Below are 72,089 nucleotides of genomic sequence, written 5' to 3'. Positions count from 1 at the left end.
ACTACCTATAAAGGACCTGGCGCTCTAAAAGCAAATAAGATTCTAAAACCCCACGAAGTCATTATCATTTCAAATACAAAAACTAGAAAAATGAGAAATTTCATTACAACTGAGGGTCTTAGTGAGCTTTCTTCATACAAAAACAACAACAACAACAACAACAAAACAAAACAAAAACTATAGAGGCTTTTATATTATAAATAAGGAAGTTTGAGTTGAATTGACTGACTTTGTAAAGGAAATAAATAGTTTCATGCTCTAAACTTTTCCCCTTCATCTCCAGTTGGCAGAAAAGTAGGACACAGAGTTCACAGACAGAAACTTGATGCCAGTTCATTAGGTTAAGACACAGTCTGGCTAGCAAATTCCTCAAGGACATGGTGCAATGAAAATGATTCAGGAAAATAGAGATCATAGGAAAGTATATAAATAACACTAAGGCTGGGGGTAAGCTTTATTTTTTCTGCTTTTTTTTTCTTTTTTATTTATAAAATGTATTGGGGTGACATTGATTAATAATATTAAATCCATTACAAGTGTAGAGTCCTATAATTGCACATCACCTGCACTGTGTGCTCACCACCCGAAGTCTAGTCTCCCTCTGTCTCCATATATTTGATCCCTTTATCCTCTTCTGTCCATCTCCCTCGCCCCCCCCACACACACATACATACACACACACACTCTTCCCCTCTAGTAGCCACCCTTCTATTGTCTATATCTATAAACATTACTTTTAAAAAGCAAACAAAATGAAATCAATAACTCATACACTTTTTATGGTTAGTTGCCGCTACAACATATATATGTTTAATGCCTCACTTAAACTGCACTCTCCCTAGGACCTGAGATTGTGTCATTATATTTAGCATATGAGTAAATATTAGTTTGTTACTCATGATGTTGGCACAACTGGGAAGGCATCTGACAAAATAAAAACAAAACCAGATTCTTAGTTGATTCCTAACATCAAAGAAATCCTAGTAGAGCAACAACTCCAACATCAAAAAAGAGAAGTCATAAATTACTGAAGAAAACGTTGGGGGAAAAGAAGGGCTTATAAAACCCAGGAGCAATCAGAGAGCAATCACATTTGTTTCATAAAAATGTAAAATCCGCCGAAACCGGTTTGGCTCAGTGGTAGAGCGTCGGTCTGTGGACTGAAGGGTCCCAGGTTCAATTCCTGTCAAGGGCATGTACCTTGGTTGCGGGCACATCCCCAGTAGGGGGTGTGTGCAAGAGGCAGCTGGTCGATGTTTCTCTCTCATCGACATTTCTGGCTCTCTGTCCCTCTCCCTTCCTCTCTGTAAGAAATCAATTTAAAAAAAATAATATATGAAACAAACATAAAATCCTGCACAGAAAGAAAATAGCATTACCAAAGTCAGAAGACAATGAATCTTTATGTATTTTCTTTAATACATAAAGATATTTTAGGATAAATTTACATGGTATGTATGTTATATTCTATGTAAACAAATGGGAGAAAATAAACAAGGGGCAAAACAAGCAGTTACTGAGAAAAGAATGTTAAAATGTTAAATATATGAAAGCTGATTAACCTCGCTTGTAATTGCATGCATGCATGTGACGATAACGAGAACCAGTTTCTCACCTAGCAGGTGTGTTGGCTAATACCGCCTGGGAGATCACCGGCGGAGAAAAGCATCATTATGCAATACGGAACTGACAAAATTAGGGCCAACACTTCGGAGGGCCTCGTTATATTTCTCAACCCTGAATTTACACATCTCCCGTCATTGGGCAATTCCCCAGGTTGAACTTGTCCTATAAGGAGGGATTCCTATTTGTGCACAAAGACAAGTGCACAAAGACAGACTAGAATATCCAGTGGTTGATGGAAGACACCCCATGGGTCTCGCTTACTGCGTTTTGTATATTGCCAGGCAAACTGTAGGAGTTCAAAAAATAATCATTGAATGGGGAGTGAAGGATGCGTATGGCAGCAGTGCCCTTGTCTTGACGACAAGTCCATGCCCAACGACAGGGACTGCTCAAGAAGTCAGCATAATCTAGTCACACAAGGAACAGCAAAAGTCCACAAAAGCATAACATAGATGACTCTGGCTGGTATGGCTCAGTTGGTTGAGCACTGTCCCATGCACCAAAAAGTTGCTGGTTCCATTCCCAGTCAGAGCACATGCCTGAGTTATGGGCTCAGACCCCAGTAGAAGGCGTGCAGGAGGCAGCCTATTCATGTTTCCCTCTCACATCAATATTTCTCCCTTCCTCCCTCTCTCTAAAATCAATAAAAACATATTTATTTTTACAAAAGAATATGGTTTGTGTATACATGCTGGAATATGATGATCTCTGAGAAATTAGGTTTTTAAAAAAAATATATTTTATTGATTTTTTACAGAGAGGAAGGAAGAGAGATAGTGAGCTAGAAACATCAATGAGAGAGAAACACCCATTGGCTGCCTCCTGCATACCTCCTACTGGGGATGTGCCCGAAACTAAGGTGCATTCCCTTGACCTGAATCAAACCTGGGACCTTTCAGTCCGCAGGCGGATGCTCTATCCACTGAGACAAACCGGTTTTGGCGAAATTAGATTTTTTAAAAGGGCAAAATATAAAATATGTACATTTGCTTGTGTGAAGGTAGACTACCTGGAAAGAGAAATAAGACACAGGTAACTGTCTCTAGGTAGATGGTTTGGCAAACTGAGGATTGGGATGGGGAAAGTTTTTCCTTTAGAAAGTTACTTTTAGAAACTTGCTTTGTATTCTTTAGTAGTTATGGATTCTTTGTACCACCAGTAAAATCTGATCTCTCAATTAAAAATTAGTTAACAACCGAAAATCCTCATGCAGAGACACGCCGAGATTCTGTATTCTTCTACTTCCCCTGCCTTTCAAGTCATGGCAGCATGACACTGAGCAAGCCACCCAGACAAAGGTCCAGATCAGGTTCCTGCGCTGAGTGCTCACTCTTTGCCAAGCTCTGTGCTGGGCACCTCTCCTCCTGTCACATTGGTTCCTGGTCAGCCTGGGACAGGAGTTGGTGAGGGAGGCGTTGTCACCAGTGTTTTAAGAGATGAGGATGCTGAGCCCAAAGTACCAGAACTAAAAGTCGCCTTCCTCCTGATTCCTGTCTTCCCAGCACACCCTGTTTCCAACAACCAGCGGTAACACACCTGGAAACACAAACGAACAGCCTCATCCCTCATTCTCTTTCATTGCATTTTATTTTTTTATTCATTTCAGAGAGGAAGAGAGAGAGAAACATCGATGATGACAGAGAACCATCTTTCAGCTGCCTCTTGTAGACACACACTCACACACACACTGGGGATGGAACCCGCAACCCGGGCAATAGAACCAGGACCCCCTGGTTCATAGGTCCACGCTCAACCACTGTCCCACACCTCGCAGCTCATCCCTCATTCCTTCATTCATTCATTCATTCATTCTTCTTCTTCTTTTTTAATATATTTTATTGATTTTTTTACAGAGAGGAAGGGAGAGGGATAGAGATCTAGAAACTTCAATGAGAGAAACATCGATCAGCTGCCTCCTGCACATCCCTCACTGGGGATGTGCCCGCAACCAAGGTACATGCCCTTGACCCGAATCGAACCCGGGACCTAATACACTGGGCTGCCTTAGCGTCTTGACACTCACAGATTACTATCCATCCTACACTTTCGTTCGAACTTGGCTGTAGACCACCTTCTGTCTTCCTCGTGATTGCATCCTCCCCTCCACAGGTGGAGTTACTTCCTGAACTGCAATAAAATCCAGGCTTCCTTCCTCTCGGCTGGATTTTGTTTTAAATCACTAGCTTTCTGCCAGGGAAAAGGACAGGCGTTTCTCCCCAAACTTTATGTTCAGGAGACTCATCCAGGACAAAGTTCCCGTGTTTGGGGTCACTTGGGCCGTCCTCTCCGGGAAGGGCTCCAGCTTTGCCTGCATTTTCCGTGTCCGAGACGCAGGGAGACTGACGGGACTGGGGCTGGATGAATCAGAGCAGCAGCCCGGCGCGCAGTGCACCAGGGGCGAGCTCCCCCCGGGGGCCTGCTCCTGGCCTCGGCTTTGGCGGGGTCAGGGCAGCACCGCCCCGCCCCCCAATCCTACCCCGGCCCCCCGGGGCGCCCAGGCCCGCCCGCAGGCTGGGGCGCAGCGGGAGGCACCCTTACCCGCCAGGCTTGGTCCAGGTCGAAGTCCCGGGCGCGCAGGAAGCGCAGCAGGAAGGGGTCGGTGGGCGGCGGCGGCGTGGGCACCGGGCCCAGCGCCCGCAGCCGGCGCCGCAGCTCGGCCAGGCTGGGCTGCAGCAGCGGCGACGGGTCGGGCAGCGCGCTCAGCTGCAGCCCCGTCGGCGGCCCCGGCCGCGCCTCTGCCATGCCCGCCTCCTCCGCTGCTGCGGCCCGGGTGGCCCTGGCGACCGGGAAAAGCCCGGACGGAGCGCCTCCCTCCGGCCCTCCCCCGGTGGCCTCTGCCCAGCGCACGCCCACCCGCCTCCGCCCGCCCCGCGGCCCCGCGCTGCCGCCCCGGAGGGAGGGAACCACGTGGTGTCCCCACAGGTGCTGATGGTAGTCAATCCCACTGGCAGCTGCGGTTAGTCACTGGTGGTCCATGCCAACTGGAGATGTCAAAAAGTTGGTTTGCCTACGTTAATTGGGATGTTTCAGATAAATCTCAATCTCTCTCCCTTTCTCTCTCCCTTTCTTTCTCCCTTTCTCTTTCTCTTTCTCTCCCTATCGCTCTCTCCCTTTCTCTCTCTCTCTCTCTCTCTCTCTCTCTCTCTCTCTCTCTCTCTCTCTCTCTCTCTCACATTAATTGGGATGTTTCAAATAAATCTGATAGGGAGCTCTCTCTCTCTCTCTCTCTCTCTCTCTCTCTCTCTCTCTCTCTCTCTCTCTCTCTCTCTCTCCCCTCTCCCCCTCTCCCCCTCTCCCTCTCCCCCTCTCTTTCCCTTCTCCTTTAGCAATCATTTGATGCGCTGCAGCAGACTCACTACTGAGCCCTCCTGCCATGGAGGCTCCAAGCTGACTCCCAGCCCCTAACTGTAAGGGTGCCACACTCACAGACCCACAACCCCTCCCCTCGCTCCCAATCCAGGCAAGTCTTCTCAGCTCTTGGCCTTCACCCTGTTAGTTATGTACACAGGCAAGGATGGGCAAAAATAAGCTTACAGTTGTGAGTACTTGAAACAGTTTATTCTCGTGTTATTAATTATTAATTATCGTGCTATTTATTTGTATTACAGCTGTAAACATACCTTTGCCTACTCCTGTATAAATGACTAGCAAGGGCCACGCCCATTTCCAATGGACAAGTCCAATGTCCTTATCTCAGATGAAGCAAGGCAATGATGGACAAACCAAAAAGGTCGTTAAACTGGCCGTAACTTGACCTATCTATGGCAGCTATCCTAGAACTAACTGGCCTGTCTCCCCAATCCATGAGACTCATTTCTATGGAATATATATCATGTGGCAGGAAAATGCTGGACTTGCCCAAACAAAACCAAATGTTTGCCTTTCAGAAACTCAGAGGCTGGTGAGAGAGGCTGCCATTTCATTCATTAAAACAGTAGTTATTGAGCGACTATTGTGTCCAGACCTTGTTCCAGGTACTGAGGGGACACCTGCAAGCAAAACAGACAAAAGTCCTCAGCATCAGGGATTTTCTGTTCTTGTAGAGGGAGATCGACAATAAACAGGTAAATAATAAACTATGGTCTGAGAGATATCGATAGACGAAATGGAGAGACGTAAGCAAGACAGGAGGACAGCACAGACAGGGAGGGTTGGACACACACCCTCAGGAGGGGAAGAAGCTGGCCCCGGGGTAGCAGGGCCGCAGGCTTTGACTTCCATTCTGAGGGAGCTGGGATGCCAGGAGAAAACATCATCGGAACTCAATGAGAAAGCTATTTATTGCAAGCGAGGGAGAGAGCTTTGGTCTTTATTTAGAGTGAGTTGGAAAGCTTTTGGGGTACAACTATTCTGAAGGAGGTGTGGAGAGAGTGCCGGGAGAGCACGGAGGAAGACGACCTGATTCTGCTTCGGGCATCTGGAAGGCTTCTGGAGAGAAGACATTTGCTTGGCCTTAGTGGGTGCATTGGGAACGCTGGCCAGGTGAAAGAGAGGGGGGCTGAGAGCAGGAAGAAAGTGCTAGTCAAAAGGAATAGCCCATGTAAAGCCTTACTTGGAGCTGTAATTCAAGGTATAAGGGAAGCCAGGTTTCTCTAGAGTTTAACGTGTTTAAAAGTAAATTAACAAGTGAGTGTACATCTAGTATGTTTTCTTTTTTAATAGTTTTTTTAAGTTGAAATAATACCTTATTTATTTTAAAATGTTTTTATCATTTCTTAAGTCTTTATTGTTTGAAGTATTACATTTGTATTACATATGTCTCCTTTTCCCCCCATTGACCTCTCCCCAGCCACCCCACTTCCCAGCACATGCCCTCACCCTGCTACTGTCTGTGTCCATTGGTTATGCTTATATGCATGTGTACAAGTCCTTTGGTTGATCTCTTACTCACCTCCCCGCCTCCCCTACCACCACCTTTCCTCTAAAGTTTGATTTTGACCGTCTGCTCGATGCTTTTCTGTTTCTGGTTCTATTTTTGTGCATCAGTTTATGTTGTTCATTATATTCCACAAATGAGAGAGATCATAAAACCAGAAACACTAATTAGAAAGGACATATGCACCCCTATGCTCATAGCAACACAGTTTACCATAGCTAAGATTTGGAAACAGCCTAAGTACCCATCAGCAGATGAACGGATTCAAAAACTTTGGTACATCTACACAATGGAATACTACGCTGCTATAAAAAAGAAAGAACTCTTACCATTCGCAACAGCATGGGTGGACATGGAGAGCATTATGCTAAGCAAAACAAGCCAGTTGGAGAAAGATAAATATTACATGTAGCCTATTTCCTTCTCTTTCAATTTATTTTTCATCACATTCTTCTACTTGTCCTTAACAATTGTCATCTGATTTTTTGAAATTGGACAGAAGGTTTAGTGAGAGATCATTGACATAGCTATAATATTAGTTTATGATATCCTTTTACAATATAGTGAGCTGTATGTGGATAGTGAGCTATACGTTATGTCTGCATTTGTGAAACTCTTATAAACACAAAAGAGTGTTTACTTATTGGTTGAGTTAATTGCCACTGAACTGTGTGGAAATGAAACCAAGATGGAGCCCAGAAGGCCATGAGAGATGGCTTCTAAATTCGCAGGAGGTGGCAAGATGTCTGTAACAAAAATGTGAAGCCATTCCAATGTCTGCAGTCAGTGGCACAGGAGAAAAGAGTGCGTCATGTTTTGTGAGATAATGCAGACCATGCCCGTGTGTTTCAACAAGGTACCTTGATTCTACATGTATAACATTTTTAGAATTCCTGGCTTAAGTTTTCAGGAGATGTCACTCAAAGTTGCTATGCTCATGTTTTATCCTGGTGATCTCTCATGCTCACTGCCAGGGCTTCCAGGCCTCTACTGCAAAAATTCCAGAGGGGCTTCTGGAACTATTGGTATGAAGAAACAAAAACATGGATGGGAGGAAAAGGTAGGCTGTATTTGCGCAACGAACCTGCAATTTATGCTGAAGTTGTTTAACAATTCATCATTAGTAGATAATAAACTTATAGGTATAATAATTAGTTTACTTTCAGCTTCACAAGAAAGATGTAAATACTAATTATTATTGTTAAGAGTTAACATTTAAAAAGGGGTAAAATTAGGACTCATACAGATATCAAAATGAACATGTGTTAAAGACTTTATTTCACTTATAAGCAAGGAACCAGAAGGAGGTCACAAGAGAGTCAAAGAAGAAATCAAAACAGCACACATTTATATGGGATAAAGGATGTTGAAATAAATGTGCAAATGGTGGCAAAAGTATGTAACCGCTGCAGGGAGAGAGGGAGGTCAGTTGAAACTTCACCAGGTAGGACAGATTCTGCATGCCCTTTGACAAGAATTATTTGCTATTGCTTTCAATCCCCTATAATTTCACCTTGTGAAATAGCCTAGTTAGAATTAGAATCAGGTAATCCAGAGTATCGTTTAGAGCAAGCATGTCAAACTCAAAGGCTAACATGGGCCAAATAAACAAGGTTGAAGTTTATGTGGTCCACACAAAAAACAAAAGCTTCGATTTTCATAGAAACGTAGGTTTATTTCAAAAGAGTTATGCTGAATTCAAAGGGCTGAAATAAATGAGTAATCATTAACATAAAATAATAGAATATTTTAATAAAAATTAATATTTTTCTTGAACATTAACTTACCAGACACTGAATAACCGCACACATTAATAAGTGTAACACGCTGAAACTGGTTTGGCTCAGTGGATAGAGCATCGGCTTGCCAACTGGAAGGAGGATTTCTCTCTCATCGATGTTTCTAACTCTCTATCCCTCTTCCTTTCTCTCTGTAAAAAATTAATAAAAATATATTTTAAAAAATAAGTGTAATGCAAATAAGCCTATTTTTCTTGTTCTTAAAAGCAAAATATTTCCTGTTGCACAAACCAAATGAGTCAGTATAAGACTAATAATGTGGCAGTTGGCTGCTAAAATATTCGCTGCTAGTATTAGTGGAGAGAAATGGTGCACCTGTGCATAAGGGAAAGGTCAATAAGGAAAAAGAGACATATGTAATACAAATGTAATACTCGGAACAATAAAGACTTAGAAATTGATAAAACATATTTTAAAATAAATAAGTTATTATTTCAACTTAAAAAAACTTTTAAAAAAAAGAAAACATGCTACATGTACACTCACTTGTTAATTTACTTTTAAACTACTAGAGAAGCCTGGCTTCTCTTATAGCTTGAATTACTCACAGCCCTCCCCCCCTTTTTTTAAATACCATTAATTTATTGGAGGAAGTAGGTCAATTTTCTTTAGATTTACCACATCCTAGATTTGCTGGTTGGTTTTTTGTAGTTTCATTAAATCTGTCTTCTTTTCCTGCATTTTTAAAAATGACTATTAGATCTAGAGGTTTGATTAGCATTAGGTTCAATCTTTGACAATAATATTTTATAAGGAAACTCTCCTTTGTATCACATGAGAACATACTTATCTGTGTTCTCCCACCTTCATATGTTAATATAATTTGGTTTAGATGCTGCTGACCTAATCTCGCCACTTAAAAGTTTTCCATTTCCCTTCTATCCTAATAGCCCTATATTAGGGTTTGTAAAATGATCATCTTCTAACTTATCATTTTCTCCTCATTGATTTTCTGTGAATAGAAACTTTCCCTTATGAACTATTTTATTAACTTTAAATTTGATTTTAATAGAAAAGGTAATACAAATGCTTGATTGTTTTAATTAACTGGATGACATTTATTTATTTACTTATTTATTTATTTATTTGTTATTTGTATCCTCACCAAGGACATGCTAAGAGAGATAGAGAGAGGCATCAATCAGTTGCCTTCTATATATGCTTCAACTGGGGATTGAACCCACAAACCAGGTATGGGCCTGACTGGGAATTGAACAGGCAACCTTTCGGTGCACAGAAGGACACTCAATCAACTGAGCCACTCCAGCTGGGTGGCAGTATTTATTAAAGCTGAAAATATTCAGCTTTGAATATGCTCTTTTCACCTAATGACAGAATGCTACTGCACACACCCAATTTCATAATTCAGTAGATCAGACAACTGCTGCTGATGGGCAATTCAGCTTACATAGTTACCTGGAACTCTGTGGTCAGCCACTGAGTATCTACCTGGACCCAGTAGCCGACCAGGAGCAGCTTTTTGAACAAAGAAGTGTTGTGAGCAGAACAAGGCATGGCCTTACACAAAACCCCAGCTGTCTGAACTGTGATTCTCCCCATGGGGCATCGCTGTCTGCCATAGACATTCCCAGTCCCTATGTGGGCATAAGGCCCACATGTCAGAGCAGTGGGCAATGTAGGCTGGACCTCCCTCTGAGGCTTTCCTCACTGCAAGCCCCACGCACCGGCAGCCTGACAGCCGATGGGAAATGCATTGCAGGAGCATGCTCAAATGGGGTGAGATGTAGCCTCCAAAATCCAAAGAGGCCAATCGAACTGAGTGCCTCTTTCTTTGTGGGAAAGAGCAGGCATAGCCACTTGTCTCTCTCTCACGAGGGAAATGTCTCAAGGTGCCCCGGGCTAGCAATGGCACCCACATGACGGCACCTGAAGGAATGTGTGCTTTATCTCCTCTCATCTGAAATGTGTGCTTTATCTCCTCCCATCTGAAGGGCAGGCTTCTTATGAAAGCATTTGTTGGCTATGTTCTCTCACCAGGCCCCACGAACCCATCATAATGTAACAGGCCAGCGTGCTGAATATTTTCCATTTTCACCTCAGATGTACCCTCCACTCTTCTCTCTCAGTCTGTGTGCCATGAGGCTGATTGATTGATTTCCTCATGTCCCTGCCCTTTGGCTCCCAGTGGTGTTTGGCCAATGGGATGCAGTTCAGATCAGAGGTTCTCCCCCTGGCTCCCCTGCCGCAGGGCTGCAGCAGATTGGCCGTCCCTCTCCATTGGACTACAGTGCCTTTCGGGCAGCCCTCTCTTACAGCTGTGGCCGTTCTCTCTGGGTTCCTGTAACTACCCACTCGCTGTCCAATCAGGACTGTGTTCATTTTCTGGGGCTGCTGTAACAAAGTACCACAACCAAGTGGATGAAACAATAGACATGGATTCTCACCGTTTTTTGGAAGTGGAAGTCCAAAATCAGAGCATAGGAAGGATTTGTTCCCTCTTTGGAGGCACCTGCTCCATGCCGGTCCCAGCCTCAGGTCTCTGCCAGCAATCCTTGGCAGTCTTTGGGAGGTCTCCCTCCAATCTCTTCCTCCATCGTCACATGGAGTGTTCTCTATGGATCTGTGTTTGTGTTTCCATTTTTCCCCCTTTGTAGAAGGACCCGAGGCATATTGGAATAAGCTCACCCTAATCCAGTATGGCCTCATCTTAACTTGATTACATCTACGGAACCCCCCTATTTCAAAATAAGGTCATGTTCTGAGATTCTTGGAAGGACACCATTCAATCCAGTAAAACATCTACCAGTATGGATGGTAATGATCTTGTATTTTCCATCCCTTCACTGTAGTAAATGGTCCTTTTATTAAATGATCCTGAATTATCTAACTTGAGTATTTCAACAGGGTCAGGGCACTGACTGGCCAACCGCTGTGGCATATAGGGCAGGGCGGTCATGGTGTCGGGGCTACATTACATCAGAAAGCAGGAGAGTGTGCACAGCCCTGAGGTCAGATCGTGATCTCTGCAGCATGAAGGCAAACTGCTTCAGGTGATCATGACTGGGAGAAATGGGAGAGCCTGATTTAGGTCAATACCACAAGGTTTATTTGCTCCCATCAGAAACCACATCTAACATCTTAGCTATAATTGACAATGCCGCCTGATTAAATGTATAATAATTCAGTCATAGTCTATGACTCATCTGGCTTTCACTAACCAAAGAGGCAAGTGCAATCATCCCAACATCTGCCATTGCCTAGAAATATGGCGCTGCTTTTGGTTTTCTTTCTGGAGAGAGTAGGATAATGGCTGGGGGGCGGGGGAGAAAGGGGAGGGTGGTCATTTTTGAGGGCCTCTATTTGTGTGTTTTTCTACTAAAATACCATTTACTTAGTGGATCAGGAAACCAATATGGAATTTCTGCCAGATGGTAAATATGTTTATTCCTGCAATATATTTGGTGAGTGAGGAAATGACCGTAGGATCAGTCTTCTAGCTCATCAGATCCATTGTTAAATAAACAAGATCCTAACTATCACTTGATCTCCATAAGCCCCCTTCTGACCGGAGACTATGATGGTATTTGGGGGTTCTGTGGATGAGCTTCACAGTATTTCCTTTCCCTATTGCTCCATTACTCTGATAACAGTCATGTTATTAGCAAGGGGTGCAGGTCTTTCTGGGCTTGATTTGGGGGAAAGCTTCATATTACACATCAGTTGCAGAACAGAAAATGTCCTCCAAAGGACCTAGCTTCCCCCTTAATGAAGATGCCCCAATCTCTGAACTGGGTCCTTACTTAGATGTGTAAACTGGGTTCTTATTTGTCCAGTTTTGAACCATGCCTGCCATTCTCTAGTGAAGTCTTATGAGTCACATGGACTAATAAAAGTAAAATATGCTCCCCTTGTTAGGAATATTGCTGCCAATCATGCATTTGGAAATTACATGGGTTAAAGCCTACATAAAAGTTTATTCATTTAAACAAAGATTTAGGCATCCCTACTATGTACCAGAGAATACTCTAAGCTTAATTTCTTTTATGTCATTTAATTTTCAACCCAATCCTGCAAGGCAGATTCTATAACTCCCATGTTCTAATTGAGTAAAGTGAGGCACAGAGAAGTTAAGTAGCTTGCCTAAAATCACACAGCTGATAATCAGTCCAGTTAAGATTCTTTGTGATTAAAAGTTCATAGCCTTAATTACTGTTATGTTGCCTCAAATGTGCAATTATTTTTATGAATTATTTGAATGTAGAATGGACACACATTGAATCAATGTAGCTATCATTATGAGCAAAAATAAAACCATTGAGTAAATATTAGTATTACTAATGCCTACCATTTTTCTGGATAGTGTGCTAGATATTTCATATACATTATCTCTAATTTCCTAGTGTAGCAATGTGGATCACGTTTCCCCTAATGAGGAAACTGGGTCTCTTGAGTATAATGATGAAATTTAATGCCATTCAGCCTTTGAGTGCTGGGCAAGACAAATAAACCCAGATGTTGGCATTGAGTGTCTGCCTACCTAAGCCGTTGTCACGTTAGGAACATTTTGTTTAGACCACTCCCTCTGGGACATGGTACTTGACCCTGATTGCATATAAAATCCAACAACAAGAATGAATCTGAGCATGGCCAGTGTGGCTCATTGGATGACCTCCAGGAAGGAAGTCATGGTTTCATTCCCTGTCAGGGCACTTGCTGGAGTTTCAGGTTCGATCCCCAGTAGGGGGTGGGGGTGTAGGAGACAGCCAGCCGGTCAATGATTCTCATCAGAGATGTTCCTATCTCTCTCTTGCTCTCCCTTCCTCTTTGAAATCAGTAAAAAAAAAAAAAAAAAAAGAATCTGAGAATACCTCTACTTACTTAAGTGTCCAGCTTTGGCACATCTGGACTCACAGATTCAAATCACAGACTGGTTGTCATATGCAATGATAACAGTTGATACAGTCTTTCCTGTGGTAAAGCCAAATGCCAGAAAGCCAGAGTTGGAATCTGATTCTGATTCTTACCAGATGCAATTCTAAAATAAAATGCCTCACTGTGAAGGCTCAGCTTCCTCCTCTCTGAATGGGGCACCTTCCTCTACCACCTGGGGGTGTGAGAGGGTCAAATCAAATGAGTAAAAGTGTGTTGTAACAAATACAAATTTAGGATGACAAATACACATTCTTCTGTTTGTTCAAGATCTGTTCCTTGTGAGATAGATTCATAAAATACATTTGGCTTCAACATGCCAAATGCTCACTTGCATGTCTGGCATTGAGTCTAACTTACCCATCTAACCAATTTAAATCAGCTCATTCTGTGTCTGCTTATTTGCTACCCATGTCCCCAGGTGAATTTATTGCAGGATCACATGTAGTTTATTCTGATCGTATATTGGTCTGATCTTAAATAGTGGTACCTACCTCTATCCCATGTCCCCTAACCTTGTTAAATTGCTTCTGAGATACTTTTTTTCCACATTTTACATCTCTTAACTTGCACTGTACTAAATAACTTCTTATCATTGCTATCAGTCGGGCCACAGTGATGACATACTGGATGTTGCTTGCGCACATCAAAAAGGCAGGTATGAGGCCTGGGGGAGAGCCTGTTATTGAAATGCATATGACAAAAGGCTAGCCCAGCTGGTGTTGCTCAATGGTGAGCATCGACCTATGAGCCAGGAAGTCACGGTTCAATTCCTGATCAGGGCGTATGCTTGGGTTGTGGGCTGGATCCCCATTATGGGGCATGCAGGAGGCAGCCCCTCAGTGATTCTCTCTCATCACTGATGTTTCTCTCTCTCTCCCTCTCCCTTCCTCTCTGAAATCAATTTAAAAAAATTAAATAAAAAAGGCTTATCTAAGTCTAAAAGAGCTTTTTCTATAAGTATAAAGTAAAATATTCAGTTGATAAGAAAGCAGTATATAGTAATATTTTTCTAAGTGATGCATAAACTTACAGTGCCATTTTAAAAAAAAGAGAGAGAGAGCCGAAACCGGTTTGGCTCAATGGATAGAGCGTCGGCTTGGGGACTGAAGGGACCCGGGTTCGATTCCGGTCAAGGGCATGTACCTTGGTTGCGGGCACATCCCCAGTAGGGGGTGTGCAAGAGGCAGCTGATCGATGACTCTCTCTCATCGATGTTTCTAACTCTGTATCTCTCTCCCTTCCTCTCTGTACAAAATCAATAAAATATATTAAAAAAAATAAATAAAAAAAAATAAAATAAAAAAGAGAGAGAGAGAGAGAGAGAGAGAGAGAGAGAGAGAGAGAGAGAGAGAGAGAGAGAGAGAAAGAAAAGAAAAAAGCAACTAGGTTGGATAAAATAATGTATCAGCTTTGTCCATGCTTTTGATTCTGTTCACTTCTTAAATTATGACACTAGCTCCTGCTTACCAGTAGCTATTCCTGTTTTGACCTTTTATGTAAGAGATATAACATCAAGTCCTGAAAGTCTGAACCAACTAAATCTTTCATTTTAGTGGTTCTGTATCTTGCTGCTCAGTTTTAGGCATTAACTAATTTTTGCAAGCACTGGTGATTTCTAACCAAGACAGAAGTTTCTGTCCAGCTTTCCTACTTCACAAATTATAAACAAGACACCATTTCCCAAACTTGACCAAACATGAGGATAATTTACCTGGGCCTTTCTTAAGGACAGAGATTTCTAGTCCCATCCTGACACATTAGCAAGAATCTCCAGGAAGTCTAGAAATCTGGATTTGTAACAGACACTATAGGGGATTTGAGAACCACCAACTGAAGAAAGTCTGTTTTATTTCCCTCATGTACAGATTTTGTAAATATAAAATTAATTGGCATGATATCTGTCCTCTATCTGTCATTTTGACTGAGGGGATACCATGGAGTTGTCTGAACTAGTATTTGAAAGAGATTTGCTCAATAGTCTTGTCTTTAAAAAATTAAATTTAGCTTTTCTAAGTTCCTCTTAGCTTAAATCTAGGAATGCACATCCTCAATGGGTAGTTTTTGTTTTTGTTTTACAGAGAAGAAGGGAGATGGATAGAGAGTTAGAAACATCGATCAGCTGCCTCCTGCACATCCACCACTGGGGATGTGACCAGAATCAAACCCAAGACCTTTCGGTTCGCAGGCCAAAGCTCTACCCATTGAGCCAAACCGGTTTCGGCTTCAGTGGGTAGTTTTTACCTCTGTTCTGTTAAAATGCCCTCCTATTAGGGAAGAAGTGATTATAACAATAGGCTATGTGTGTATCTGTTATCCTATCTGGTAGCCTGGACTTTGTCCACATAGACACATGGCCTTGTTTTTGTAAGGCTTTAGATATACAGTTGGAGGTTTTTTTTGGCTGTTGATGTTATTCTAGACCTCATTTCATCAAAGAAACCTACAAGAAAGTACTTGCAAACTACAGTGAGCTGAAGGAGCCATCACATCGCTTAGGAACGCTGGCTCAAAACCTTGGCCCATGTGGCTCCATTTCTTAGTAAAGTCACCAGTTTCAGGTGAAAATTATAATTAAAATTATAAATTATAATGATAAGTAATATAGATTAAAAAAGAGTGGCTAACACTGAGACTCTAACTTCAACCAATCTTGTGGAGAAATCATTCACCTCAAAACAATACCACTGGAGTGCAGAACAGATGATTGCCATGTAGTTTGGTGCCCATTGAAAGTTGAATGGAGGAATGAGATTTTTAAATTACACACACACTTGAAGCCCACACCGAATGGTAAACATGTTTAGGTTGGATCGTGGAGTCTAGAGACACAGATATAGACATAAATGCTCCAGAGGCTTTGGTTATCATGCAGTTTAGAATCAAAGATTGAGAAGGTGTGTGAAGCATGCCTGGAGAACAAGTTCCAGGAGAAAGATTTAAAAGTACACTGTGCTTAGGTAATAGAAAGATAGAGCTAGTTAAGCACAAAGCAGGGATAGGCTCTAAACAATGCTAGTAGTCACGACATGTCTGTTTCTGCTCTTTACTTTAAAGATAACATCACTGGTGCACAATTATGAGACATTCTACAGAATCTTGGTTCTTCAACCCAGCACCCCTTATTCTCCATTTATTGATAAAATCACCAATTTCATTCAGGTGCAAATTATTATGATGAGAAATAATATGATTACAAAAGGATGACTAATACTGAGACCATAACTTCAACCAATCTTCTTCAGAAACTGTTTTATAGGAGGGAAGGCAATTCCAGTGCTACAGTCAGTATCTGGCATCATATTAAGAATAGGAAAAATACCAATTTTCTTTGTTTTATAGGAAAACATTAATATGTAATTCTCCTATTATATAAAAATCATTTATATAGAGTTATCTTAGTCTGGGAATAGGAATAAATGCCTACATGTAAAACTGTTCAAGTGAATGAGGCAATCAGGCATCCGTGCTCTGTTTGTTCAGAGGTGGCCTTTAGAACACTACCCAGTGTTGTAAATATCCAAAGACCAACTCTGGCATGTGTTTACTTGGTCTTGCCCTTTGGGCCAGTTCTGGAGATCATAATGCAAATCCATCAAGTTCAAATACTACTTCAAAACAGTGTTTGCCAAAGTTGATACTATTTAAAATTGGAATTTTCATAATTGAATGTTCCCAAAGAACATTTCTATAAAGCCTGATATTCATGTGCCTTTAAGAAGCTTGCGTAATCCACAATAAAAGAAATCAAACAATGAAATACCGTTTTCATTACACCAGATTGAAATTAGGTAAAAAGCAAGATCTGAATGCGGATAAAGGCATTAGAAAATCAATACTGTCACCCGTGGCTGGTGGGAGTGTAAATTGGCACAACCTTCCTAGGTGGTTTGGCAATCCATTTTCAAATGCACTGAAGAAAAAAAAAAAAGTGCATGTCATTAGATCTAGAGATTTATCCTGAGGAAATAACTGGTTAAGAATACAAGGGACAACAGAAACCGGTTTGGCTCAGTGGATAGAGCGTTGGTCTGAGGACTGAAAGGTCCCAGGTTGTATTCTGATCAAGGGCATGTACATTGCTTGGGGGCACATCCCCAGTAGGGGGTGTGCAGGAGGCAGCTGGTCGATGTTTCTCTTTCATCGACGTTTCTAGCTCTCCATCCTTCTCCCTTCCTCTCTGTGAAAAATCAATAAAATATATTAAAAAAAAAAGAATACAAGGGACATGTGAAAAATTAAATTAAATTTTAAAATAAACAAATAAAATTTTAAAAAGAAAAAAGAATACAAGGAGCTACATACAAGAATGTTCATTGCTTCAGGGTGAACTCAAAGATTTCATGGTAAATATTTAAGAGTTAAGACCTCAGGTCTCTGCTGTGGTATCCCCCTAACTGAGTAGAATAAGTGGGAGGAGGCAGCATCCTCCTGGCTCCAGCTCCAGGAGAGATGGCCCTGTTGTGTCATCCATGAGAAGGCTGGGTAGGACCAGGGCCACAGAGAATGTCTGGATGCAACCCCTCTGTGGGAACAGATGCTCAGGAAGAGCAGTGGGAGCTGCAGGGGCTGTCTGGTTTGAACCAATAGAGATGCAGTGAGGGCAGCCTCCTCCTTTCCGTGAGTGTGTATAATACCTGCCTTAAGCTTGGCACAGGCCATGAAAACAAAAACAGAAGCAGAGTTCAACTACAGGAAAATACATCATGTGTATCGGTGGTTTCTCAACCAGGAATGGTTTGGTACCTCAGGGAACATTTGGTAATGTCTGAAGATTTTTTTTAGATTGTCACAATGGGGTGGTGAGTTATAAGGGCACCGGGAAGAGAGGAAGGGTGAATGATGAGATAAGGAAGGGCAGAAAATGTCTCCCTTGACTAGTATTGATGCAATGTCACATTTACATCATGTGGTAACTCTGTTTAATACCGGGCTGTTTTCCATGGTGAGTGCAACAGTTTATGTTCTCACCAACAATGTATGGGGAGTCTAATGTCTCTTCATCCTCACCATCACTTGCTATATGACTTTTAACGAGAACTATCCTAATGAGTGTAAAATGGTGTCTCATTATAATTTTGATTGTCATTTCCCTGATGGTTAACTATGCTGAATATATTTTCATGTGCTTATTAGCTATTTGTACCTCTTCTTTGGGAAAATGGCTATGAAGATCTTTTGTCCATTTTTTAATTGAGCTATTGGTCTTTTTGTTAGTGAGTTGAAAGTGTTCTCTGTACATTCTAAGTCCTTCACCAGATATTTGGTTTACAAATATTTTGACCCATTCTCTGAGTTGTCTCTTCACTTTCTTGTGTCATTTGAAGCACAAAACTTTTTAAAATGGATTTTGATGAAATTCAATTTACTTTTTTATTTTGGTACTTGTGCTTTTGGTGTCATATTTAAGAAGGCTTTGCCTAACCCAGGGTTATAAATATTTACTCCCATATTTTCTTCTAAGAGTTATACATATTTTTAGCTTTTCTATTTAGGTCTATGGTACATTTTGAATAAATTTAGTATGTGGTATGAGAAAAGGGTCAAATGTTATTCTTTTGCATGTAGATATCCAGTTACCTCAATACCATTGGTTGAAAAAAATTATTCTTTTTCCCATTGAACTATCTTGGCCTCCTTGTTGAAAATCCATTGATCATAAATTTGAATGGTTTATTTCTGGACTCTCAAATTCTATTCCATTGATCTCTGTGTCTAGTATCACACTGTCTTGACTATTGTAGCTCTGTAGTACATTTTAAAATTTGGAAGCATGAATTCTCCAACTTTGTCCTTCTTTTCCCAGATTGTTTTGACTATTCTGGTCCCTTACACTTCCATTTGAATTTTAAGATTATTTTATAATTTCTACAAAAAATGCTGTTAGGTTTTTTGTAAGAATTGTATTGACTCTGTAGACCAATTTAGAAAATATTGCCCTCTTTACAATGCTAAGTCTTTGGATCCATAATTATAGGATGTTTTTCCATTTACTTAGGCTTTTCGTTCCTTTTAAAGATGTTTTGTGGTTTTTTAAAAAAAATCAGATTTATTGAATTATAATTGATAAAGTTGTAAGATATTTAAAGTGTATGTTGTGATGATTTGGTACACATATGCGTTGTGAAAGGATTCCTCCCATCTAGTGAATTAACACATTCATCATTATTTTCTTCATTATTTGAAAAAGGCATTTTGTTTATTTTCTCTTTTGTTTTTCTGTTTCATTAATATCTCCTCTAATCTTTATTATTTTCTTGTAATGCCCATTTCTTTTTCTCATGTGTCAGTACTTTTAATGTTGTATACATAAAATTATAGCAAAAAGACGACTATAAACAAGATGTAGCCCCTCCATTTCTACGGTCAGCTCAGTGCATTACAGTAAACCAAGCTTATATTCCACCATCAAGTGTGGTTCTCCCATTAGTTCACTTTGTGATGGGTCATTAAGAATATCTTCAAATCCGATAGTCTCATCATTACCCCTCAAACTTCCCAGTGAAAGGTTTGAGCTTGGAAGAAATGGAAGCGGCTGAACCTGTTGCACTGCCTTGAATTCCATTCGCAATGTTAGTGGAGCAAATAGACCCTGGATGTTTCTCAGTGTGAAAAAATTCATTTTATCTTGGTCGAGCTGGAAAAAATTTTTTCTGATAATTCAAGAGGATGGCTGGGCAAAAGTTCATTTTGCACACAAGAAAAACCTTTTTGAAGGTCATGACTTTCAAAAGGCCCACTTGCTGATAGCTCAGTAACTGGAATGCTGTCCTTTAGCTAAGATCCAGGTCCTCTGGTATTTATCTTTTTTTTTTTTTTTTAAATATGTTTTATTGATTTTTTTTACAGAGAGGAAGAGAGAGGGATAGAGAGTTAGAAACATCAATGAGAGACAGACATCGATTAGCTGCCTCTTGCACACCCCCCACTGGGGATGTGCCCAGGACTGGAATCGAACCTGGGATCATTCAGTCCGCAGGCTAACGCTCTATCCACTGAGCCAAACCGGTTTTGGCTCTGGTATTCATCTTTAGCTCACTCTGCAAACAGCCTCTCCAGCCCGGTCGTAATGCTCATTCTGGCATTGAGGTCTTGAACCTATGAATTATGGTTATTTCCCTAGATATCTAGCATTACTGGGTCAAAGAGTATGAATATTTTTATTTTTAAATATTTTTATTCATTGATTTTAGATGGAGGGAGAGAGGAAGGGGAGGGAAGGTGGGAGGGAAGGAGGGAGAGAACGAGAAAGAGAGAGAGAGAGAGAGAGAGAGAGAGAGAGAGAGAGAGAGAGAGAGAGAGGTAATGTTCCACTTATTTTTGCACTGATTGATTGATTCTTTTATGTTCCCTGACAGGTGATTGAACCCACAACCTTGGCATAATGGTACGATGCTCTAACCAACTGAGCTACCTGGCCAGGGAGAGTCTGAACTTTTGTAAATACATGTTACTAAACCTTACTGCAGAAAAACTAAACAAGTTAAACCCACCAGAAGTAGCACAAATGGAGTACAATTTTTATATTACTTTAATATTCCAAAATAGATGCAGCAATGAGCACTAGGTTGATAGGAATAGGTAACTTAGCAAAAATCCGATATGGGACTATATTAGTTTTCTATTGCCATGGTAACACATTGCCACAAATATAGTGGCATAAAACAACACAAATGTATTCACTTATGGTTCTGGAGGCTGGACGTTCCAAGTCAGTTTTACTGGGCTAATGTCAAAGTCACAGGGCTGCTTTATTCTGGAGGCTCTTCCTTGCATTTTTATCAGCTTTCAGCCCATGTTCTTTGGCTTGTGACCTCTTCCTTAAACTTCCAAGTACATCATATAATCTCAGCTTCCATCGACACATTGCCTTCCCCTCTGACTTTGTGTTTCTCGTTCAGTTACTGTTATTACATCAAGCCTTCCCGGATCACCCAGCACAATATCCCCATGTCAAAGTCTCTAATTTAATCACACCTGCAACGTCCCTTTTGCCAAATTAGATAACATTCACAGATTCCAGAGACTGGAACATGGATGGTCTAAGGTCGTTATTCAGTCTACGGTCTCAAACTTTTATAGACACTACGTAAATTTATTCACAGGTGATAAACTCGGGCATGTTTTTTTAGTTGCTTAATCTACCTCAAGGCACAAGTACAATTAATGGAATCAAAGTTCACATCTATGTGTTGACAACATCACCTGGAAAAATGCAAAAGGACATGTATGAGAATGAGATAATTTTGTGATGTTGGAAGCCATGAGCCAGAGAGATGACTGGGGACAAATGTGTAGCAAAGGAGGAAACTTACTGAGCCTCATTGATAAAGGGTAGTTGGGCAAGAATAGTGATGATTTTTGGAAAATGCAATTTATATTGAGTTTACATTTCACAAAATATATTTTTATTGATTTCAGAGAGGAAGGGAGAGAGAAAGAGAAACATCAATGATGGAGAGAATCATCAATCAGCTGCCTCCTGCACACCCCACACTGCAACCCGCAAACACAGGCTGCTCTAAAAATGTCATACATAATAACATGACTGTAATTGCTAGGGTGATTTTGGATTACTGTAGCTGAATATCTGAATGCTGAGAATTTCTGATAATTGGAAAACTACTGAACCAAATTTTTTAACGTACTATATGGTAAATCAGTGGTTCACAAAGTATGGTCCAGATACCTCCAGTTATCTCTAAGGATCTCATGGTTGTCAGGGTTGGATATATGTCTGTTTCATGTTTACAGCAGATCATTGCTTATATTATCACTTAGCATCAATCAATTCATTTTCTATCAATTAATAGATGTCATCTTTTAAATAGTGCATTAAATCAGCACTGGAGTTGCAGTAGGTAATTTGTTTTTGTTAATTGGTAGTGACACAATGAAGAGATTGATTGGGGGGAATTACACCTTGAACTCGAAAACAGGATCAAAAGTTTGCGAATTAGCCCTAGCTGTGGATAGAGCATCAGCTTGTGGACTGAAGGGTTCGAGATTCCATTCAAATCAAGGACACATGCCCAGTTTGTGGGCTCCATCCTAGTGTGGGGCGTGCAGGAGGCCAATGATTCTCTCTCATCATTGATGTTTCTATTTCTCTCTCTCCCACTCCCTTCCTCTCTGAAATCAATAAAAATATATATTTTTTTAAAAAGCCAAAACTGGTTTTGCTCAGTGGAAAGAGCGTTGGCCTGCGGACTGAAGGGTCCCAGGTTCGATTCCAGTCAAGGGCATGTACCTTGGTTGCGGACACATCCCTAGTAGGGTCTAAAAGTCCTATGGGCTTTATCCCCGGAATAAACAATTATCTATAAGTTCTTAATTGCTTGCCATTAAGTAGGGTGATGAAGTCCCCTCTATCCCGCTAGAACTGTGAATCCATACTGTACATGCTCCCCACCATTTTCCCATTTCCCCTTTAGTTCTTCTAGGGATAACAAGGGAAAATCCAGTTTTCATATGTGTGCATGGGGAATTCAAATGAGCAAAGAATTCCAAGGACAGTAAGGCAAAATGAGGTTTATATTGTTTTTCAGAACTACGGAGGAGGAAGTAAAGGAAATCACAGGGAAATAAAAAGACTTAATGTTTAGCCTGGCCGGCATGGTTCAGTTGTTGGAACATTGAACTACGAACCAGGAGGTTACGGTTCGATTCTCGGTCAGGGCATATTCCTGAGTTTCTGCTTGATCCCCAGTGTGGGGAGTGCAGGAGGCAGCTAATCAAGGATTCTTTCTCATCATTGATGTTTCTATCTCTCCCTCTCCTTTCCTCTTTGAAATCAATAAAAACATTTTTTTTTTAAATAAAAAGACTTAATGGTTAGTAAACAATGAACATGGGGCCACTTTGAAACAATGGGACACAGAGAGGACTTGGATCAAATGGGCTTTTCTAGGTTTCTCCCTGTTTATCACACTTAATTCAGATTAAAGTATAGCCATCTATGATGATGTCCAATATTAACTTACCAAGAAAGCTACCTGTCTTATGACCTAACTAGACTCAAGAATTGATTTGACAATATCTAAAAGATTATTGTGAATATCTAAAGAATAGTTGGAGTATGTCTTAGTCCAGATTCCCCAAGATGGTAATCCGCATGTTGGAGGGTTATAAGGGATTGCACTAAGTAGCAGCACTAAAGGGGCACCAGAGAAATAAAATTGGGCAGAAGTTGAACTGCAAAGCAGCTATGAGAGACATCAATCAATCTCAGAGCCAGTTCTGGAGCTGAATAATAGCTCAATGATTTTTATCTAGCTTGCATCAAAATAAATTCCTCTGTCATTCCCACATCTGTTCCACACACACACCCCCTCTCCCCCACACACACACTGTCTTAACTAAATTTCTCTTCTCATTCCTCAATCTTAATGATGTTTCTCATTCCTCAATTATTTTTCATACTGGCCTCCAGTTTGAAAAAATAAGTCATTTTTACCTCAAATGATACCTGCATAACTTTGGGATTGACATTAGGCAGGGGCTGTCTGAATATGAGCTTTCTGAATTCTAAAGAAAACTCAAGTTTTCCATGGTTTTTAAAACATGTGACAAAAATACCAGTGATAGTATCTGTAAAAAAAATGTAGACATACAAGCCAAAAAAAGACCTCTAGGCATTGAGTTACAAAATCAAAGAATTTTCAAGCAAGTTGAGATTACATAACCAAAACCATTCATTTAAAAGATGAGAATACAGGAATCCAGAAAGATTAAGTAATATGTTCAAGGATATATTTAATTATTATACATTTATATACTTATAAATTCTGTGTATTATAAAATACAAACATTTATATATAGGAGAGATAATTTGTTTATGGTACAAACAATATTTTGTTTATGGTACAAAAATCCTTTTTGCTTTTACTATTAATAATATTTGGGATGAATGCTAAGTGAATATATATAATTATTTTTAAAAATCTAAGGTTATCACTTTTTGATACAGCAAACCAAAATTCAATTTTAAGTTCAACTTATTTTGAAACTTGGTTAAAAACAGCAACAGAGATGTGTGGGTCCAATATTCATTTCTCAATTCCACCCACTTATTCAAAAGTTTTTGTGGAAAATTACTTAGAAAATTTCCTCTTTGTTTACTGTGGATTAACTGTTCTTGACAAGTGGAAGGTGCTATACCGGTACTTTCAAACTTTAAAAAAGTGATTGAATCCCACTGATGTGCCTCATTTTAAAGGGATGATTTTAAAATAAGTTTGAAAAATCTAAATGTGGAGAAATGAATTTTTATAGATGACATACTTATACTTATTTCAAATATAAAATTAATTATTTCCAAACATATATATTAATGATTTTTTTAAAATGCTTTTGTATTTATTGTTAAAACATTCTATGAAATGACAGATTAAATGTGTGTTTGTAAGTATCCACTAGGTGGAGTAATTCTAATAGTCACTTATCAAAATAAAGGTCAGCATAGTTGGAACTTCTGTAAAAACTTTTTATTAGAGATTAACACATACACATTTTACAAATAATTCACCCCAAAAAGATAACAGATCTAATTGTTAGAGTTAAAGCTATAAAAATTCTAAGAGAAAACAGGAGAAAATATTTGTGACCTTGGTTTAGGTAAAGATTTTTCAGGACACCATAAGCATGAACCATAAAAGACAAAATTAATAAATAAAATAAAAATTAGAAACTTCTGGTCTCTGAAACATACTATGATGAGAAGTAAAAGCCACAGACTAGGAAACAGTGTTTTTAAACCCCGTATCTGATTAAATCCTTGTATGCTGACTGCACAAAAGAACTCTAACCAGTCAATAATAAGGAGGCAAACAATTTAAAGAGGAGAGGGACGGACACACCATAAAAGGAGAAAGATGGATGGCAAATAAGCACATGAAAAGATGCTCACCACCTGTCCATAACTGACATAGGAATACATAATCTGAAATTCATTGCCTTCTATGACATGTAAAGACAGGGAAAATCCTCCTGATGGCACCATAAAACAAGACCTGACCTGCTGTTCCAAAGGGCAGGGATCTGAAACGTGCATGGAATTCCTGCAAGGGCAGGGTCCCTAGGCCTGGCCCAGGATCAGGGCCCATTGGGGTCTTGGGCTGCTGGGAGGGGCCTTTCTTTGCTCTGCGCTGCCCTCTGGTGGTCAGCGCACATCATAGCAAGCAATTGAACTCAGTCTCCTGGTTGAATCCTAAGGGGACACTTTGATTATTAGCCTTTTTTATACATAGATAAAGCTTATGTTATTTTTCTACCATCTAATATCATGCATATTCTTTTGCAATTTACCAATTATTGGACATATAGGTTCTACCAAATTTTTGAAATTATAATGAAGACCAGTTAAAATTAGATGAAAATATAACTCAGTTGGTTAGAGCATTGCCCCAATACACCAAGGTTGCAGGTTTGATCCCCATTCAGGGCACATACAAGAATCAACCAATGAATGCATAAATAAGTGGAACAACAGATTGATGTTTCTCTTTCTCTCTCCTTCCTATCTCTCTAAAATCAACTAAAGCTTAATCTATATTTTTTCAGAAAGTTAGATGAAAATAAATTAGGATAAAACAAGTACAATCTTGCCATGGGGGGGGACAGTGGGGATGGGAGGACAGTGCTGTGGATGGACAACAATTTTTAAAGATTCATAAAACATTACAAACCCACTCACATAATCAAAATGACATGTTGTCTGGCTTGCTGTCCACCAAACTACCTTTGGTCAAGTTATTTTCAGTTGAATAGTAATGATACACTATGTGCTGAATACTATGACAGAAAAATTAAATACCCGGTCCTTATCCTCAAGGAACTAAAAGACTAGTAAAGGCCCTGGGCAACATAAATGGCACCCACTATCTGATCCTCTCTGGCAGGAGCCAGGAAGGTATCCTTGAGGATAGTAATTTAAGTGAGCCCTGAAGGGTGAATGAGTTACCCAAAAGGAGGACTCAGGGGAATGGGAGTGGAAAAAGATTTCCAGGCAGAAGCAACAACCTGTGCAAAGATACAGAGTCAAGAAAGAGTTTGGTATGTTGAGAAAATTCTAAGTGATAGATTGCAGCTAGAAAGGAGAGGAGAACATGAGAAGTTATAGAAGTCTACAAAGTGAGTGTGCTCAATTCAGTCCTCTTGAGTGTAAGAAAACTTGTAATTTTATGTTTACTTTATATTTTAATTTTTATTATGATGTAATTTATAATGCAAACCATAAATTATAAAATATAAAATTTGCTGTATAGGGAATGGTGCTCAAAATTGCTTTTCTGGCCAGGACCGGTTTGGCTCAGTGGATAGAGCATCGGCCTGCGGACTGAAAGGTCCCAGGTTCGATTCCGGTCAAGGGCATGTACCTTGGTGCAGGCACATCCCCAGTGGGGGGTGTGCAAGAGGCAGCTGATCGATGATTCTCTCTCATCGATGTTTCTAGCTCTCTGTCCCTCTCAATTCCTCTCTGTGTAAAATCAATAAAATATATTTTTAAAAAATTGCTTTTCTGTTTCAGGGTATGAGTGGAACGACATTTGGAGACAACTGCTCTAGGTGAAGGGCAGCTGAAGGGTTTTAAGGAGGGAAGGAGGGCAATACGATCTAACCAGTGGCAGCAGGGTGGAGGGTGGCTGATGGGAGAACATGCAAGCAGCTCAGAGGCATTAGTCAAGGTGAGAAATGATGAGGCTGGATTAGGAAATTGCCATGTCTTTGTAAATTTCTTGGACAAAACATGAGAATGAATGAAATGAGCTCCAAAGTGGGAGGCTGGAAAAAAAAAAAAATGGGGGCATGTCAAAAGGACATAAAAATAGCATTTTCTCCTGATAGCCAAAGCTTGAAACAATTTAAACAACAAAACAATGACAATACTGGGTTATATAACCTAAATAATAATATAAATCTGGGAGAAAGTGTTAACAGAGAATTAAACTTCCCCACCACTGGTGAGAACGAGGTTCTTGGGGTTCTTATTTCTGAAATGTTTTCAGAAACCCCCAAGGGAGAATGAGATGTGGAAAAAGGCTTTATTTGCATAAAGTTACATTCCTTAGGTTTCAAAGTGCCTTTACAAGATCCATAAACCCAGTCTAAGTTGTGAGAAAACGAAGTTTAATATTGATCTCTCATCATCTATTGTTCCAGACTTCTTCAGGGCTAAACATTCTGACTTTTACCTGAGCACATGGTAACCTAGAACATACCAGGATATAATTTCACATTTCCTTCAACTAGGTATTTTCTTACAGCTGGGACAATTTAGCAGGAGGTAGGAAGAAATTATAAAAGGGAAGGGAAAGTGATGTGCCTTTGTTCATCTTTCTCTCTCTATATATATTATTTTTAATTTTTATTTATTTATTTTTTTTAAAATATATTTTATTGATTTTTTACAGAGAGGAAGGGAGAGAGAGAGCCAGAAACATCGATGAGAAACATCGACTAGTCGCCTCCTGCACAGCCCCCACCGGGGATGTGCCCGCAACCAAGGTACATGCCCTTGACGGGAATCGAACCTGGGACCTTTCAGTCCACAGACCAACGCTCTATCACTGAGCCAAACCTGTTTGGGCTATATATTATTTTTTAATTGATTTTTTTTTTTTTTTTTTTACAGAGAGGAAGGGAGAATAGGGAGCTAGAAACATTGATAAGAGAGAAACATCGATCAGCTGTCTCTTGCACACCTCCTACTGGGGATGTGCGGGCAACCAAGGTACATGCCCTTCACTGGAATCGAACCTGGGACCTTTCGGTCCCCAGGCCGATGCTCTATCCATTGAGCCAAAACCGGTTAGGGGTCTTCATCTTTCATTTCCCAGGTAGGAATGTGATTATGAGGGCTGGAGATTGGGCAACCATCTTGTCCTGGGGGAAATGGTATCATGAGGATGGTGGGGCAAGAGGCTGGAAGCCCAATACGTGATACTGTGACGGCAGCCCAAGCCTTGGACTGACTACCTGCAGCGAACCTAATTTGGTCTGATACAGGGAGTCATGCAGAAGCACAGGGCCACTGGGTGGAGTTGTACACAATCACTGGATAAAGGCACAGAGCGATGGAAGGGAAAACGCAGTCTGCTCCCTCCTTCCCAGGCTCGGAGCAGTGCTGTGCTCATCAGGGGGCTGACACACCAGTGGCCTGTGCAAGAGTGAAATCCTGTCTAATCTCTAGGTCAGCATCTCCCAAAATATCGCCCACATATTAGACCTCACGTGAGAACAATGTGGTGATGACGTTAGGTAGTTCCCAGGTGTACTTCGGAAAAGTATTTAATATTAAATGAAATGGGTTTATATCTCATGGCAGTGAGCGCTCCATTGTGCAAGTGCAGAACTCACAAGAAGAAAAGACAAGAAAGGAGTCTGAGGGGCAAGAGTGAAAGTGAATAGAAACTCACCAGAACATCATGCCATCAGGCAGCCGCCTTATGTGGTGGCTAGAGTGCAAGCTCTGAAGCCAGATTGCCTGGGTTCAAATCCTGGTTCTCACAGTGACTAGCTGTGCTATTTTGAGCATGTTCCCTAACCTCAATGTGTGTCAGTTTTCTATAGTAGCACTTAACACACAAGGATGCTATGAGGACTGACGCGATTATTACAGTGCCTAACATAGTAATGAACACTGAATGAATGCAAGCTCTACCACCATTCTGGGAATTATTTAGCAATGCAGCCAGACACTAGTCCTGTCTAACCTCTACTGGTTGAAAGCTTACTCTATGCCAGGAATTATACATATCTGACCTTTGTTTTACTCATTGTAAACGAAGGCTTGGAAAATTTCAATGACTTTCCCAAGGTTTTATAATTAATTCTAGCCCAGCCAGAATTCAGATTGGTTGGATTCCAAAGCCATGCTTTTTAACTTAGATAATTAGGAATCAAAGACATGGCCTGAAAAATTTCACAAACTTCCTTTTATATGATTTCAATTCCTCCCCACTCAAAACATGTCCTGGAGTAGCCAATTCTCTCAAACTAAACAGGTCTGTAGGGGACCAGCCAGACTGGCTCTGTCAGTGGATTCCATTCCTTTAAGCATGTCCTCAGGTGAGGAAAACCATCCATCAACCAAAGGTCTGTATGGGAATGCAACAGGGTAGACTGGAAAGATTAAGATCAACAACTGGAAGAGTGGGGAAGTCTTGGGAAATGGCAAGAGCGAGCGGCCTGAACTGAGAATTAGTGAGTCCCTGGGACATGTGGCAAAATGGGACTGCATGGGAAGCTGGCCAGACCCAGAAGTGCCTCTTGGTGATGGCTTTGAAATAGCTGATTCCCAAAGTTCCAGAATTATTATTCTTCGGTGTTTCCAAAATCTTGTTGCTTTGTCAACCACAAAATGAATCCAACAATTCAGCAACTGTATACTTTCTAAATTATCACCTATTTGATGGCTTTGGGAGAATTTAGCCATTTAAATTGTTTCTTTATATATAGAGTCCACATCACGCCTGTTAGGCAAGGCATCTTTGCCTTGATTGCAAAGATGTTATTTCAACGCATATCGAAACGTTGCATATCGGTGCTTTGGTTTTTGCCAGTTTCCAGAAAAGTGACTTTACCGATTACTTTTAAACATATCTCCTTTTAGGACGAGGCAAGGATTCTTATCTTTACCGAAGTTAACTTTATTCTTCATAATCAACCTAACATCTCAGGAGGGGGGAACACAAGTCCATGAATTGAGTGGCCAAGTCGGCTCCGCAGCTTCCGGGTGAATGGGGAGACATTCCTTATCCCGTTGCTGGGGTTTGGGGCGAACCAACACTTGCAGGCTCACCTCCTACTGGCTTTTGGGGGTCAAGAGAGCCCAGAGCTCCAACCCCAGCAACTTCGCTGCACGTGCCGGCTCGTGCCCACGGCCCAGCAAGCGTGTCCTGGAGGGCGGCTGACTCACCGGGCCACGCACGTGGCTTTGGAGTCTCCGCAGGTTCCCGGGGAGGCCCGGCTACCGACGGGTGCTCCAACCAACCTAAGCTCACCCCGCCGCCGCCGACCCGGCTCTACTACATCCCCGACAGCCGCGCCTCCCGCCCGGGCCCACTTCCGGCCAGAAAAAACCGGAAGCCTGCTGTAGCCCAGTATCCCACAGCCGCCGACGCCCGGGGTAGCGCAAAAGGAAGTTGTGGAAGCGCCTCGGGAAGGGGGACGCACGCAGCCGCGCAGGCGCGCACGCTCCGTGACGCATGCGCGCAGGGCCCGGCGCGCGGCGGCTCCGGTCTCCGGTGACGTGGCGTGCGGAGGCGGAGCCCCCAGGCCGGTGGCGGGAGGCGGGGGAGGCGGAAGCGCGAGGTGAGCGCGGACGTCAGAGTGGAGAGCGGAAGGTCAGGGAGGCTCGGAGCGGAAGTGAGACCAGGGGAGCCTGTCCGCCATTGTGGCCCCGAGAAGCGCGGAGAGCGAGCGGGGAAGACGAGCGTGCAAGCGGAAGAGACGGGGCCCTGCCACCGACTCTCCCGAGCCGCCGGTGCCATCGTTCCGGCTTTTTTTTTTTTTTTCCTGCGATCGGCGGCGGCGGCGGCAGCGGCTGGCACGGTCCACTCGGCGGAGGGCGGCTTCCAACTGCTGTGAGTGCACGGGGAGAGGCCCAGGCGGCGGCGGCGGCGGCGAAGAATGTCAGCCACTAGCGTGGATCAGGTGAGGGAGCCGAGGCCTCAGGCTCGGCGAAGGCCCGAGCTCGGAGCTCCACCCTCGCGTGGGGCTTCGGCTCCTCCCCGTCGCCGCCGCTGCCGGCCCCATAACGGTGCCCCGGGCGGGCGCCAGTGGCCGCGGGGCCGCCCGCCGCCCCGGGTCTGCGGCGGAGGCGGGAGGCCGCGGGCCGCGGGGCGGGGGAGGGACCAGCCGGCTGCTCGCCGGGCCTCAGGGCGCATCCCGCGGCGGCCGCCGGGGCTGGGCTGGGCCCGGCGGGCTCGGGAGGAGGGCCCCGAGTGGCGGGAGTAGGTGTAAAGACGGGGCGATGGGGGTGGTAGGGGAATCGGGGGGCCTGGGAGGATAGGGTGGCTTTCACTCCTACGCGGATTGTTATAAAATAACTTGTCTTGGATAGCGCCTTTGATTAAGACACTTTCCCTCTTTTCTTTCTTTCTTTTTTTTTTTTTCCCCTCCCCCTCTTCACGTTACGACACCTTTCGTCTTGCTACAGAGACCTAAAGGGCAAGGAAATAAAGGTGAGTTTGGATATTGCTTATCTCACTCATCCAAGTTGGTTCCATGTTATTATTTTTTTAAAACGGTGTGAGGGTCTTTCTGTTTGTTTTTGCACACACACACGCACACGCACACACACCCCCCCCCCCTTTTTTTTTTTTTTTTGAAATGTAGGATTGGAGAAACGATTCATCATGGCTAAGGCAGCCCAATGCTCTCCAAAACTTCTGTAGGTCCTTGCTTTGAGGCCAATTTTATAGAAAGCAAAGTGGTATAAGAAACAGTGTTCCACTTGGTTGTATTCCATCCAGTTCAGGCGGTAGTGTTTTGAACATAGTAACGTTTAAAATTTTTTTTTCAATTTGCCCGTATTGGGTAACTTCTTTATATATGTAGGTAAGTGGAGATTTTGTTTGTCATGTCTAGGTTCCTTTGGAACATGCAACCCCATAGCATTCCATGTCACATTAGTGCAAATTATACTGTTAATCATTGATTCCATTGAAGTCAGTTATGCTAGAGATCAGAGCCCAGCAGGCATGTTATCTCTTTATGTGGTCCTGATTGCAAGGTGGGACTCAATCTGGGGTGTTAGAAAGGACTGACCGTGAAGGAGATAGTTGGTTATGTGATTTGCAATTTAGTTTTTGAAGAAGAAAGTACTACTGAAAATAAAGCATTTTTAAAAATAAGTGTGTATTTACTAATATGGAATAGTTCAGTCAGCTGACTGAAACATGGCATTGGTCATGTGACATGTGTGAGTATAGAACAATAACTGCTTTCTTGGGACAGTGCCAATTAAATAACATTACAGTGAATGATATGTTTATTGACAGTTTGTAATAGGACCTGAAATTACACTAAACATGGTTATGCTTCCTGTTCTTTTTTTTTTTCTTTGAGAAGCAAAGTATTACCTAGAAAATAAGATCTATGATAGCTTTTAGATGCACTTCAATCTCTTTATGATGCTCTTTCGATTCAGGTTATTTGCTGTAGCAAATTTGAAAGGATTAGGTACTGTGTACACAGCTTGATTTGTACAATTCATTTGAGAATTTATGCATTCCAGATATTTGGCACTGTATTAAGTAATAATTTATTGTTTTGTTTTGATTAAGATAAGTTTTCTTGGAGTATATATACATTTAGAAAATTTTAAATTCTAGAATTTAATTTTTAGAGTTTAATTTTTAATTTTAGATTTTTTTAATGTTGTGAGTATAAACCTCAGAATTTGATATAGTTAATTTATTTTAAGTGAGTTTTAAAAAACTTTTTGTAAACTTAAAAAGCATGGGCTGTTACTTGTTTTTGCTAGTCTTCCCATTAGGAGGTATGTAGAGTTGGAGATATGTGAAGTTTGTTCCCATTATTGCTTAGCATAAGCTATTTTATCCTAGATCTTTGGGGAGGTGGCACTTTGCAAGGCTATTTGAAATGCTAAGTGTTTTGTGTTAATCTGCTGTAAGGTAAGTATGCAAGTTCTATGAAGTATTTTTTTGTCAAAACAAAATAGAAAATTTATTGAATAAGTCATTACTATAAACTTGATTTACAACATAGTCATTTCACTTAAGTATGTCCTACTAACATTTTTTATATTATAGATATAAATTATATATAAGTAATATTGCATATTGGTCATAAATAATTTTTTTTGTTATTAACATTGTTTTAATCTATTAGTGTCACCTTTGTTAGGTGTATTTAGGTACATGTACAAAACATTTATTTGGATAGTTCTTTATGCCAAGAAATTTCCTTTCTCTTTTATTATTCAGTTCATAATCTTATTCATGGATAGAAGCATGGACTCAGTGGTTACCTAGGAGATCTGTGTTCTAATACTGCTTATGGCCATTGACTTGCCAAGTGAGCTTGAACACAGTGCATCTTTTAATCAGAATTTCCCCTCTATAAAAAAGAATGAATAATTCCAGTCATAAAGTCTGTAAATATATTATGAGGATTGTTGTAATTACAGTAGTCCACTGCTTTAGCAGTTATATCTGCTGAATTTCTTTTCGCTTCCTCACCTATTTTTTAAATACGTTTTTTATTAATTTTAGCCAGAGAGGGAGGGAGGAAGGAAGGAAGAGAGAGAGAGAGATATATATATATATCCTCCTGTACACACCTGGACCTGGGATCCAAAGCGGCAACTCCGGAGCATGTGCAACACCTGGAGCATGTGCACAGACGACAGTCAGTTGAGCCACACTGTCCAGGGCCTCAATTCATCTTACTGGTATTTTTAAGATGCAGGAAGACTATTGCCTAAGATACCGCAGGAGAGAAAAATGCTACCCTCCTAAAAGTATTGGTAGTCACTTAAGATACCTTTTTTTTTTTTTTTTTTTTTTTTTTAATATATTTTATTGATTTTTTTACAGAGAGGAAGAGAGAGGGATAGAGAGTTAGAAACATCGATGAGAGTGAATCATCGATCAGCTGCCTCTTGCACACCCCCTACTGGGGATGTGCCCGCAACCCAGGTACATGCCCCTGACCAAAATTGAACCCAGGACCTTTCAGTCCGCAAGCTGACGCTCTATCCATTGAGCCAAACTGGTTTTGGCCACTTAAGATATCTTAAAATGGTAGGTACTATAAGGGAAAAATGCACATATACATTAGTTGTATTTTTATGCCTCTGCATAAAAATTACAAGAAGAAGGCACCCCCAAGTGAACTTACTTAAGTAGTATATGTGAGAAAACTAGTCTGCCTTAGCTGACTTGGTTTTCAAGCTATGAAATTGTTTTACAGTTATTCTGTTTATTTTTATGTAGCAGAAAGCAAAGTTATTTTTTTTTAACTTAGAGCCTCAGTATTCGGAAAACATTAGTATTAAACTTGAATTTAGAACTTACGAAAAATACATGTCCTGAGGAGGTGTCAAAGTTTTGAAAGCAGGATCCTTTTTTCAGTTCATATGATTTCAGAGATGCTGTGTTTCTCCTCTAAATTATTGTTAGTCAACAGCGTTGGCTTTATACCTGGCCTTAGTATCTTTGATTTTCTGCTAATTGTTTTTCTATATATCTTTAATGACATAAATGCACTAAAGGAACTAAAATTAAAAATTTAAGGGAATTTTATAGCAATGTCTTTGTAAGGCAAAATGCTTTTGTTGTCTAAAGTCTAGGTTTATTTGTTTATAAGTTTGAATCCTTTTAAATTCATCTATCGTATACTCTGTTAAATATTAGAATTGTTTTTATTATTATTGGCCATGGTGAAGGGTAGTAGAAATTTAAAGATGATTATTTACCTATTGGTCCATAATTTAAAACTTACTTTATATCGCTTTTATTTTTTTACAAGAAGGATTTTTGCTTGCTGGAATCAAAGTGTATTACTCCTTTTCCTGTAGGCACTGCAGAGAAAGAGGCAGATCCCATGCTCCTAGGAGCCCTCAGGCCTTACTGCTTGCTTCTTCTATTCCTTAAATTTATAAATAGGTAGATATATTGAAAGTAATTTATCTTTACTTCTCTCTCTTACCCTCCCAACATTGTTTGGTGCAACTGCAATGTCAAATGTCAAAGATGTAGGTTAAACTGAGCTATTTTTTAGCGTTTCAGAAAAGTAGTTGAAAAATGCCTTGTATTTTGGCAATATTCTTTTGTAACATCTCCAATATCCTCTCTGGAAATGATTGCAAAGCACTTAACTGTCATTTTAGGCTTTATTATTAATCCTCAAAACATTCCTATAAGGAGATAGAGGGTATATGGTATTGTCACTGTTTTTGTAGGTGGGAAAACATGATGCACAGATGTGTTGACTTTCCTAACTTGATGTAGTCAGACCAGAGCAAAGAATCACCTGGCTCCTAAGGCCCATGTTCTATCTTGATTTGACTCTGCTTCATAGAGCAGAGGAAACAAGCGAAGAATCATGTAAGTCATCTGTTCTTTTTTCCCTGAAGAACTTGTACAGACTGTGGAACTAGCTTAGATTTCATTACTATTTAATGGCTCTCAGTCTCCAAGACATTAAATTGTGATTAAGTAATGTTCAAAAACCAAAGTCTTTAAGACAGTGGAATTTCTTAAATGTATGCTTATGAAACTCAAAGGCTCGCTTCTTATTCAGACTTTAATTGAATGCAAATTACTTGTCAGTATGCATAAAATACGTTTAATTAAACATTTCCTTTGACAAACTCCTTGAGTAGTCTTTTAAAATTTCTTAGACATTTATGCATCACTTATAAATGATTGTAGACTACTTACTGTGTGTGAATGTTTTGTTCTTAGTCTCAGCCTCTTACAAGAAGAGAAAGGATAAAACAGAAGAAATAAGAACAGCAGTTTAATATGTATTTGGATAAAGTTTAACCAGGCACTTTTTACCACATTAGCAGTGTGGATTGAATTTGTGAGAATCTTAACAAATACAAGAAATAGATGGTTGAATTTGTGAGAATCTTAACAAATACAAGAAATAGATGGTTGTGATTTGAAATGGGAGACTTTCAAATAGATATTAATAGTACGAGTGTAATAGTCCAAAAGTATAGTAAAGAATTATTTTTCAAGAGGTAATGCATTATGCATAGCTATCTTTGATAAAGGAGTGGTAAAGACAAACCGGTATGTTAGAATCTGGTGGGCTGACATGATTAGCCCACCAGAAATAGCCCAAGGTACCCATCACCTTATTTTCATTTCTGTTAGCTGTTACCCTGTTTAAAATCTGGGGAGGGCAGTTAGCTCAACCTTGGCTATTGTGCTTTCTTTATTATATAGAGTTAAACCACCTCACTGGATCAAGTTGACCATCAGGTTTCTCTTGCAGTCTTTAAGGGGCAATGAATGTTTACTTTGAAGGCTTCACAATATAGCATTGTTTCTTTGAGTTGTCATTGCTGCTTAGTGGGAGGCAAAGAACCAAGGGCTATCGCCTAGTTTTGTTCCCATGTCATTGTCAATTTGCGATTACATTATAGGTAATTTTAACTCAAATTAAGAAAAATTAAAATGATATGCTGTTATAAAGGAACACACCTTAAATTCATTGCCCCTGACATTAATTTATAATATTTTGTGACATTATTTTTAAGTAATAAATACCCAGATATTAAGGGTGTTTTTGTTTCTATAACATCAGTCAATATCCACCAGAAAGGTTCAACTGTTTATATCTAAATAGTATAGAATAGTATATTTTCATAGACAGCACAGCAAATTTTAGCCTGGTAAACTTCTGTGGTCCGAAAATAAATTGTAATCCTAACTGGATCTTGTAATATTTTATGTAATATTCAAGATTATTGAATACTGTTACTGAATACTCTGAGGTGAGGTGGATAGGTACTATTATCATCCTCTTTGAACAGAAAAGTAGAGTTACAAAAACTAAGTCACTAATGAGAGATCGATCACCCAACTTCTCAGTGTTGGACTTAGGATTCAAACCCAGGATCTTCGTACCTCAAGTTTGCTCAAAAGCACTCAGTGTCAAGAGAATAACTATAGAGCATTTATGGAAATGGTCTCTGGACAAATATGGCATTATAAGTTCTTCTGATTGGTTTTCCTGTGTGTTGCAAGAGTAATTATGGCTGTCTTTAGTGTCTGAATTTTATTTGTATTGTCATGTGAAAGTCTTTGTAATTTTAATTTAGAATTTTTTCATAATTTATTCATTGTGATATTGGTTCAAGTTAATTTTAGTCACTTTTTAAAAATTGGAAACATTTAAGATATTTATTGTAACTTTAGTTATCAAAAAAGTTCTTTATCGTTTTTGGACTAAGTAATAGATTTAATTTAACAAAGTTAGAGAACATTCAGAGATCTGCAACACTATTTGAAGTGGTATCTTAGATTCAAATATAGCATTAGCGAACCCTTCCAACATTTTTAAATTTAACTGTTTGCTTACTACAGTGTTGAAATTGGAATATTTACTTTATGATTTTGGTAATCAAAAGTGTATATATAATTTGTATTTCTCTAATCTTAGGTATATCAATATAAGATTTGTAACTTTTTGGTAGCACAAATATTTGTATCCAAAATTAAATTAATCTTGAGTGTTTAGGTGAAAAAAAGAAAGACCTCAGCATAACTTTTTGTGACTTGATTTGAAAAATACTGAAAATGTTAGTTAGGTTATTCTGTGATTCTCATAATGATGATTACAACACATCTAATACAATTATATTTTTTAGTTTCAGTACAAAACGGTTCCATTCATCAAAAAGATGCTGTAAATGATGATGATTTTGAGCCATACTTAAGTAGCCAGACAAATCAGGTAAGTCTGACAGTTCATATTTAGGGAATTAAACTTATATTAGTATAAATTGGTTTTTCAAATAGATGATTAGTTGAATGAGACTAACAATAACATGAATTAATGTAGTGTACCTTAATAGCAGTTGCAGGTTTATGACACAGAAGAGTTCTTTAAAAATTATAGACAGCTGAAACTATTGATAGATAATGAAATATTAAGATTTGAATATGGAACATTACTAGTATATGTTGTAGTGTGGTTTTTTTGGAATGTTGAAAGAATTTAATCTTTTAATGTCACTGTCATATCTTTGTAGCCAAAGCAAATCACAAGGTTTAATTAGCTAGAAATTTGTGGGAAAAGACTACTTTGTGCCTGAAATTTTTAGTTAAATGTAGTGTTTTCTTCTTTAGGAGGCATTCCTATTTGAATTTTACCAATAGTTAAAGTTTTAATTTAACTTGGTAATGGAGGGAATAAATGAATATAAATAAATAAAATAATTAAGACTTTATAAACACTTCTATATTGTAGGCATGGAGAATTTCAACAAATCAAATAATTGTTGGTTTTTGAAATTCTTGTGTGTTTGAATTATTCACAAATGTGAATTTATATATGGGAATAATTTATTATTTTTAAAATATATTTTATTGATTTTTTACAGAGAGTAAGGGAGAGAGATAGTTAGAAACATTGATGAGAGAGAAACATAGATCAGCTGCCTCCTGCACACTCCCCACTGGTTCCCTCTGGGGATGTGCCTGCAACCAAGATACATGCCCTTGACTGGAATCGAACTTGGGACCTTTCAGTCCACAGGCCGATGCTCTATCCACTGAGCCAAACCGGTTAGGGCTATATATATATATGGGAATAATTTAGATGTAAATATTAAAGATCTGGTATTCTTTGATCTCTATACCATCTCTGTCTGCATCCACTTGTTAATAAAAATATTGCTACTAGAAATAAATTTAAAAATTTTTCATTAATCATTTTCTTTAGGGAGAACATTCTGGAATAAGTTGCTTTTGTTTTTGCTTAAAAAGAAAGATATGTGAAAAAATGTACCTTGAAATCTTAACCTCTAGTTTTTTAAAACTGAAAGAACAAGGAACCAAATGTTATTACACAATGTTATAGTTTTAAAGTAAATTGAACAAAAAGTAGTTCCCATTTTGTGGGGTGTGGAATTATTTTTAAGACTGTGGAGAGCCATGGTTATGTTTAACCTCTTAATAGTTTAACCACTCTCTTCTGTCTGTTGATCTGCAGTCCTAGCATATGTTGGGAGAGAATAAATAAATGAGAAAAAAGAAAAATGGGTGATAAAATCTATGGAAGTTTGGCTACTCTTATGAATGTAAAATTTCATTTCATATTTATGTAATCTACTTTATAATCTATAAATTTACTTTCCACCTAAATTATGAAAGATGGGAAGATTATTTGTTGTACAATTGTAGTGCAAGTTTTAAAAGAAACACAGTATTCTATTTGGGGCCATACAGTGGCCTCAGTTAATATCCCTTATGGCAGTGTTTTCCAACCTTTTCAAGAAATAATGAGGTGTAGTAGATATTACCCCCACAATGTCTTTATGATCAGATAAGTTTGAGAAGTTTATTTGCTCTAAATAATTGAACTGTGGGTTTTTTACTGCTTGATTTTATGTTTGATTAAAATGTAAAATGAATTTCTAATATAAGGATATATTATGCAGATCTACTGTCTTCATTGTTCAAAGTCTGTTTTCAAGAAATTTTAATGGATTTTAAATGTTTGAAAATTGCTTCCGTAAGAATTCTCGCTTTACTTGGTAACAGATATTTTATAATTCATTTGTCACAGGGGCTTAGAAGATTGGTTATTTGGCATTCCACAGAGGTGCTTCAGGTCTGCCTAGGGGAGACTGGGGGAGGGTATCCTTGAGCCCACCCTTGTGGCAACCAGAGCTCTGCTTTGCTTTTTATCTGTTTTTTTATATTGGGATTTTGCATAAAATTTCACTTGTAAAAAATTTTAAAGTGTTGGAAAATTAATTTTTAAGACTAAATGCATTTATCTTAATCCAATTTTTAAATTGTATTATAAAAGCTTTCTTGTTAATATTGGCAAAAATCTATAAAAGTCTTGTTTTAATGTGATGTTTAAATGGAAGATCTTATGCTATATAGTAATAAAATCATTTTAATTCATGATACTTGAATCAATATAGTCATGTGCTATTTCAAGAGAGGTTTTAAAGTTTAATACCAGTAAGTGTACGTTACTTCCCTCTTCTTGTCAGTATTAGTGAATAGGTTTTCAGCAGTTATCTTTCTGTAATACTTAACCCTTTACACTCCGAACCATTCTGGACATTGGCTACCAGCTACTCGAAGCTACTTTGCGAAACGTGCATTGAATTAACTCAATTCCCCGTAATCACTAATAAACTGCAATGTCCCCTGAGAGGGGACATCCGAGTGATATGCTAGAATTCCGATGTCCCCTGAGAGGGGACAGCGGAGTGCAAAGGGTTAATAATTATGTGTAGTCAAGGTACATAGTATTTACTTTTTTCTTTTAATATGTTTTATTGATTTTAGAGGGGGAGAGAGAGAGAGAGAGAGAGAAATGGAGAGGGAGATAGAAATATTGTGAGCAAAACATCAAGCTGCCTCCTGCACCTCCCCTACTGGGGATAGAGCCCAAAACCCAGGCATGTGCCCTGATCTGGAATCAGTCCAGTGACCTTTGGTTCCTGGGATGATATGCTCAAACAACAGAGCCACACTGTCCAAGGCCATATTTACCTTTTAAAGATAATTATTGAATATTGAATGCTGGGTCTATTGAAGAGAAAAATGGAAAATTATCTGAAATCTGAAATAAGTTGTAAAAATTAGAATTACTTAACTGAAATTTTAAAGACTTAAAAAAAATTGACCATTTAGAACAGATTAGTTACTGGATTTATTGGTGAAATATGTCAGGTAATTATTTGCAGATTTAAAGTTCTGCAAGTATTTGTAGGTCCTTGTACTGACCTACCTGAAATAATTATTTCTTAAATTTTCAATTATAAATATGCAATATGACTTTAAAATTAAATCCCATCATTTCATTTTAATATTATAACTAAGAAAAATGAATCATTTGTCTGGAAAGGTGTTTAATATTTTTGGTTAATTTAAGTTGTTTTATATACTTATATCTAATTCACATCAAACCCAGGGGTACTTTAAACCAGGCTATTGATCTTCTGTGGCAGCGCATTTCTTCTATTTTCTAGTATTCACTTTGCATAGGGAATAATTTTTATATTAATTTACAAGTGAATGAATGTCCTTCTGGTTTTAAAATTAATTATCTGTTATATGGATATATATTAGGTATAGTCAACTCGGAGGTTTCTGTTTGGCAAGGAAGGTAGGGTTTTACAAAATTCAGGTTTTAACCAGTAGGGTGGGAGACAAGACCAACTGAAGCTTTATGAAATGTGTATTTTCGTTGCTTCTGTTAATTCTGTTTTGTGTTTATTGTCTTATTTTTTAATGATTTAAAAAATTTTATGCTTAAAAGTTTATTTTGCTTAATTATGAAGTGGATGTGCATGTAACATTTATGTAAAAAATTTGCTGTGTAGAGGGTTTTTTTTTTTTTTTTTCTTAAAATATCACTATACTTAAGTAAAAATGAAGATCAGCCAAAAAATAGTTTTCTATAATTCCTCAGAATAATTGAACAATTATGTTGGTCAGAAAATTCATGTTTACTTGGTACTATTAAAGTTTCCATATACATTGGAAGAGTAAGTTGGAAAAATGAAGTTTGAATTTGTCTGTTTGTATATATGAGGAAATAAATTCCTAGTCATGTTTATCAGGAAAGAGATAGAGAACTAAGAATAATACTTTGAATTTTGTTACTCTGTCCCTGCCCTTAGTTAATGTTTTAATTATCTTTGCCTGTTTGAATGGTTTCCTAACTGGTAATTCTGTATTGCCACTCAGGAGTCTTAAGTTTGTGCCATTGACATATTAAAGAATTTACCTCAACTTCACAACACATCCCTCCTGCCTCATCTTTGGTCAACTTTCTCCATTTAACTTACTCAGGGAAATAGGACTTACTATTTTCAGAATATATAAATATTTTTCTTCATAATCTTAATGTGTACAATTTGCACACACCCAGAATCCTGTGTCTATTGCTTCTGAAGTCTTTTCTGATTCCCCCAGTTATTTGCACCCTTTATTCTCTTTGTCCTAGAGTGTTTGTTTTGCTTTGTTTGCACTTCCATTATAGTACTTATCAAATTGTAGGGTAAATAGTCTTCTCCCTAAACCTGGAAGTTCTTTAGGTCAGAAACCACGTTTTTCATCTTATCTTCAGTAACTGGCACTTTAATCTGTGACATAGTAGGCATTCATTCAATACTTAATGAATGTGAATTATGTTATCTTCTGGAATATAAGAAATGAAATATTATGGTTGAAATGTCAAGTTAATTGAGTATGACATAGTACATTTTCTTAACGACATTTTAATGTGTATAAATTATCCTTTTTTTAAAGTACAATATTATTTTTAAAATATTTGAGGAAAATACAGGTAAACATTAAAAGTAGACTAAGCTTCATTTTTTGTTAATTCAGATGTGAGTTCAGGAGATTAAAGTACCTCAGGTTCTTAAGGGAAAGCAGTTTTGTTTTTCTCTGTGCATATGTGCTGACATTAGAGGATAATGCCTCAAGTCTTTTTTACTGAACTTCTGAAACATTGTACAGTGTTCTCCCATGGAAATTTGGGTGTTTATGAAGCAAAAATGGATATTAAATTACTTTTAACTAAAACAAAACACACACACAAAATAAAAGACTCTGTTAAAATTGAGTTGTATTAAAATGTCTTCAGGTCAGAACAGTGATCATAAACTTTTTCTTACTGTTCAAACGTTCTTTGAGATAATAGTAAAACAATTGGCCTGCGGGCTAAGAGATAATAATTATAAATGATTTCAAAATCCTAACAAAGAATTTTTAATCTTCTATATTTTAGTTTTCAAATTAAAAAAGGTAAAGGCTTAATCTATATTTTAATACAGCACTTTATAATTAAAGATTTTAAAAAATCTTTACAATTGATTAGAGCAGCAGGTATTATTCCCATTTTATCAGTGAAGAAACAAGTTTAGAGAAATGAATGTTCAGTGAGATTACTGACATGGAAAATGGAACTGTACAGAATTGACCCCTATCCTTGCCTACTATATCACATCTTGACTATACCTTCTTTTTATTTTTGTTTTTTAAAAAATTCTTACCCACATATATGTTTTTATTGATGAGATAGATGAAAGAAAGAGAGAGAGAGGAGAAAGAAACATAGAAACATCAAAGTGAGAGAGAAACATCAATCAGTTGTCTCCCAAGCACACCCAACCAGGGATTGAAACCGCAACCCTGGGCATGTGCCTTGACTGGGAATCGAACCCACAACCTTTTGCTGTAATGGACTTTGCTCCAACCAACTTAGCCACCTGGCCAGGGCTAGGACTTTATACTCTTAAGAACTGGACTAGCTTTGAAACTATACACATGTGCTTGATGGTTAAGTTACATTTTAAAGAGGCAGATTGAGTTGTATTAATAAATATAACTATTGACTATTTACTGTGTTGTAGGCACTGTATCTTTATTTCCTTTGAATAGAGGAGGGAAAAAAAAATCAAAATTGTATTTTGGCTACTTTCACTTAGCTGAAAAGTGCCTAGGCTGAGATTAGAATTTGGATGCCTTATGATTTCACTTCAACCTTATATTAAACTAGAGGCCCAATGCATGGATTTATGCACTGGAGAGGTCCCTCGGTGTGGACTTCAGGAATCAGGCCATGGCAGGCAGCCTGGAAGGAGCCCAAGCCTGGGCCAGGTGCTGGGCCACCACTTGGTTAGTTCACCAGCCATGAACCAGATGTCAGAGGTCTATTGGTCAGCTGAATGGTGCTGCCTCTGTGGGAGTCCCCTGACCACCAAGGGGAAGCCCCTCCGTGGAGTGTCTCCCCCCTGGTGGTCAGTGTTCGTCATAGCTACCAGTTGATCGGTCCACAGTGGTCAAGCTTTTATATAGATAGATGACTTCTCAGTGTTTATAAGTTCATGCTGTGGGTAAAGGATTTATGCATCTGTTATCAATTATCCATTGGTAATTATATCACTTTTTATATGTACATATTATTATTTTCCCCTTTCAACTCGTTTTTTAAATATAAGGGAAATCTCAAAAGTTTTACATCACTTTATTTAAAGGTGGTAGATTTTAAAGGATGTGGTAGCTCAGGCCAGTGTGGCTCAGTTAGTTGAGTGTTGTCCCATGCACCAAAAGATCCCTAGTCAGAGCATATGCCCAGGGTTGTGGACTTGATTCCCAGTGGAGGGCCTGTAGGAGCAGATGATTGATGTTTCTCTCTCCAGTTGATGTTTCTCTCCTTTTATCTTAACCTCTCTCTAAAATCAATAAAAACATTAAAAAAAAAAAAAAAAGAATAGTAAAATTTCACTACTATTGGTCACTTTCTGAAATATGAATAAACTATTTTAAAGCTATTAGTTTACATAAACTAAAATTGATTATGTCTCATAATCATGTTTTAAGTAAAATGTGGGGGGAAAAAATAAGTGTTGTTATTTTCCATTATCAGTAGAAAATTTTTTTTCTCCACTACCAAGGTACATTCCTCTAATTGATATCCCACTTAGCTAGCAATTAAAAGTTAATTTTAAATTTAGCAAAATATTAAAAAATATTTCCAATTATTATCAAAGCACTAGTTATTCAAAATGTGTTGGCCATGTTTTTTCCCCCCAGACTTTAGTTTCCTACAATTTTGTTTCTACTAAATCCAAACAAAAGCCTTGCCTTTTGAAAGGAGATTGTTACTTTCATTAGAGCTAGGAAAAAACATCTCATTCAACTAAAACTATTGAGAGAACTAGAAAATAAATGGTAGCATTTGATAAATTGGAGAAAGGCCATTTATCCAATATTAGAGGCCCGGTGCACAAAGCCCCCTTAGGGGGGATTCTCCTTGAGTCCGGCCTTCACCTTCTTGCAGTCCAGAATCCTTGGGGGATGTCCAGCTGCTGGCTTAGGACATCTCTTTCACAGTCCAGGACCCCTTGCTTCTTACAGCCCACTGGCAGTGGAGGCAGGAGAGGCTACCACCACCGCCTCTGGGCTCACCAGCCATGAGCCCAGCTTCGGGCTGACTGGCACTCCCCCTGTGGGAGTGCACTGACCACCAAGGGTAGCACCTGCATTGAGTCTCTGCCCCTTGGTGGTCAGTGTGCGTCATAGCAACCGGTAGTTCCATGTTTGGTCAATTTGCATATTATAGTTTTATTATATAGTATTCTCAACAACTGTAAGTGATAGTAATAGCCCTGCAGATAGCTTTCTCTGCTTATTTAGCCAGAGCTGTTTATTTGATAGGCAGATGTGAATAATGGGACACATTTTAAAGTAAACTTGTTATTTTGGCCAAATCGCTAATTTAGGGAGAAGAAAAAAAATCATGATTTTAAAAATAATTGACAAGATATCTAATCAGAGCCTTCAAAGGGTTTGGGTCTATTCCAGCCCCAGAGGTAACAATTGGCAAACATTTGTTCCATGTTATTTTAGTAATAGAGGTTGGAGACTTTTTTTTTAGGAATCTGTACAGGTTACAGAATCAGTTAAAACTGAATTAACAGAAAACTTTGGCCTAGGGACCAAATACAGTCCATGCTGCTTTGAGAAAGCCCTTGAGTTAGCAGCCTTTGTCAAAAGTTGAATATGTGGCATCAACTAGAGACTATTTGTCTTGCAAAGCTTAAAATACATATTTGTTCTTTGACCTTTTGTTGGCTGACCCCTGAGTTACACTTCAGGTATAGATAAATTAGGAACTTGATATGTAACTGTTGTGCAAAATTCAGCGTTTCTGAAGGTGAAATAAGAATATTCAAAATAAGTATACGTATAATTTTGCAAACACTTTACTATGAAAAGTGAATTTAAAAACTTTCTACCTGGTCTGCTTTTCCATTCCTACATCCAGATAAGAACTTACTGAATATTGGTTTCAGTGCCGACATTCTAAATTAAAACTTTGACACTGATTACCTCCATATTTAGCCCAGCTCTCCTACTCTTCCCTCATGGGGAATTTATTCACTCCCCTATGTTATGTGTCTTTAGCTGTAGGTTTTCTTTTACAATGAGTATCTTAGATCACAGTTTAGGCATTTAATAAGCATTTGGTTAAAATTAATCCTACCTAATAAAGAGGGAAAATGCTAATTGACCACCACACCCTCACAAAGATGGCCAGTAAGGAGGGAATATGCTAATTGCTGTCACGCCCTCAAAGATGGTGATGCCTACAGCCACAAGATGGTGGTGCCCAGTACCCTCAGCCCCTTCTCCGGGGTGGCAGGCACTTGGCATGGTGGGGCCCGCCCCCAGGCAATTCCAGCAGCTCCCAAGTGCCTGCCTCCAGACTCCCCCAGTCCCCTCAGCCCCCCCCAACTGCCCAGGGCCAGCCTGAGGAACAGGCAAGCCTCGGATGGCGGCTGCCCAGCTGCCCAGGGATGCCCGAGGCTCAGGTGACCAGGGCTGGCAGTGACAGCATCAGAGGTGTGATGGGGTTGTCACCTTCCCCTGATCTCCAGGTCGCCTCAAGCCCCTAGGGCTCCCAAACTGAGAGGGGGCAGGTCAGGCTGAGGGACCAACCCCCCCCCCCCTCCCCCCTCTAGTGCATGAATTTTCATGCATTGGGCTTCTAGTAATAAATCTAGTAACATGGTTTTTTAAAATAGAATTTACTACCTTGGTTTTTTGCAAATCACTGAATAATTAGTTAATATTCAACATAAAAGTTAATGTAATCGCAGTAATTCTGGGGGGAAATTGCAGGAACTCAATTTATAAATGAAAATTCTGATCAGGAAGGTGATGTTTATTGTGTAAAATTTGGAAAATCTAATACAAAGAAAAGAGGCACCTACCATTAAGAAACCATACAAAGGATTTGTTTGTTTTTTTAATTTTAAATTAAGTGAGGCAAAACAAAAACAAATTTGGATCATGCTATAATTATAATCTTCAATCTTTGCTTCTCAGAGTCTATTTCTCTAATTTTTTTATAATGAAATTTCAAAATTTAACTGCTGAACTAGATTCTGTAATTCAGATATGCTATAATTTCTCTATTATTGGCATAGTTTTCAAGCTTGTTTAATTCTTGATTATACCTGTTTGTATACTTCAGTTGCTTAAAATAAAGCTGGCTATAAATGATCAATTTGTGTGAGCAAATTTAGAAATCAGTCTTTTGTAGAAAGTACAGTATTTTTAAATTGTGGTACAGGACCAGATTTTTTAAACAAAACTAATTATCTCCCACCCCTAGCTCTGTAACAAAATACTTGCAATTTTATAAACATTTTAAATTAAAAATACTCATCAGCAAATTTTTCTGTTGATAAAATTAGGTTTAAAACTTTAATTTTGCTTATCTAGAACAGGTGGATTTGTTTTTCATTTACCTAAATTTATTTAATTTTCATCTTTCAGATTTCTCCCCCTACACTTCAGAGGAACTTTCGCTCTTGATTATGATCTTTTGTTTTCCAGAGTAACAGCTATCCACCAATGTCAGATCCATATATGCCTAGTTACTATGCTCCATCCATTGGATTTCCATATTCTCTTGGGGAAGCAGCATGGTCCACGGCTGGAGACCAACCTATGCCATATCTGACAACCTATGGACAAATGAGTAATGGAGAACATCATTATATACCAGATGGCGTGTTTAGTCAACCTGGGGCATTAGGAAATACCCCTCCATTTCTTGGTCAGCATGGATTTAACTTTTTTCCTGGTAATGCTGATTTCTCCACGTGGGGAACAAGTGGATCTCAGGGACAATCAACGCAAAGTTCTGCTTATAGTAGCAGCTATGGCTATCCACCTAGTTCTCTTGGGAGAGCTATTACTGATGGACAGGCTGGATTTGGCAATGATACTTTGAGTAAGGTGGCCGGCATCAGCAGTATTGAGCAAGGCATGACCGGACTGAAAATTGGTGGTGACCTGACAGCTGCAGTGACAAAAACTGTAGGTACAGCCTTGAGCAGCAGTGGTATGACTAGCATTGCAACCAATAGTGTGCCCCCAGTTAGCAGTGCAGCACCTAAACCAACCTCCTGGGCCGCCATTGCCAGAAAGCCTGCCAAACCTCAACCGAAACTTAAACCCAAGGGCAATGTAGGAATTGGGGGTTCCGCTGTGCCACCACCTCCTATAAAACACAATATGAATATTGGAACTTGGGATGAAAAGGGGTCCGTGGTAAAGGCGCCACCAACCCAACCAGTTCTGCCTCCTCAAACTATAATCCAGCAGCCTCAGCCATTAATTCAACCACCACCATTGGTGCAAAGCCAACTGCCTCAACAGCAGCCTCAACCACCACAACCACAGCAGCAACAAGGACCTCAGCCACAGGCTCAGCCTCACCAAGTGCAGCCCCAACAGCAGCAGCTGCAGAACCGTTGGGTAGCTCCTCGGAATAGGGGAGGCGGCTTCAATCAGAACAATGGAGCTGGTGGTGAAAACTTTGGTTTAGGTGTTGTTCCTATCAATGCTTCACCTTCTAGTGTTGAAGTGCATCCAGTGCTGGAAAAGCTAAAGGCCATAAACAACTATAATCCCAAAGACTTTGACTGGAACCTGAAAAATGGACGTGTGTTTATAATTAAAAGCTATTCTGAGGATGACATTCACCGTTCCATTAAGTACTCCATCTGGTGTAGTACTGAACATGGTAATAAGCGTTTGGATGCAGCTTACCGTTCTCTGAACGGGAAAGGCCCACTCTATTTACTCTTCAGTGTGAATGGCAGTGGACATTTTTGTGGAGTGGCTGAAATGAAGTCTGTTGTGGACTATAATGCATATGCTGGTGTCTGGTCTCAGGATAAGTGGAAGGGCAAATTTGAAGTTAAGTGGATCTTTGTCAAAGATGTTCCCAATAACCAATTACGGCATATTCGCTTAGAAAATAATGACAACAAACCAGTTACCAATTCAAGGGACACTCAAGAGGTACCCCTAGAAAAAGCTAAGCAAGTGCTTAAAATAATTGCTACCTTCAAGCATACCACCTCAATCTTTGATGACTTTGCACATTATGAAAAGCGTCAAGAAGAGGAGGAAGCCATGCGTAGGGTAAGAGTACAGTAATTTTTGTGTGTAGGGTCTTTTTATTGGGGTACTATGCATGGATGGGTATTTAATGCCTTTTAATATTACATTTTGAGTGTAAGAATTTTACTCTGAAGGAAAACAATCACTTAGTTTTAAGAAACAACATAACAAAGATCCTTGAAGACATGTGATGCCATATTTGGAACATTTCCTTTTTTCTTTCCAAGGGTAACCCTTACTCTGAATTTGCTTCTTACCTGTTCTTCATGCTCATCAGGTGATAAAGGTCATTGAGTCGTGTTTATCAAAACTCAGTGAATTCTGCATTTATAATCAATCAGGCTTGAGAACTAGCAAGGGACTCTAATCTTAAACATTATTTTTATCGGAATAACGTCTGGAGTTTGAAACAAACAGTTTTTAAATAAATGTTTGAATATTATTTTGTATTTATGAGAAGTAAAATATTTTTCCCTAAAACTCCTGAACCTTTTTTATAATTACGCAGTTAGAACACTTGTACAAAATGTATTAAGAATTTGACTTTAGGAAGGCAGCTAAGAGTTGGGAAGATATGGGGCTTTAGATGTAAGATTGCAGAATTTTATTTTTTCAGTTATTTACCTTTGTTGAGACACTAAGGAGGTTTCTCAAGAAGTTACCCACTGTTCATGTTGTATCACATTGGCCAGATTTGATCAGAGGGCACATAGCAAGATAGGCTGGGTAATGTTTTCTGTTTCAGACTACAAAAGAAAATTGGTGTGGGGGAGGGTGCTAATTTTAGGAGAAAATGGATGGATGGAGTAAGAAAATAACAGATTTTTCCATAGACAGTACATTTAAAGTTATTTTCAAGTGAATCAGGGATAAAGTTAGAAGCTTCTCCAATAAATTATGATGGTTGCTATGGAAAGCTTGCATGTAGAAATTAAGAATAAACAGGAACTAAAGTTGATTCCTATCTGTGTGAACATAAGCATCTTGTGGCTTCTTGATATTTGCAAAAGAGGGAACTATTTCAGTTAACATTTCTTACTGGTAAAGCATGTGAAATGATCCTAGAGCAGTAGTTCATATACATTTTAGGACACATAAATATCAATTAGGGTGCTTCTTGAAAATGCAGACTCTTGAGACCACCTCAGGCAATCTGATATATTTGATAAGGGACCTGGTAATAGTACATTTTTAATCAAGCACCTCCATAATTTTACTGTTAGTGATTCCTGAACTGAATTATTAGAAACTTTGCTTTGGAATAGCAAATAGACTATTTAATATATTTTTTAAAATATATTTTTATTGATTCTTTACAGAGAGGAAGGGAGAGAGATAGAGAGCTAGAAACATCGATGAGAGAGAAACACCGACCAGCTGCCTCTTGCACACCCCCTACCGGGGATGTGCCCGCAACCAACATACATGCCCCTAACCGGAATTGAACCTGGGACCTTTTAGTCCGCAGACCGACGCTCTATCCACTGAGCCAAACCGGTTTCGGCTAGACTATTTAATATTTAAGGTCCTGCTTAACCTTTTGTAACTGCCCTTACAAATAATGGACCAGGAGAAATGATTTGGGGTATGAAAGGTGATTATGCAAGTGAAGATTTTGTTTTAGAGTGTGCTGATATTAAGATGCTTTTGAGAAATATAGACAGTGAAATCTCTTTGATTAAACAGTTAGATGTGGGAGTCACAGATTGGAACCTTCTTGTTCTTAAACAGATAATTCCACGGAAGTGGGATGAGATTACTCTGGAGAAAGATGCAAGGCAAGGAAAATAGCTATCAACTGTTCTAATGCTAAGGAGAGGACACCCTTTTATGCTTTCCACAATTCTCTGCCTGGTCTGAAAATTTAATTCTAGGGTGTTTTTTAATGATTATATAACTATCTCAGGAATTATGACCATTATATGCTGTTTTGCAATTACACATTCAACAGTTATTTGAACTTTAAAATTTTACATTTAAATTGTTTTATTGTTTACAGACAGTCTTTTTATGTCTAACTTACCTTTGGCATATTTACTTTGGATCTTATTTAGCTTATTTTATTATTTTTTAGGAAGACTTGTTGATAATATTTTAATTAAGCCCTTCTAAATGCAAGAAAATGCCTTTCTTTGACCATAATAGGTGAACAATAGTTTACATGGATATAAATTTTTGGGTTACAGTCTTTTCTTTCTTTTCTTTGTTTATAGTTTTATATTTCTATTACATATAAAATATGTCTGAGGCCAGGCTATATTTCCTTTCTTTGGAAACAACTATTTCTGAGTGCATAAAAGATTTTTTTTTCTTTCAATATGGACCTCTATGTAGAATGTGTCCAATATGGGTCTCTATAATAATTTTTCTTAATTCTTTGTCCAGAAGCCTAGTTTTCCTTTTCTTTTTTCTAATAATGTCAAAGAATGTTGAATCTTTCAACATTCTTTCAGTGCCATTGGTTCTTACCACTTTTTTTTTCTGCACTTGGAGAATTTCTCAAATTTGAATTTCCATGACATTGTTATGATATGCTCTGTGTTGATTTTGTGACTTTTGAGGTTCTGAATTCTTCAGTGACATGTTTGCTTATATTCACATCTAGCTCCCGTTTACTTAAGTTGATTAATTGCTTACCCGAATATCTTGATGCCTAGTCAATTTAATTCACAACGTATCTTTGCTTCCTATAATGATTATTTTTAGGGACCCCTCCCCTTCTATATCCTTTTTAACTTGTTTATTAAATTTACATACAGTAAAATTGTAAATTCCCCTTTGCTGCTGCTTTCTAGTCAAGCACTCTCCTTTACATTAACCCTAATTTACTAATTTTGTCTCTAGGAAGTATTTTCCATAATGTCAGAAATTATAGTGTGTAATCTTTTAAGAGTGGCTTCTTTCATTCAGCATGCTATCTTTGCAGTTTGTTGTTTTGTTTATCAGTTCTTTGTTCTTTTTAATTATTACTAAGTACTATTTCATTATATGGATTTACCAGTTTATCCAGCTGTTCTTTCTTTGAAGGACATCTGGTTATTTCCAGTGTTTGAAGAATGTAAATAAAGCTTCTATAAATACTTGTATATAACCCTACCTGGTTTGGCTCAGTGGATAGAGCATTGACCCGTGGACTGAAGGGTCCCGGGTTTGATTCTGTTCAAGGGCACATGCCTGGGTTGTGGGTTCAATCCCATAGGTGGTGTGAAGGAGGCAGCCAATCAATGACTATCATCATTGATGTTTCTATCTCTCCCTCTTCCTCTCTGAAATCAATAAAAATATATTTTAAAAATTAATAAATACTTGTATACATATCCTTTAAAAACATTTTTAAATCATACAGTAAAATTCACCTTTTTGGTATGGACAGTTCTATAAATTTTAACACATTTGTAGATTTGTATAACCACCACAATCGGGATACAGAATAATTCCATTATCCCTCCAAAACTATCTTGTACTATTCCTTTGTATTTATAGTCCCCCAAATCTAACCTCTGGCAGCCATTGCCTGGATTCATTATAGTTTTGTTAGTATCTTTTTTTGTGAGGAAACAGTTTGATTCTTTTTGGCTTTTTTTCCTGTCATCATTAAACAAGGAAGGGGATTGATCATCCAGGCCAGGTATTTGTCCCTTAATAGCATGGTTTTTGTTGTTATTGGTCTTAGTGTTTCTTTGTTTTGTACTTTAATGCTTGGTATTAGTTGCATATTTTCTTCCCATTGCAAATGTGGAAATGGGAAAGGCATTGTATATAAGTTGACTTTACCAATTAAGCAATTCATCAGTCTGTGAAGAGTAAGAAGGGAGAGCTAGTACAGTGGATATGCAGGTAAAATTTTTGAAACCACCATGTCAAGAAAGTTTTTCTTGCATATTAACAGTTTAACACTTAGGGTATCCTGTGTCCTTACCCAGTTTTCTTCCTTGTGCTATTACGTCTTGTCCAGGCAGAATTTGTAGATTTTCATGTGTAGATTTTCTCTTAGATGTACTTTTACTTGCACTTCGGCTCTCCAGCAAAACTGCTTTCAAAATATTATTGATATCCTAGTGATGAAGGAAGGATGTATATATATTCTAGGTCCTTCTTTGCTCTATCCAAAAAGACAAATTAGTGGTGTTTTGGTAGGATTCTCTTTACTTGTTATGCTTTTTAAATTTTTAAATAAAAGTATTTGAAAGTCTATAAACTTCTCCTTTAACATGACCCCCTCTGTCTTCTATTTAGCTGAAGTTCCTCAAAGAGTTTGATAATGTGAAGATTACATTTTCCCAGGTCAGGTGCATGTCCTTCTGACCATCGGTAAAGAAGGGTTTCTTAAGACAAAAACAGCACTAATTATAAAATATTGATAAAATTTCACTATATTAAAATCTGCTCATGAAAAGATGCTTTAAGGAAAATAAAATAAAAAGACATTAGGAGCCAGGTGAAATTTGAACATAACTGACCAAAGATTAGTATCAAGAATAAAGAACATTTATGAGTCAATTTAAGAAAAAGATAATCTAGTAGAAAAATGGGCAAAATATGGATGGGTAGTCATTTCATGGGAGGAAACAATAGTGGTTAATAAGTACATAAAAAGATAATCAACCCTAACTGGTTTGGCTCAGTGGATAGAGCGGAGGCCTGCGGTCTGAAAGGTCAAGAGCATGTAACCTGGTTGCGGGCACATTTCCAGTGGGAGGTGTACAGGAGGCGGCTGACCAATGTTTCTCATCATTGTTCCTAGCTCTCTATCCCTCTCCCTTCCTCTCTGAAAAAAATCAAAATATATATATTTTTAAAAAGATAATCAATCTTAATAATTAGGAAAATGATAATAAGAAAGTATTTTATATAATTTATTTGGCAAGTTAAGAAATTTAATAGTATTAAGAATTGGAAGACTGCAGATCAACAAAATCTCATAAAATTACAGATGGGAACCTTAAGTTGATAAAGCCATGTGGAGAAGCAGTTTTATATTGTATTATAAAACTGAATATTCCATATACCTTATAGTTAGCAGTTTTCCTTCAGGATAGATACGTAAGAGAAACTTCTCACTTACCCCAGAAGTCATACAAGAATGTTCTTAGTGGAAACAAGTGATAACAGTAAAAACAAAACAAAAAGACCAGGGACTAATCCAAATGTCCATCAGCAGGAATATGGCCAAAACATATTGGTGCAATAGTAATATAATGGAATGATTGAAATATATATATATGGCTACTTGCAACAATATGAGAGAATCTCTTTTTTTCCTTCATCTTTTTATTTGGAAATAATTGGTTGTTTATTTGGAAATATAAGAATAGTATGTAGAACATTCAGGCCTGTTAACATTCTTTCCTGTTTGCTTTGTTGTTGTTTTTAACAACTTGAGAGTAAGTTCTATATATCGTGTTTCCCCCAAAAAATATAGTGTATATTTCCTAAGAATAATATTCTCTTATATAACTGCAATATTATGTTAGTTGATACATAGTATCCTTTAAGTCTTTTTTTCCCCCCCCCCCCTTTAGTGAAAGATCCAGGCTAAGATCAGGCAAAGGTCCTTTAGCCAAAAACAATTTTGAGGAAGAATAATTTTAGAAAGCTTATATTAATCTGACTTCAAATCTTTGCCTTCCCCAAATTCGTGATTTTTTTTTCTTTGCTTTTCATAAAAGTTTAGTGCTTTAAAATTACACATTTATGTCTATAGTGACTGTAGCTTTCTCACGTTTCTCTTCTTGCTGTGTGTTCATATTTTTCTTTAAATTCTTGAGTCTACTTGTGATAGACAAGGACTTCCAAAAGTTAATTCTATCTTGTCATTGCTGGGTCTTTTATATTGTCTTCTAAAAATGTTTATTCTGGTTATTTTGGCAATGGAATTCCCCAGCTTGCCTTGCCAGGAAAGCACCCTATGGAGGAGCTGACCAGACATCCTGTGTTGTTGTATAAAACTTGCAGTCAGTCTTTTTAGAATGAGGGGTATTGGTGAAGCTTAGAGCAGTAGGAGAATTCCATGCCAGTTATTGTAGTGTTTGTATAGTTCTTCATTCTTAAGTTTGAACACAGAATTTTGTTATGTTTGATAAAAGAAGATATCAAGCTTGTTGAAAGAACAACCAGAACAAACTCATTAAAAGAAATATTTAATACAGGGAGCAAAAGGTAATTTAAAATATAAAACAAACTTTGATTTGTTGTTAGGGAGGATTTATGTGTAAAAAGAAAAGAGAGCCAGAAAATGTTATTGGAAATAAGAAATGTGATTCTCATAATAAAAAAGCAGTGAGCAAGCAGATTAATAAAACATTCATGTTTTAGATCCAGTTGATGATATGGAATTTCCAATCAAAGAAATTTCCAAATGTGGAGCAATAAAGGCGAAAAGTATAAAGTATGAAAGATGTGGTAGAAAAGGGGGTTCACTATCTCTCAGGGTTTAAAAAGAGTACAGGAGAAAAACAATAGGAAGAATGATTAAAGAAAAGTTTCCATACTCAAAGATAAATGTTTTCAGAAGGATGGACTCACTGAGTGACCAACAGGATAATTTAAAAGAAAAAATGGAAAAAAAGAGCAGATAAAGATGTTTTAAAAGCTTTCCAAGCAAGAACAAATTACTAAAAAAGGAAATTATCATGGGAATTCTCATCTACATCTCTGGATTCTCACATGTAAAATCTATTTTGGAGTAGAGAGGAATGGTGTATATTGTTTTTAAAGATGAGTATTGAATTCTGTCATTGAAGGGGGGTGCAAAATAAAGATTCCAGGTGTAAAAGAGCTTAGCCAAATTCTCTTCATGAGAAAATTATTTGAGCTATTTCAGCAGAGTGAAAAAGGAATTCAAGAAAAATAATAAGACCTGATAGTTGGTTATACCAGAACAATATCTTTCTCTCAAAAGCAACTCTATAGGCATTTTGAATAAGACTGGTGTTCATTGTATATAATGTGTATTAGGGCTGTATGCCTCTCTCCACTTTCTGTTAAATGGCACTATGGTCTTTGAAGCCCGACAAATGAAATGAACCCTTTCTTGGAAACCACTGACCTTGATGATGGGTGTGAAGGAAGTTAAAAATCTAGCTAATGCTTATTCTCATTGGACCATAAGCTTGTTCCATGAGAGCAGAACTTGCTTTGTTCTCTCCTGAAGCCCTAGCACATAATAGTTGGCACACAGTGTTTAATAAACATTTGGTAAATGAGTAAATGCTTTAAAAAAAATTTGTTTTGAAAGTTTGAATGTCATAGAATTTTTCTTTTTATTGGTTTAATTACTGTACTTTATTTGGGAACTAAGTACTTGATCATTCAAGTTATGCAATGTTACCTACTGATTTTTCATTTGTAGAAATGGATAATAGTATATAAAAGATTTAATTATAGTTAGACAAAATATTATGAGATCAAGAAGCAAAGGTTTGAGGAAGATGCCCTTTCTCATCTTTCTGAAGGTAAAATAATTGAGAGGATATATCATGCAATTGTGCCTTAAGCTTGTTAAAGTTATAATAAGCACAATCATTAGAACTAAAAAATAGTGTAACTTCTAATGTAGAGGGGTGGAGGGAGAGGAGAAGATTAAACTTAAGATAAGTTACCATATACAGTGGAAATTGATAGTCTTTGAATGCTAAATTGAGAAACTTATGTATTAGTACACTATTTAAAGTTAGTGGCAATTCATCAGAGGAACTTAAAATATAAAGACTAGAGAGGAGGTAGTGGGGCTTTATTTTTTTCTTCTTCAACTTCTAACGATAAATCTGGGTAATTGGAAAATAGAAGAAGGAAAACAAAGAACTGATGTCCTCGTATATTTGTACAGTAGAAATTCAAGTTATCTACATAGCATTAGAGTCTACTTTTGACTAATAATCATTTTATTGAAATTTTACTTTTTGTTGTACTGAAACTGAGTTGTTTAAATACTACTCTATTCTTTGATTTTCATGAATCCTTATTAGTCAGAAAACAAAATCTGAGATGAGATTTTTAGCTCTTTATACCCATATAGGAATAATTAGTTTTTAATTGCCTGTAACTTTGAGATGAACTTTCAAACTATGGCATTTACTTATTCCATCAGAAAGAGAGGAAGCCCTGCAATTTATACAGAAACAAGAAAGGCATAATTATAATAAAATCCCAATTAAATAGTTTTACATTTAGAATCTTCTATGTATTTTAGTCATGTATGCTATTTTATATTGTTGGATATTTCCAAAGAGTAAATTTTAGTATCTGATAAAAATTTTTTTTTCACATTTGTAATAACTTTGATTCTCCTCCCTTCTCTCCTCCTCGCCCCCCCCCCCACATATAATTTTTATTATTAAAAAACGGAACTCCTGTTCACGTAGGGAAGCGTAAAAGGCCATTAACTTGGTCTAAACAAGCTTCCAAAGAACATGGCATCCATGAAAAGAGAAAGAAAAAAGAACAAAAGGACAGTTGAAGTACTGAGGAAGAGATCACTAAGAAATTGTTTAAAAAATAATATGAAATGATATGAAAAAAATAGCAAATAACATTTCAAAACAAATGATATGCATATATATATATGTCACAATATATATTTATATAATATATATGAGGGTCCTAGAACCATAAGAAATGCAAAAAATTCACTGTTAATAACTCATTCTCGAATTGCTCCCCTTAAAAATCAAATTTGTGCCCCTCATTGAGAACCACTGCTGTAGAGTCCAAAATCTGACTTTAAAATAGAATTGCATGAGGATTACTTTGCTTTGGCTCTGTGTGCCCCTTTCACCATGTCCCAGTTTAATTCTTTTCCCTGAGAATTCCAGCACATATCTAGTCAACCGTTATTTCCGTGTGTGTGTGTGTTTTAATTGTTCCCTTATTCATTCAACAGATAAATATGAAAGGTTACCAGTAAGCCACTATAGCCTAGTCTGTTTTTTTTTTTTTTAAGCCCGGCTGCCTGGGAAGGCGAATACAATTTCTCTGTTTTGTGATTTTCATTGTTGAGGGCCATTATGTCTCTTGCTGAATTTATTGATAAGTATTTTATATTTTTATTGTTATTGTAATTGCCTTTTCAGTTTTACTTCTTAGTTGGTTTATAGAAATGTCCATTATCCTGTGATTTCACTCAATTCACCTGTTAGTTTTAGTAGTCCTATATAACATCCTTAAGATTTTCTGCCTAACAGTCACGTCAATTGTGAAGAGACCATTTTATTTCTTTTTGATCTTTGTGCTTTTTCTTTTTAAGATAGTGTTACTTAAATATGAAATTAAGTGAAAACTCTAAAACTAAGATAAGACTACACATAAAAATAGTAACTTAGTGTGTTGGGTAACACTATTTTGTGGAAACTAAATCAACTCAAAACGAATTAGTCCTACGTCTTAGAACTCCATTCTTACTCTCATTTGGACCATTTTGGACCCTGACTGTTTACCATTTTTTACCATTTGAACTTTTTCCAACTCTCATTTTGTGGTACATTTTGAGGTATTTGATCTTTGGTTGATACTATATATTAGACTGGATCTATTTTCTCAAACCTGAAATACTACTTTATTTTATAAATGCACACGTGGGCACTAGAGTCTTTAAAGTAGTTCTTTATTATAGTGTGCTCATGCAGATCAAGAATATGACAGTCTCAATTAAATGGAAGCATAAGTTTCTAGTTTGAAGAGTTGATTTCCAAAAACAGAATCTCCAAAGTATAGTTGATTGTCCTTTCCCCTGATGAATTTTCTTTTAATTTTACAGTGCAGAATTGGTCTGTTTTCTTTACATTTTTTGTCATTTGCTCTCTTAATGCTAAAGGACCCATCATGTTGTTGGGACAGTGCATGTCAAACTGTCTCAGTTTCATAGCACTTTAATGGCTCTGGACAAATGTACAGGCTTTTGAACAGCTGGGAGTTTTATCCATCTGTTACTGTCCATGTTCTACTCTGTAGCATGAATTTTTCCAGTCCTGTCAGCCAACCTATACAGATTTCGTTTCTGGTAAGGCATCCTGAAGAATTGAATTTATTATATATTTTAAGTCCAATCATTTGTTCATTATAAATTGTCTTTTCTTGAAATATGCACACCTTTTTCTTTTAAACTTTAATACAATATGATAAATGTGGGGGTTGTGTTTTTCTATCTTTTTATTAATGGTTTTGAAAAACTTTATTATTTTGTTGCGAAAATAATGTAGCGAGTTTTTGTATGTTCTTTATTTAGTTTTAGATTATATTACATAGTCAATGATACATTTATCCAAACTAAGAAATTAACATTGGTAAACTACAGATTTAATTTTTAAAAATGTTTAAATTATAGTTGACACATTTGTATAACTTATGTAAATGTTCAAGATTTGTTAGAACTGCAAGCTCTTGAGTTTGTTCACCTGCTGAGTTTGGGGACTCAGTAGAGTTTCCACGAGCCACCCAGGTAATTCTGGTGTTGCTGAAGTTTGAGAATCTCTGAGTTGCACATTAAAACAAGATGGTACATTCTCACTGATACATTCAATTAAAAGAAGTTTTATAGGTAAATATATTTGGTTAATAAACATGAAAGCATCACGTAGTTTAACTTTTGTTCAAGGGAATTCTGCTTTATTAGAATAAACTAATAATCAGTGTACTAAATGTTTCTTGATGTGGAAAGTTATACTAAATGTGAGAATATGATATGGAGAAAGTTTGTGATTCAAAGTATCTTTATTAACTGACAATTTAATGGGACTCTTTTCCTTTTCTACTAATCCTACCTTTTCAAATAGTTTTGAAATTGCTACAGACAACTTTAATCTCTTCGGTAACTCATTATCAACAACTCTTTGAAAGGGCTAGGAAGACATTATTGTAATGTCTTCACCTTAACCAAAATGCTGTGGGAAAATAGGGATGTGGAGGGGGCCTGGAATAAGTGTTAGTAGTTTTTACTTAGAAATGTTTTGTGATGATCATCCCACTATGGTTTGTAGAGGTAATAGTAATCAGTTTTTACTAATTACTTGAATTAGTATTTGAAGAACTTTTTATTAATGTGGTTTACATTAATTTAAATCTTATATAAATGATGGCATTTTGTTACATTTTTGTGTTTTTTTATTTTTCAGGAGAGAAATAGAAACAAACAATAACCATATGAAGATGTCCTCTTAGAATTACAACACTAATGACGTAGACTCTGGAAATGCCTAATAAGTCAAAGAAGACATTATTAAAGCTTTTTTTTTCTTCTTCATAAGGTGACATCTTTGAACTCTTTAACACAAAATTGACTCTTGGAATGGTTTTCATCAGCGCATTTGCCCTTATATTCTCACCAAACACACTTGAGAACTGTAACTTCGTCAAGCACTTTCTGTCCTGAAGCTTTTACCAGTATCTGCTGTCTTTTGTAATTATGCATCCTAGCTAAGGCACAGAAGACTGAATGAATGCAAGGATTCATTAACTCTTTGACTTTGTTAAATACTAACAGTTAACCATTAGAAGTGGTTCAATGATGTAAGAGTCACATTGCTTCAACATTTCTTTGTTGTAGTTTTTAAATTGTCGATTTTTAGCTATTTGACAGATTAAAAGCAAAATAATCATGCCATATTTAGTCCTGGAGTTCAAGTCTAAATGTTTATGTGAAGAATTATTGTAGTAAACTTTTAATATGGCAAAGCAATCTTAAGCTCTATTTTAGCCAAATGAAACATAATCTGAGATTATATTAGAACATTTTCCTTGTCTTTAAATTGTTTGGTGTAACAGAATATTGATATGCAGCTTGGTGGATTTCACCAGTTAATGCACATTCTTCTCTCCTCCTTCCCCCAATAATATGTAAATTGAAAAATGTGCATTTGTCTGAGGAATTATTTTGTTTGCTACCACTTAATCTCAAAATTTTGAGTAAATGTACCTCAGTCTAATCAGACTTTTTATGACCTTTATAACTACATTTAAAATCCTTAATTCCTATTTCTGGGTGTTTGCGAGCCTGATTGCTATCATGAAGTAAACATTTATTACTCTAGATATTCACTAGCTAAATAAACATAGTTCTTGTTTAGCAAGCATATACTGTTCAACTCTTTTCTCCAGCTTTTGCAGTGTCCTGGCATCCTTAAAATACTTTGAAAATATGGCCTTGATCCATGGATTAAATCAGTATCTAAGTGAATGTGTTGATGTTTTATTGATCAGATCTATATAAATGGGAATACAGCATATATCTGGGTATTCTTATAGTTATCTTTTTAACATCTTATTTTTTTCATTAATTACATATCAACATTAATTTTGTGTCTTGAAGCAAATTGATTTTGTATAATTAAATGTGTCATCTGTATTAATTGATCTGATGGCATATGGTTATGAAGATAATGTACTGCCCCTTATGTTATTGTTCCAAAAGGAGAAAGCTATGTAGAAAGATATAAGGGTGAAAATAGCAATACAGTAGATTTGAATACCTTGGTGTTTTGCATTACTCCATTTATGTTTACATCATGTTTAGAAACCTTTTCATTTACATTTACACATTTGATCACTTCAGTTCAAAAATTTAGTGACAGATATTTCTTTGATGTTTTCATTTATATAATTTTTTGTACAATGTTTTCTTAAAATGTGCAAATGCTGTATTCAAATGAAATAAAATACAGTATTTGTAGATAATCGTAGCTATTTCACAGGTCTTTGGTAGTCCCATTGTAGTTATATCAGTGTTTACTGAAGGGAACATTAAAATATTAATGGTATATTAGAAAATAAAGACTTTCTTAAAGGAAAGTTGCACCTATTTTACCTTTTTAAGAGTAAGCCATGAAATCTTATCTTGTGACATGTCTCTTTATTTATAATAAAAATTGGCATTGGGTATAGTAACCACAGCAATGTTCTACATCCCTAAGATTATTTAGGTAGGACATGTCAAAGATGACTGTTGTCACTCTGGAGGTCCTATTAGAGAAAACTATAAAGAGGGACCTCATAGAAAGGATCTGAGTCCTCACTCTGAGGTTCACCTTTTCTGGTGCTTTATTAGCAACTCTGAATATTTTTATAAAACTAGTTACATTATAAATGGATTGAAAGTTGTTTGATTTACATTTGGTTTTTATGTAAGAAGTGTCACAGAAACACGCAGCAAGTGGGCTGATTGCAACAGCAGACGCAGAAACGTCTAATGTAATCGAATGGTCTGCTCATCGTGAGGTGTACATCCCAGTGCCTTTAACCTGGATTTCTAATATCAAGTGAAATGGGTGCAGCATTCCTTTGGAAATAAAAACTATCTTTTTAATCAGTAATTATTTTTCCGTTTACGATTTCTTCAGAGCACCTACTTTCTCTTCCTCCTTGGTCTGTCAATATATTGCAAAATCTTTTCCCTCTAAATGAAATGATCACAGGTTGTCTAAATAGCACAACTAACTGAATGTTTAACTGTAGCGACCAAAAAGGAGAGAACCTGGGCTCTATAGCAGGAAACACATAATCAAATGTTTGAATAATCACAAATTAAGACATGATTGGGGCTCGGGAAATTTCTTGCTTAATATTTTCCCAAGATTTGGTTTGAATGTTTCTTATTAAAGTTACCTTATGTGGGTATTTTGGAAGGTATAATAGTTTGTATATTTAACAGTAAGGGGGAAAATGTAACCAAAATTAGTATTCTGTCTCTATACTTACTGGTACTTGAAGATTCCTTTCAAAAGAAACCCCAGCTTTTTCCTAATTTCAGTATTTAATTCCTCATTTTAACTTGTGATCTTTCTAATTCAAAAGCTGTGTTCTTTTTGAATACCATGCATGGAGGTTAAGCTGATGATAAATGGTTTGCAATAAAAAAGAATCAGCTTAAATCATTTAATCATTTCAAGTGCTTTCTGCATCCTATAAAAATAAGTTTGAGAAATTTAAAGAGAATTGTGTTTTCATTAAGTTTTGCATATCTTTTGTTATGCCATGTAAATTCCCTTTTTCGTATGATTACAGAAAGGTTATGATAAAATGATTATTAGTTTATTTACATTCACTTGTAGCAATTACATGAGAATTTGAATTTTGTCGTGTTTGGGTTTGTTCATTCCCGTGAATGATGGTACAGTTAGGTGAGCTTTTCTGTTATGGTACCCAAACTCACCATTTGGTCCTCTTTAATCTTTGAGGGTTTCAATAAAAATATTCACTCATATCTGTGTTCTTTCCTTTTATCTTCATAAATATGTACTTGCTGGAAAACACAACATTGTTGTAGACACTGTTCTGGGTTTCCTGATCAACAGATCTTTCAAACACAGAGATTATAGCATTCATTTTAGCTGGGCACTTAAGTGGGAGAAAGAAAGGGAGGTTAACAGTTTATCCTAACCATTGCCCATTTAAATGATTTTATCGAATACCATGACTAAACTTAGAGGAAAAGAGAAAGAGATGTGTTTATTTTCATGTAATAGGAAGTGGTGTCACCAAGTGTCTAAGAACCTTGATCCCCATTCTTGGTACCAAGGAATGCTTTTCTAATGATCTGTACATTATCCTTTGGATTGATAGAGCTTATGTCAGTAGGATTATGGTGACTCTGGATGATACATTTGGCATTTTATGGTTACCTAAGGTACTTGTTCTGATGGGGGAAAACCAGAGTTTAGGTTTGTGGTGTCAATACCTGCTGAATGCATACAACACTGTTGGCCTGTGACCAAGGCAGAGTTTCCTGACACCACCCCAAGTATCCCACACTGCAGTATCAGAAGCCTTCTTTTTACTGGTCATCGAATGGGATGGCTTGTATCTCATCAGTACACTTATATTTGTATTTGAGGCCATACTTCCTACTGACTTGGCTTTCTCTTGATTAGGGGTACTAGATTTAGTACTTAACTGACGAATTCAAGCTTGTTTGCTTTTAAATCACCATACTTGACATTGCATAATCTCGATGTACATGAAGTCTTTCCCCAGTTCTCTTTGTGCAATGGAGAGAAGCAGAACTCGCTTATATATCACCTAGTAGTGACAGCTTAAATAGTTTATAAATATTGAAATAAATTCAATTAGTCTACTCTATAATTTGTTAACCTGTACAACATTGGGACTAAATGTAAATTGTTTCTGTAAAACTTGGTATGCAAGGAAAATGTATGCAGAGAGTTTATAACACTGGTGGGTTCTGCATTCCTTCCTGCTACCCCACTTCCAAAGAATACATATAATACATTTAGATATTCAAGTGCCATTTTAAAGTATGGGAGTCGTAGCTGGGTGACTCCGTTAGTTGGAGCATCATCCCTGCACCAAAGGGTTGCAGGCTCAATCCCTGTCGGGGCTAGTAAGGGAGGCAGCCCATCGATGTTTCTCTTTCACATTGATGTTTCTCTCATCCTCAGGTGAGGATTAAAAAAATACATACATTTAAAAGGATATTTCTGACACACCATAACCAGAGTGGAATTACTGTCAGGGAAGAGCTTAAATTCAGGAGTAGAAAGACAAGACTTTCATCTAACTGGTAGAATGACACTGAACAGACCATTTCTTTTGTTATTAGTGCACTTAGTAAATTCCAGGACATTGGTATAGAATGCATCTAAGGTTCTTTGCCATTTTGGAAGGCTGTGACCTACTCTAGCAATGGCAAATGGTTCTTTTGGAAGTAAATATACTTTGTCATTTTCATCCTTTATTTTTAGAGTATAGGTAATGAATACCTCAAATTGTATTTTATTCATTGAATCTGATCAAATCTGACCACTATTTTTCTTAAGTGAATTTTGAAGTCTAGTGGTCCAAAATCATCTACCCTCAAGTTCTCTTGGTTTCATTAATCTAACACAAGACAGATTATTAAGAGAAAAATTAAATTTTGATAACATGTAGATAGGGAAGAGACTCCGGAAAAGAGTAGTTCACCAAAGTGGTGGAAGCCATCTCCTTAAAATTCATCCTTTAGCTAAAGATGTGGGTGGAGAGTCAATGATGGGAGGTTACCAAGAAGTACAGTGAACAAGGCTAAGGGAAACTTCCATTTGTGAGAGTGCCTCTAGTCTTCATAGACTCCCCTGATTTATTAATAATGAAATTACCACCCATAAGTGCCATATTGTGTGTGTGTGTGTGTGTGTGTGTGTGTGTGTGTGTATATATATATATATACATATATATATATATATATATATATATATATATATATATATATATATATATAGTGTGACAAGTAATATTACATTCCAAATTTATTAGGTTGGGTTGTGGTGCTTGAGCTTTTAAGTCTCGGGACCCAGTTCCACAGAAATTATGATGGAACCCAAAGAGCTTTTGTTCATGTGGGTTAGGACTATTGATAACATCTTGGAAATTAAAACAACATTTTTAAAAGCTCTTATTGTTTCATGAAATAGCACTTGGCTTTTCATGTTTCTCATTCAAATGGTTGCACTGTCACTTGGCATGTAATCCTCTCAAAAACTGGACTGTACACTCAGGAGAATGAGAGTGCAGTCTTAGTGTGCCTTTGAATATAAATGTGGCTTTGCAGATTGCCTTAGGGAACCTCTCCTCTGGGACACACATTGTTGATGGACTTTCGGGCATTCAGTCCTCTGTGAAAATGAATATCCTTAAGATTTTTGAGCAGTCAGTCCTGTTCGGCAACTCTCCACTGCACACGTGGCCCCTTCAGCTTCCTGAAGACCACAGCAGTCCTTTCATTCTTGATCTATTAACATAAAGTCAAATGCATGTCTCAAGCAACATACTCATTACAAGGCATCTATTGATTCAGAGGCTTTTAGTTATCATTGAACTTTTTTTTTTAAAGTATATTTTATTGATTTTTTACAGAGAGTAAGGGAGAGAGATAGAGAGCCAGAAACATCGATGAGAGAGAAACATCCATCAGCTGCCTCCCTCACACCCACCATCGGGGATGTGCCTGCAACCAAGGCACATGCCTCCGACCAGAATCGAACCAGGGACCCTTCAGTCCGCAGGCTGAAGCTCTATCCACTGAACCAAACCTGTTTAGGCTGAACTTTTTTAAACTTTATATCATTTCCTTACTTCACTTGGTGCTTTATTGCCTATAAAAATAAGAGCATGAATGGCTAAATACTCAAAATTAGTTTTGATTTGTATTTGTGAGAGCTTTTTATACAGAAACTTTGCAAGTGAAGGGAAATTTTGCTTTTATCCTTGGTCTTCCTTACCTGTCCTCATCCGAACCTCCCAATCAGCTTTCTCTCACTTCCTTTTTCTCTACTTAGAGCCTCATTCAAGCTTTCTTTAATATGATCTGCTGGAAGCTAATTCCAACAGGGCATAATAAAATGCAAGAAGTCCTCAAAAGGTTGATGGGCTTCTTTCTATATTCAGCAGGGCTGAAGATACATACCATTGCCTGCTGGAATAGCCGAAAGCATTTCCCCAAACCTGAAAATCTACTTGTGATCACCTGCTGCTGGAATATCTGAAAGCATTTCCCAAACCTGAAAATTAGCATATATTATTGCCTGCTGCTGGACAGCTGAGGGCAGTTCCCCCAACTTGACAATGCCTACTGTATATCAAATTTTACCTTTTGATATGTATATCTGCTTTGCCTTAGGGCAATTTGTGTTAATAAAAAGCTAGGGGTCCAGAGATTCAGAGAACTTGGTTACTGAAGCTAGGTCTCCTCTGACTCCCCAAAATACCTTCCAAATTTATATTTCTAGTTTCTTTATTAATTTATATGCAGCCCCTTCTCCAGATTCCTGAACCCTTCTAGATGCTGAGAAACACCCTGTCAATGACCTTTTCTCCTTTTGATTCAAACTAGCCTCATCCAGCACTCTGACTCCTGCCTCTTCCCTCGCATGTCCACTCTCTTAATTATCAAGCCCTTAAAACAATGGTCTGCAATGAAATAATATTAGGATCAAATTCTGACCACAGAGTCAGAATTTCAGTCTAACTAGAGATAACACCTAGGCCTCAGTTGTGTTTCAACTCCAGGCCCAGAAAAGCAGCAAAACCAAAGTGACGCCATGCCATAACTGACATCAGGACCAGATGCAATGGACACCTGCCCTCTACCCTAGCACTGATGAATCAGGAGAGACCATGTGGGTGAATACAAGGAAATGCACCACCTGCAACAGGACTTACTGGAAAACAGCAAGCAAGCCAAGAGGGTGAACTCCTTTGTCTAGGAGAAATATTTAGGTTTTGAACACTTGCAGAGGCTTTGCTCATTCTGGCCATTGACTCGGCTCCCAGGTGTGACTGACAGGTAAGCATCTTCCCATGTCACTCAGACCTTTCTGGGCATGCATCCAATCTATCTTTGTCCAATCCCTTCCCCCACTGATCATGGGGAGCAGACGTGGAGAGTGTTAAATTAGCTTCTAGGAAAGCTGTGTAAATGGCAGGCCTATATTATCTAGTCTTCCCTTTATTCCTTTCTTGTTAAATAATAACCAGATTATTACAATGGTATCAACACCACCTTCTTTCTGCCTTGCTGCACTTCAGCTGCACTGGCCTTCCTGTCCTCCCACACTTCAGATTCATTCCCTCCTCCAGGTTTTTCTGTCGTACCTGCCCGTATCAGATATTTGCTCTCTTCTGCATCACTCTGCTAAAAGAGCTTTCTCAGAGAGTATGTCCCTGACCACCATATCTCAATACTACCACTCTTTCTCTTACCTTCTGTTCTCTTAGCTAAAATTATTTGTGCATGGCCTTGTCTTTGTAAAGTGTAAGATTCAGGAGGTTAAGGGACGTTGTTTTCTTGATTGACATAAACACTGCCTGGCATATAAAGTTCTCAGTGGCTCCTGGTGGGAGAAGTCATGGACTCCTAGAAGCCCCTTGTTAAGTTGTGATGAATGGAGCCATTGCTATTGGTGCTGCAATGATGGCCTTCTTGCTTAGAAACCAGAAATCAGTCTATGAACTGGTGATGCATAGAAGAGAAAAAAATTGGTCCTGCTAATTGTTGCTTGAAGAAACAAAAGCTATGTGACTTTCATTTTCTTTACCAACGGGCAAGCTGACTGCCTGGAAATATGTCTATGTCACCTTTCATATTCTATTTGGCTACATATTCTCTTTCTCCCTTGTAACCTTTGGGTCTACCTGCCTCCTTTCCTCCCTCCATTCTTCTCTTCCATTTTTTTTCTCCCAAAATTGCTGTTCCTTCTCCTTTAAGCTAGATTTTTCCTGTGTTGGATAAGATGGGGCAATAGGGTGTGATTTACCCTGGGATTGTTTAGAGTGCTGGAAAGGACCTGGGAGGAAGGTCATTTAGTCAAGTCACGGGCTGAGAGGCTATGATTTTCCCAAGTCCCAGTTAGTGACTGGATGAGGACTTCAAGTCCATATTTACTAGGTCCCAGATGCTTCTAAATGAGTGCCCAAACCACTACTTAGTTGTTGACTGACCAAACAAATTACATGACAAAAATCCTCACTCAGAAATATTTGGAGAATTAAGTGAAAATGCTGTTTGACATATTGAAGTCTTCAGTGTGTGTGTGAGCCTTGCTTTCCCTCCCCCTTCTCTCCTGGCAGTGCATCCTCAACTATGCAAAACTCGTTTCTCTGGTATGGCTCATGCTTATTTCCTTCTCTGCATTCAGCTGTGGGTGCCTTTCAAAGCTATTGGCTTTTAGCTCTACCGTAACCAAAATTGTCTAGAAAAGGTAAAATTAAAAGCTTTCTAGAAAAAAAATTACTCTAATTTTTAAAGACTGATGTTTTCCTGTCATTGAAGCATGTATATCACTTTTCACCTTAGAAATGTAATCACTTCTTTAAATTATAGCAATACCTCTACCATATAGAAAAAGTTTGACCGTAAGATGGTCATTATTTATGATACAGGAGTGATTTTTTCATTTTTAGGTAAAGTGAGAAAGATTTAATCTACTAGCTTTTATACCATCCAGCTTTATGTGGTTCCTAATTAAAAACTTACAAAATAAAACAAACATAAATTAAAAAAAAATAATTACACAAAGTGTCAGCAGAGGGAGCTATTGATGTTTGAGTATACGTATTTTCCATTGTTCTGGCTGAGGTTTTTGCCTTTGTTTTTCTTTTAAGTTGTAACATTTTGACTTAGACTTTCTCATCTTACTGATATTCAGGAAAAGTTTTATCAGATGCAAAAAATGAGGCATTTTTTTTTTATGTCTGCCTCCCTTCAATTCTCTTATCATCCCCAACATTCCTGTAACGGTTGTTGACATAAGAAAAGTAAGGACAACATTGCAGTCGTAATTTAAGAAACAAGAGGATCCATTAAAGCAAGTCTGGGTCATCAGGGTAGGCTGCTCTGGGGGACATTGCCTTCAATGGTGTACTTGTCAGGCCTCCTGGAGACCCCTTCAGAGCTTCAACATGCCAACAGGGCTCACTGTGTCATCACTGTCACTCAGTTATATGTGGTGGGATAGGAGAACTGAAAGGGTTAAAATTCATAGCATTTAATGAAAAACCCTTCTGTGGGGAGGGCTTGGACCAGACCCGGTGAGCCCATGCATATGTGCATGTGTGAGGATAGCCTGTGGGAGGCTGGTTGTGAGGGAAGGGAGTGGAAGGAGTTTGTTCAGGGCTTCCTTCGCAGTCGTCATCACGTCCCTTCCATGGGTCTGATTGACTTCTGCTCTGACATCTTGGTCTCAGATGTTGGTCTTGTGCCTCCTAACTGGACCCTCCGCCTTTGAGTTCTCCCCACTCTAAGCTCATCCTCCACATTTCAGCCATGATCTTCATTTCTTCACCTCTACATATTCTGAATTCCTCTACTAGGAGTTTCTCCTTTTGTGCCTAAGTTCAGTGTGGGTGTGTGGGGATCAATCCTTGAAGTATTATTTGTAATAGCGAATTAAAAACAGAAATGGCCCTGGCCAGTGTTTGTCAGTGGTTAGAGCGTCAGCCCATGCACCAAAGGGTTACTGTTTCAATTCCCAGACAAGGCACATTCCTGGGTTTCAGGTTTGATCCCCAGACGTGGTCAGGGCATGTGTGTGCAGGAGACAATTAATTAATGGGTCTCTTTCACATTGATGTTTCTCTCTCACTCTGCCTCTCTCCCTCCTTCCCTTTCCACTCTCTAAAAAGAAATGAAAAAATATTCTTGAGTGATGATTCCCAAACAAACAAACATGAGGCTGAATCTATTTATAGAAAAATAAATTGTGAAATGTTTAACAATGAAATACATGGTACAGCATTAATGCTGATTGTGGGAAGATGTTTATGTCTTCCTAAATTAAAAAAAAAACACACAACTTGGCATATATGATCTATATGATCTGTATTATGAGTTTTAAAACTTAACAAATAATTGAAATGCAAGATTTACACATAATTCTAATACGTAATATAAAGCAATTTTTAAAAAAGGATTTTAGGGATAAAGCTTCTGGAAATATACACAGGACAGTCATAACAATGGCTATTTCTGAACAAAAGGTGCTAGACTTGCTAGGTACAGGAGGAGGAAAGAGGAGAGATATTACTCTTTGTCTTATATCTGTCTTTGGTTTGAACTATCTATAAAGAGCTTATATTTATAATTGAACTAATTGCAATTTAAACAAATAAATGTACTCATCTTCCAGAATTGAATTCCGGCATCAGTGTCTTCCTAAAGCCTTTCTTACCCCTTGGTCTGATTTAGAGAGAGATCCTTTGTGGTCACTGAATGAGAATCTTCTCTCTTTGGGAGGCAGCTTCATGAATAGAACCTGTAGGAGCTTTGAGGTCAGGAATCCCTGGGTAAAAGCCCCCAACTCAGCCTTTCCCTGCTGGGTGATACTAGGCAAGAAATTTAACCTCCTTTAGCCTGAGTTTCTTCATCATGACAGTGGGAATGTTGATGCCATTCTTGCAGGACTCTTGTGAGGGACAGAGTGAATTTATGCAAAGCCTCCTAGTCTGGTGGGGTGCCCAATGAGAGGTATCAGGTATTTCTTTGAGGATGGACCTTGCTTTCTCCATTCTTCTAACTTGGACAATTTGTTGAATAAGTGCAGTAATGCTCTTACATCAGATGTTTCTTTTGTGGCATGACATCCTTTTCTAGACTTCTGTGTCAAATTATACCTGTACTATGTCTCATTCGTTTCAAGCTGCGATCTCAGCTAGCTATTTGGATAAACAATCTTTTTTTTTTTTTTAAATTATGAATTTAGCTTTTATTCAAAATTAAGCAAAAGCAAGTTTTTCAGAAACTTTTACAAATTACTTACATATAAGAAAGTTACTAGGGACAGTCCTAAGTTTGCAACAAATAATTACAAAAGTGCCTAGGGCAGCATGAATATAAACCACGTCATAGCATGGTGATCTAACTGTCATATGAGTAAGGAAGAACTAGCATTTGCACCAAGACCAGAATTAAAAAAAAAACAATCCAGGCTTTAAAAGCTTAGTTCTATATTAAGCTTCTTCTCTTCCCCCAGATCCTCAATGGGTTTGCACTATGTCATTGTTGTGAACAAACACATCATGTCAGACTATAAATTGCATAGATGGGCAGTTAATGGAAAAGCCCCCTAAAATGTACAAACTAACTGGTACTGAATTGAGTTCTCCATTTGCCTTTATGTACAATTAAATGTAAACCGTATTTTCACAGTTTTGAGTGTTCTGTGAATAGATACACAGTACCATGTCAGGTTTGCAATTGTTCCTGAAAACTGGCTCTAGGTTCCGCACCCAGTGCCAGTTGGCCCCTGGGGTGCACGCATTTGCATAAAGAGGAAAGTATCATAGTCAAAAGGTCAAGGCAGTTGGATGAACACTCTTGATTGTGGCTGAATACCAGAGCCTGCTGACATGTCTCTAACAGGCTCTACTGGCTCAGCTCAAGAGGGAACCCAGTGGGGACTTCCAGCTGCCTTCATAGGAAGAGCACAGTTATAGGACATTCTGAGTGAAGATATGGCCGTCTCAAATCAGCGATGTAGGCGGTTTCTACCACTGATGGTGTGAGTTTTGTCTGGTCGGCGTGGAGCAGAGAAAAACAGCTAAGTTGTGCTGTTCCCTGGCTGCACAGAGAGACTGTGGTCTTGGAATTTTAAATGTCAACCCCTCTTAGGAATTCTCCCTTTTTAATAAGTTCTATTTTGACATTGTAAGCAGCATTTGTCCTGGACCAGAAAGTCTCATCAATGCAAAATTTTGAATGAATGAATGAATCTATAATTTTTGCCCAGGTTGGATAGCATTCCCAAGCAT

At 38.0% G+C, this 72,089-nt stretch overlaps 2 protein-coding genes across 10 annotated transcripts in view; one reads left to right on the top strand and one right to left on the bottom strand.

Moving 5' to 3' along the window:
- The window catches only part of TTPA (alpha tocopherol transfer protein), a 22,424-nt gene extending 17,964 nt beyond the window's left edge, over window positions 1-4,460 (bottom strand). For both annotated transcript variants that reach the window (XM_084865066.1, XM_084865067.1), the window contains exon 1: window positions 4,165-4,460. In XM_084865066.1, the coding sequence (XP_084721192.1) occupies window positions 4,165-4,368 (204 nt within the window). In that variant the 5' untranslated portion in view covers window positions 4,369-4,460. The remainder of the gene's footprint in view (window positions 1-4,164) is intronic.
- A 26,011-nt stretch (window positions 4,461-30,471) lies between these two features.
- On the top strand, window positions 30,472-63,049 carry YTHDF3 (YTH N6-methyladenosine RNA binding protein F3). 8 transcript variants are annotated; one of them, XM_084865060.1, is made up of 7 exons: window positions 30,641-30,846; window positions 31,352-31,376; window positions 35,123-35,267; window positions 37,547-37,632; window positions 39,469-39,513; window positions 47,283-48,881; window positions 59,969-63,049. In XM_084865060.1, exons 3-7 carry the CDS (start codon window positions 35,210-35,212, stop codon window positions 59,990-59,992), a joined length of 1,812 nt encoding a protein of 603 aa, XP_084721186.1. In that variant the 5' UTR covers window positions 30,641-30,846; window positions 31,352-31,376; window positions 35,123-35,209; the 3' UTR covers window positions 59,993-63,049. The 8 variants fall into 8 exon arrangements, with proteins under 8 accessions (XP_084721184.1, XP_084721185.1, XP_084721189.1 ...); XM_084865058.1 differs by lacking the exon at window positions 35,123-35,267 and having other exon boundaries at window positions 30,472-30,776; XM_084865061.1 differs by lacking the exon at window positions 35,123-35,267 and having other exon boundaries at window positions 30,540-30,846.
- The last annotated feature ends 9,040 nt before the right edge of the window (window positions 63,050-72,089 follow it).

Source organism: Pipistrellus hanaki, assembly GCF_964339955.1.
Source record: "Pipistrellus hanaki genome assembly, chromosome: 17".
Taxonomy (NCBI): domain Eukaryota; kingdom Metazoa; phylum Chordata; class Mammalia; order Chiroptera; family Vespertilionidae; genus Pipistrellus; species Pipistrellus hanaki.
This window is presented reverse-complemented; position numbering and strand designations above follow the sequence as displayed.

Excerpts from the sequence above, each read along its gene's own strand:
- YTHDF3 (XM_084865060.1), top strand. The coding sequence starts at position 35,210 with ATGTTCTATCTTGATTTGACTCTGCTTCATAGAGCAGAGGAAACAAGC. Across the intron at positions 39,514-47,282 it reads ATTCCACAGAGGTGCTTCAG|AGTAACAGCTATCCACCAAT; the intron begins GTCTGCCTAGGG and ends TTTGTTTTCCAG. Across the intron at positions 48,882-59,968 it reads AGGAGGAAGCCATGCGTAGG|GAGAGAAATAGAAACAAACA; the intron begins GTAAGAGTACAG and ends TTTATTTTTCAG.